Source organism: Maylandia zebra, linkage group LG3, assembly GCF_041146795.1.
Source record: "Maylandia zebra isolate NMK-2024a linkage group LG3, Mzebra_GT3a, whole genome shotgun sequence".
Lineage (NCBI taxonomy): Eukaryota > Metazoa > Chordata > Actinopteri > Cichliformes > Cichlidae > Maylandia > Maylandia zebra.
This window is the reverse complement of record NC_135169.1, coordinates 1,839,093-1,900,000: the sequence shown is the minus strand read 5'-3', so window position 1 is coordinate 1,900,000 and position 60,908 is coordinate 1,839,093. Positions and strand designations below refer to the sequence as shown.

General features: G+C 41.0%; 1 protein-coding gene, 4 long non-coding RNA genes and 1 pseudogene across 9 annotated transcripts in view; 3 read left to right on the top strand and 3 right to left on the bottom strand.

Annotated features, from left to right (window-relative positions):
• LOC112430922 (uncharacterized) overlaps positions 1-17,557 on the bottom strand; it is a 50,683-nt gene extending 33,126 nt beyond the window's left edge. For 2 of the 3 annotated variants that reach the window (XM_076878409.1, XM_076878421.1), the window contains exons 1-2: positions 17,487-17,557; positions 17,277-17,390 (exon numbers count right to left, since the gene is read on the bottom strand). The gene's annotated coding sequence lies outside the window, so the exon portion shown is untranslated. The other variant, XM_076878419.1, reaches the window with a different exon arrangement.
• Positions 17,558-21,949: 4,392 nt separating this feature from the next.
• On the top strand, positions 21,950-27,729 carry LOC106674699 (uncharacterized; annotated as a pseudogene).
• Positions 27,730-29,558: 1,829 nt separating this feature from the next.
• Positions 29,559-45,291, bottom strand: LOC112430926 (uncharacterized). Of its 2 annotated transcripts, none has more exons than XR_013094829.1 (4): positions 43,011-43,444; positions 33,925-34,028; positions 31,534-33,474; positions 29,559-31,287 (listed from the first exon to the last, which is right to left on the bottom strand). It is a non-coding gene; the product is annotated as an uncharacterized LOC112430926 (long non-coding RNA). The 2 variants fall into 2 exon arrangements; XR_003022243.2 differs by lacking the exon at positions 43,011-43,444 and adding an exon at positions 45,012-45,291 and having other exon boundaries at positions 29,560-31,287.
• Positions 35,620-36,934, top strand: LOC143414311 (uncharacterized). 2 transcript variants are annotated; one of them, XR_013094830.1, is made up of 2 exons: positions 35,620-36,162; positions 36,415-36,934. It is a non-coding gene; the product is annotated as an uncharacterized LOC143414311 (long non-coding RNA). The 2 variants fall into 2 exon arrangements; XR_013094831.1 differs by having other exon boundaries at positions 35,620-36,256.
• Positions 45,292-51,473: 6,182 nt separating the features above from the next.
• LOC143416914 (uncharacterized) lies at positions 51,474-53,288 on the top strand. The gene is made up of 3 exons (XR_013097157.1): positions 51,474-51,668; positions 51,772-52,529; positions 52,672-53,288. It is a non-coding gene; the product is annotated as an uncharacterized LOC143416914 (long non-coding RNA).
• Positions 53,289-57,692: 4,404 nt separating this feature from the next.
• LOC143414288 (uncharacterized) lies at positions 57,693-60,229 on the bottom strand. Its single transcript, XR_013094818.1, has 3 exons — positions 59,706-60,229; positions 58,544-58,631; positions 57,693-57,824 (listed from the first exon to the last, which is right to left on the bottom strand). It is a non-coding gene; the product is annotated as an uncharacterized LOC143414288 (long non-coding RNA).
• Positions 60,230-60,908: the final 679 nt, after the last annotated feature.

Genomic DNA, 60,908 nt, shown 5'->3' with positions numbered 1-60,908 from the left:
TTGATACTGTCGTTACAGACAAAGCAGATGTTTAAAGCCTTTGAACGCTCATTTGAAATGCACTCATTCTCCTTATCAGCTGAAAACATTAAAGCCATAAAATGACTTTTTCGAATGGATAAAAACTATTGAACAACAGCAATGTTGAGCCTGTTCCAAAATTTGAATGTACATGTGTTGAAGGTGCGGGTCTTGTTGAATTATTAAACATACTTTCTTTAATTCTTCGAGCCAAAAACAACAACTTTTAATTTTCTTCTGCTTGAGTATCGGCCTCGGGTAGCTCTACTTATCATTGCTGAGTCAGTTGTCTGTTTGTGCTACTTTTTTCAAGGAGCAGTGGATTATTGGTAAGGGTGACTTTATGTGTTTAGTTACTTAAGTGGAAGTACTGTGGAAAGTTTTACCTTACATACATAGATCTACCAGTACAGCTTCTGAGGTAACTGTTTACAAGATGTTATAATCTATCCGAAGGTTCTTTGCAATTTTACATTGATAAACATTATCCTTAACATATTTGGCCCACATAAAGTACCATGGCCATCACACTGTCATTTAGAAATGTTTAAATAACTCGTGTCTTAAGTCCTTCCATCAAACAGAAAAGAAAAAAAGTCGCGTGGTTCACTTTTATATCACAAAATGTTAGAAATATAAGTCGTTCATAACAACCTGAAAGGCTGGGAGTTTAAAATGCAAACCGATGGAAGCAGAAGTAGAAGACTATAATGTCACAGAGCACACGGTGTCTACTATTGTGTAGACATTTATAAACAAGAGCTTAATAAAGATGCTTAATTTATTCAGAAATAAACAGGTGGAGTGATCTTTATCAAAAGTAGATGTTGCATCTTTGGCTAAACCCCTGTACCCAAAAACTTTAAAAATCTACTGTGTGTGTGTAAGTAAAGCTGTGGATTTGACACCTCAGCATTGTGAAAGTGGGGAAACATGTTTCTGGCTGTGCATAAGATTTCTGCTTACATCTTAGAATCTCAGTTCTAAATGAAATTCAAATGCTTTTTTGTTTTTTCTATTATTTGACTTCTAAGGCACACACACACACACACACACACACACACACGAACAGCAACAACACAGAGAAGAAGAAGAGGGGGTCGTTTTACTACGCATCATAAAAACGCAATCATTCATCTTCCAACTGTATCTTTGTGTTCCGGCTTTAGAATCATTGGTTGTTTACTGAGCCGTACTTTGGGAGTCATACTGTTGTGATACTGGGGAGAAAAGGGTAAGGTTTGATAGACTAAACCCTTACATACATAACTTCAAAAACCTAAAGAGTGTGTGAGACTGCTAGCTGTGTCGTTCAGCAATAAACTTATCTACAAACGTGTTAGTAAAGAGCGACTTGTACTTCTGTCTCATTAAGCAATGGTTTAATAAATTTCACTGCAAACTATAAAAGGAATCTGGATTTAAATAGAACATAGTAGTGATGGATTAAGTGCAGGAAACACTAGTATTAAGTGTCTATGGTACAAATCTCCTTCAACATTCACAATGACCAAAGGGAGGACTCTCAGTTGGTTGTGTTCAGGGAAAAAGCAGCTAAATACACTGAGACTGCTCCACATTGTTAGTGAGTTAACTCTGGATATCTGTAGGTTTGTCAAACTTGGAGTGAACAAAAGCAGAAAAACAGTAAAAGATGCAGACAGTGAAAGTCTGGTTTATTTCATGAACACAATGAAACATTTTAAAGTCCGCAGAGCAAAGTAGCATACATGATAAATAGATACACATAACACGGTCAGTGAGAAGTAAAACTCGTCATCTTACCACATGTTATATTCTGTAAACTTAAAATAAACCACAGAAATTAGAGTTTAGTGTTTTAAGTCATCTATTAAAAAACATGAGTCAACTTTACTGAAATGACACTTTAACGATGCTTCATATCACAGTGTTTATGATGATAAAATGTGTTCTCTCATTAGCAGATGTCTGCGCTGTCACTTGTCATGAAAATGTCCTGAGCCAGGGTTCCTCTTCAATTACCATTGATCATTAATAGGACGCACAAAAAATTTGTCACATTATCCCCATAAACAACATGCTTTTATAGAAATCATTGTGACACAAATATTTAGATTCTTGATTCACAATGTGCATGAATTCAAAATCTTTAGAGTTTCATATTTATAAAGTATCGCAAAAAATACATTTATACCATTGTATGAGCTACTCTGTGTCCCTCTTGGATCCTCATTCCGAAAATTCAGGTATTTAAATAAAATGGTGAATTGGATAATGATGAGGAGCCACTTAGATACTAAAATGAGGTTTGATTAAATGAAACTCTTATGAACAGCTATGAATTCCACCTCTCTGCTGATGTGTTCCAAACAAACGATGCTTTCTACATGTCCATACTGTGTGCTAACCACCACTGTGTTTGGGAAAAATAAAAAGTTAAAACGATACAGTATACCTTGCGGCATTTGTGAAGTGCTGAGGAAAATACTATGTGTCTGATGGGGTTTTTTATATAGGTGGATTTGGTTTCAGTTGGCCTCTGAGATGCAGATATAAAGAACAGGTTGTAAAGAAAAAGGTGGAAAAACTATGGAACTACAGTTGGGATGTGTGTGCTGGGATGCTCTTGATAAAGGGAGCCGCTTTTATTGTTTTATGACTTCTTTTGTTGACTGTTGGGGGCCTAACTGTAACCCCCCTGTGTAACTGTTGCAGAGTTAAGAATCTGTGGTTTTTAGAGATCACAAGAAAAGTTTATTTCTAAAGGAATACCTGTTGTTTGTGGTGCTCTATTTAAAAATATTAGCCTCTGTGTCTTTTCGGAGAGCTAAAGAAAAGTGAGATGCTCCTAATGCAGTTAAATCATCTATGTGTAATCTTTGAGTCTTACTGTTACAGGGTGTTTGTGACTAGTAGATAATTAGAGGGCTAGTTGCATTAAAGGAACATTGGGGGTTCATACAGTGCTAGTGTGGCTAGGTGTGAATATGTGCTTTTAGAAGTATCACAGTTTATTTCTAAAGGGATACCTGTTGTTTGTGGTACTCAGTTTAAAAACTATTAGCCTCTGTGTCTTTCAGAGCGCTAAAGAATGTGAAATGCTCCTAAACTAGTTAAATTAAAAGTAAAATGCTCCTAAACTAGCTAAAATAAATCATCTGTGTCTAAATAACAGAGCGCTGAGACCTATACATCCCTTAAAAACTGTTTAATTAAAACATATAATAGTTTCATTAAATAAAACGCAGATTAAACACATGTGAACTCATATGACGCCTGAGCTCACAGTGCCTACTACAGGGGGACACGCACGCGTACATGCACTCACATGGATGCGCAGGGGGAAAGGGGAGGGGTACGGGTGTGGGGGCAAAAAAAGTGCCTTTATATTACTACTAACACTGATTCAGGGCAGACAATTAGTCATTTAAAACATTTCAATCAGTCCTTCACAAACAGGGAACAGTCTGTCTATTCTCTCCATCTGTCAGCTGCTGCTGGCTCTTCCTCCTCCTCTTCCTCACACACTGCTGAGCTTGTCCTGGTGGATCATCAGGGGTGCAAAGCCTTTATTCTTACAAGCTGGATGACTTGTAAGAATGAATGATGCTGCAAAGCATGAAAATGCCATTGGGTCTGCCGTGGTGGTTTACAGTTATCAATTCTTTTCAAATTTATTTTTTAGAAAAATCTAGAAAAATAAAAAGTGCATGCAAACCAGTAAACAAATTAAAAGAAACAAGTACTGTTGAGAAACTATGATATAAAAAAAATTACAATTAAAATTCTCAACAACAAAAACAACTGGTGAATATACATGTAAACAACTTAACAATCCCTCAAAGTCACGTCACATGACAGCGTAACATCTAAACACAAGAGGGGGGAGGAGGAGCAAAGTCTGCCTGCTCTTCGCTGACACGGGAGCAGCGAGTCCGGCGACCTGGCTGTTTCGTCTTTGCCGAATGCACAGCATTGCAAACAAGAGCAGAAATTAAAGTAAAGAATTGATCTCACCAGGCTAGAATCGATCCGATACCAATGCTGACTTGGTATCGATTAATAACGCGATGAATAATGCAATATTGATTCATTAAATCCTGAATCGATTTCTAAATATAAATGTATTTTGCCAGAAACGCAGGGAGCTCAGAAATATATTTCAATGACCACCAAACAGCTAAAACAATAAATGAGAACAGGTGAACAGATTCCACAGAAAGACGTGAACACAAAGCGTGCGCATATGGAAAAAAAATAGTAAAAACATATATGATTTACTCATGAAAGTGGCCACTTTCTCATTACTTTCATTTTTTTTTTTTAGTAAGTATACAAAACATACAAATTTCATTTTATAATTTTTCAAGGGATCTTATATGTGTTTTCACTCTTGTATGCTTTTCATACAAGTTTCATACAAGACAGATAAAAACTTTATAAGATTTATATATATCTTTTCCATATGGGCGGACCCGATGCATCAGTGACATGTCGCCTTTCTCAGCTGACGACATGAACACGGACACGCCGTCGGGGCAGAAAGTCAACATCTCACTGATTCTGAGCTGCAGCTTTTATTCCTCTTCGACCAAAAGAAAGTTTCATTTTTGCTGTTTAATAAATTTTTTTTTAATTATGCCAAATTGAAAAACGCATAGCTTGCTGTTTTTCTGTGTTTTATCCTCAGTTACTTTGAAACAGTTACTGAGTCAAAATTGAATTTAATCAAATCGCTTATAGAAATGAGCGATGATACCCAGCCCTAGTGAGTAGCCTAAGCCCAAAAGAAGTGGATGTAGCTGTGGGTAATGAGAAAAGATGAAAAGGTTGATAACACATTATATGCAGTAAATACACTGCCCAAGTGTCCCCTCTCCCCACTGCCTGTCAATAAAGAACTTTGTGTTGACAAGATTGTTAGGTAATCATTTACAAATCTATAATGTCCGCATGGACAGCGTTAACTGATGAGGTTGAAAAATTCAATACTCAAAAGTTTACTCTTCAGCCACCACGCTTCTACCATCTGCTGTTTTTTGTTGTTTTTTTAAAACTAGTTACAGTCAAAGCTGCGCTATGAATTCTGGGATATGTTGGGCGGCGAATGATACACCTGACTCATCCTTCAAGTCCAAGGGAAATGAAGGGCGCATTTCCGGCCACATTTGGAATTGGGACAGCCTTCATCACGTCGCTGTGGTGTAATCAGCCTCCAAATGGGGTCTCAAAATTGTACCAAAAACTCTGTACCTCCCTCCATCCAACCACACACTTCTTTGGGTTTGCCATCAGCCCTGCCTGCCTCAGGGAATCCGGGACTGTGACCAACCACTGCACATGCTCCACTGAGGTATCACTATGAATGACAACATCATCCAGGTAGGAAACAGCATATGCAGTGTGAGCACGCAGCTATCGCTACAGGAAGTGCTGAAAAATGGCCGGGGCTTCAAACAAGCCAAACGGAAGTGTGACGAATTGGTACGAACCACACAGAGTGGAGGAGGCCGTTTTTGTCTTTGGACTCTGCAGACAAGGGAATCTGCCAATCAGCTGCGTTTCAAATTGGTGCTCCATGAGAGTCGTGCACACGGGCAGTTGGGAGAACACATCTGCAAAGCGCTGTTGCAATGCAGGAACATATGCTTTATTGGAATTTGTGAGATGTTATTCACAATGCATCTTAAATACACTCTAAAAACGTCATGCCCACAGCACGTTTTTGAGAAAAATCAAATATTTTGGTCCTTGAAGATCATTTCAGAGTTTTTAATGAGCTGCAGGAACCCTGTTCTGTGTGAGTGGAGAACAGCCAAGTCTCCTCCTGTGATAAACCTCCACATGTACCACTGAAAACAGTTAAATTAGTTTGAATCTGAAATCATGGCTCAAACTAGTTGTTCTGAGACCATTTCTTCATTTTCACACCAAACTGTTTAATAAGACAAACTTTACACAGAGTTCATCAAATATAACTAACACTTTAATATTATCAGGATTTCATCATACAAACTTCAAATCAACAGGGAAACAGCTGCAGAACATGTGGATCAAAATGAATTCATTAAAAAAAAACATCATGTGGACTTCAAGGATACAGTAAATACACTAAAGTGAAAGCAGGAGCCGAAAATTTGAAGGAATCTGAATTAAGTAAAAGTAGTCACCTGTGATCTTTAAAATGGTCCTGATGTGTGCTGCTGTTTTTAACTTTCAACATTTCTTTGCTGCCACTGTGAATATGAATGTGTTCTTTGCCTAATTAAATAAAGGTTACACTGACTCACTGCTTCATCTTCAGGTACAAACTGGTATTACATGGAAGTACAGCCCAAAACCAGTTTAGCTTGAGTTTCTTTTTTCTGGACATAAAGTCACAGCAGGTGTTGTTTCAAAGCTGGTGGACAGATTTAGTTCATTTTGGAGGTTTTAAGAGCAACTGCTGTGAAAAGTTTTGGGAGAAAATGATTTAAGAGAAGATTTTACCACAGCAAAAGATTAAATATGAATGTGAATGAAATTTAACTTAGGTAACACATAAAATGAATACAACTGCTAAACACTACTGTGTCCTAAGGGAACAAAGATTAAAATGTAACAGGGATAAAATTTTAGAGAATTAAAATCCCTCAAAGGAAAAATAATAAACTTGATATACATATCTATACATGCAGCTTCCTAAATGTAACATTCAGAATTATTCACTGCAGCTCCAGAAATCAGAGCTACCTCATCAGATCCAAGTGTGGCATCAGCTGACACTCTTTACAGGAGATTCCATCTGAACTCTGTGGAGCCTGATATCAAGGTTTTTAAGTCTGAGCCTGAAACCAGAAGAGGATCTTTCTCTCTCTTCAGATTCATTGTGATCCAGTGATTTCAGTCCTGCATGATCAGGCTGATGTTTGCACAGAGCAGATAATGAAGTGAATGTTTTTGCACGTTGGTAACAGTGAAACAGTTTATTTACAGCGTGGGATCGTTTGTGTTCGGAGTATGAACTGAGATTCCTGAAGCTCTTGTCACACTGGTCACAGCTGAAGTTCACTTCCATGTGTGTACGTTCATGTTTGTTATGTTTGTTTGGTGTTTTTTCAGCTGATGAGGATATTTAAAAGACTTTCCACACAAGTGACAGTTGTACGCTTTAACTCCACTGTGGATGAGTTTGTGTGTTTTTAAGCTTCCAGCCTGGGTAAAAGACTTTCCACACAACTCACAGCTGTAAGGTTTAACTCCACTGTGGATGAGTTTGTGTGTTTTTAAGTCTCCAGCCTGGGTAAAAGACTTTCCACACAAGTTACATCTGTACGCTTTAACTCCACTGTGGATGAGTTGGTGAGTTTTTAAGTTTCCAGCCTGGGTAAAAGACTTTCCACACAAGTCACAGCTGTAAGGTTTAACTCCACTGTGGATGAGTTGGTGTCTTTTTAAGACTCCAGCCTGGGTAAAAGACTTTCCACACTAGTCACAGGTGTAAATTTTAACTCCACTGTGGATGACTTGGTGTGTTTTTAGGCTTTTAGCCAGGGTAAAGGACTTTCCACACAACTCACAGCTGTAAGGTTTAACTCCACTGTGGATGACTTGGTGTATTTTTAAGCTTCCAGCTCGGGTAAAATCCTTCCCACACTCATCACAGCTGTAGGTTTTCTCTCCTTTTCTTCTGTGAGGTTTGTCGGCCTCCTGAGAGCGCTGACTTCTCGCTCCATGTTGGTCCTGCAGTGACAGAGATACAAACAGAGGCAGTGAGTGAAATGCAGTCGTGGAACAAACTGAAACTCCCTCCATTGGTGGAATTTAATGTGAGAACAAACACATTGTTGGTGTGTTTCCACCACCTTCTGGTGATAGTATCACATTACAATGATGTGCTACAATGAGAGTTGTAATGAAAATGACATTATTGAAGAAATATTGATCAGCAGAGAAACTCTTTTACTTCAGAAAAAAATCAGAGTTCAACTGATGATATTGTTGTTTCAATGTGTGTAGAGAAAATATGATCTTTGTATTTTCTTGTAACTTCTGTGGTTTTTGGTTGTGAATGTAGATTCTGTATATATGGAGGAGCCCAGGATGGAAAAGATAAAGCTGCTGTTAACAGGTTTTTAAAAACCAACAAGCTGTACACACAGTTTCAATAACAGAGTAACTGTGATGTTTTTCTCACCTTTTGTGTTGAAGTCATTGTTTCCTCTGTAGTGGCTGAGCTGAGTCCAAATGGCTGAAATTTATCCTCTGCTGCACCACCACTCTTCTCCTCCTGTTACTCAGCTGGGACACAAAAAGTATATATATATGTATTTTATCCCTGACAAAAAGAAGCAGAGCAAATAAACATGACTAAAGTCCTCAGTGACAACAATACCTATGAAGCTTCAAGGTGAAACCCCAGAAGCAACTACAAAAAGAAAGTCATCAGTTGCCTACAAGAACTTGAAAGGGAAAAACCACTGACCCCCCCTGCACATCACCGCCTTTACCCAGGGGATGCTACACCCTGTCTATATGGACTTCCATAGCTCCACAAAGACGGAGTTCCGATCAGTCTCAATGGTAGCAGTATAAACTCAGCCACCTACAAGATTTCAAGCACCTCATTACCATCCTAGGGGAGCTAGGATGGTAATGAGGACTTTAAAAAACATTTCGAAACTCACTTTGTTAATGTGGAATTCTAAAATTATTTTACAAATGGAGCACGCCCTCCACCTCTACCATTGGTCTGGGGAGAGTTGAAAAATGAACAATCGGGGGAAGGAGTTCCGAGAAAGAAGAAAACTCACCGCATCCAAGCCAAGTTTCCATCAGGAATATAAAATCCAGTCCCGACGAGATATAAAAGTCATTTAGGATGAAAGTCTGCCGATCAGCTGATCACTGATCAGTTTCATGATTGAAGTAGCAACAGGAGAGGGAGGGGGGAGAAGTCGCTCCATATATCGGTTGTTAAGCTTAGTGTGGGAATGCTTTCTTGCTTTCTCCGGGACAGCTTTCTCTGAGATGAAATGCTAGTTTTGCAGCGAGCCTCCAAATGCTCCACCAGACCACCGACAGCTCTCTTACGCCACAGCTGCTCTATCACTTGACGCATGCTGCGCCGATGTGCTATGGTTATGAGCTGGGTTACGCTATGTCACAAGGTTTTGTGAAGTGCTTTTGTGATATTTAAAGGATCGTATTAAATTTTGTATTTCTTTTCAATAACCGATCAAGTAATTTAGGTGAGTATCAGACCAATACGTAATATCGGATCTGTCCATCTCAAATCTCAACTGCAGGGGCAGAATAATCCCCTAGTCTGTGGAAAAACATATCTCAGGGCAGTCTACCCCTGAGATTGAAGCAAGAAGAGGAGAAAGAACGCAGAGAATCACCCAACACGGAAGACACTGAGTGTTACAATTACAACAGAGGTTCTAATTTTAGTACAGAGAGAAGAAGGAGACACAGCTGAAGATGGTTTTGTGGGAGAGCAAAACACACTTTGTCATGGTCCTGGGTCATTTTGACCCAGCGTTTTGTGTTTCCTTGAAGTTCATTTTTGTGCCTTGTGTTTATTCTGATTTTGTACTAGTTTAGGGTTGAACCTAAAGTTTGGTGTATATTCAGCCCTACCGGTGTCTGTCCTTGGTGCTCTGTTCATGTCCACGTGTTGTGTTGTAAATCAGTCTGTGTGTTTCCTGCTTTAATCAATCAATCAATCAATCTTTATTTATAAAGCACTTTTCATACAAAAAAAAAATGTAGCACAAAGTGCTTTACATAGTTAAAAGCAGCCCACCCTCCAACTCACTCCCCACACTCTCATTAACATAAATGATGTGAATACACACATATCTCCCCCCCCCCCCCCCACACACACACACACACACGCACACTTAAAGAGTAAAAATTGGGCTGGGCTCGCATGAGCCAAGTGAGGAAACACTATAACAGGGAGCCGTCTGCACCGGGAGCCGGTCACAGACCGCAGCCTCCAGGCTGGGCACACAGCAGGAGGGAGGCCAAGGAGCCCCCCAGCCAGGCTGAGAGGACCCCCAGAAACCCAGCAGCCACAGTCGATCACAGCCCCGGTGCAGAGAGCGCCCTCTGAGGAAACACTGGAGATATGACACAATAGGATATATACAGGGTAAAATGATAAAATAAATAAGAACAGGATACAATATAGATATAAATATAAATATAAATAGAGTAAGAAGATTAAAAAATGAATAAGAATAAAATCAATAAATATTAGGTAAAGTCTAAATTAATAATAGAGTAACAGGATAGAATAAATAAGCATAAAATAAATAAACGTTAAGTAAAAGCTAAATTAAAAAGGTGGGTCTTGAGCCTGTTCTTAAAAACATGTACGTTCTCTGCGGCCCTGAGCTCCTCCGGCAGGCTGTTCCACAGACGAGGACCATACCACTGAAAAGCTGCCTCTCCGTGAGTATGTGTCCTGACTTTAGGGACAATCAAAAGGCCAGTACCAGAGGACCTCAGGGTCTGCGAGGGTTCGTATGGTAAAAGCAGATCTGAGAGATAAGGCCCAAGACCATTAAGACATTTAAAAACCAATAAAAGAACTTTAAAATCGATCCTGAAACACACGGGGAGCCAGTGCAGCGATTCTAAAACCGGTGTAATGTGGGCCCGCCCTCTGGTCTTCGTCAGAACACGAGCTGCAGAGTTTTGCAAAAGTTGTAAAGTTGAAATATTCTTCTTAGGAAGACCAGAGAGCAGGGCATTACAGTAATCAATGCGACTGGTAATAAAAGCATGCATCAGCATCTCCGTGTTGGCCCGAGAGAGAATAGGGCGGACTCTGGCTATATTTTTTAGATGATAAAATCCAATTTTGGTTACATGTTTTTAACATGTGGGATAAAACCAAGCTCAGAGTCAAAAATAACACCCAGGTTTTTTACTTGTAGCGAAGGACATAGTGAAAATGCCTCTAATTTAGACAAGAGTTTCTCTCTCTGAGCCTCAGGACCGACGATTAAAACTTCAGTCTTGTCCTGGTTAAGTTGTAAAAAGTTTTCTGCCATCCAAGATCGTATATCTAAGATACAGTTAAAAAGGGCATCCATTGGTCTGGTGTCATCAGGAGACACGGAGATGTACAGCTGCGTGTCATCAGCGTAACTGTGAAAGTTCACTCCATGCCTCCTGATGACACCGCCGAGAGGGAGCATATACAAATTAAAAAGTACAGGGCCTAAAACTGACCTTTGAGGCACACCACATGTCATTCTATGGATCTTAGAGGAGCATGTATCCATACTCACCATAAAAGTTCTGTCAGAGAGATAGGAAGTGAACCAGTTATGTACAGCACCAGAGAGGCCCACCATGTGTTTCAGTCTGTTTAAAAGAATAGCGTGGTCTACTGTATCAAAGGCTGCGCTTAGATCCAGTAGCACCAGGACTGAGAGCTTTTGGGCGTCCCAGTTACATCTAAGATCATTTAAAACCTTTAGGAGAGCAGTCTCTGTGCTGTCGTTCACCCTAAATCCAGACTGGAATATCTCCAGGATCTGTCTATCATTGAGAAAAACAGTAATCTGAGTAAAAACAAGTTTTTCTAAGATTTTACTTAAAAATGGTAAGTTGGATACAGGTCTGTAGTTATTAAAATCATTACAATCCAAATTGCTCTTCTTCAGAAGGGGTCTCACCACCGCCGTTTTAAAGGCAGCAGGGAAGACACCCAACTGAAGAGAGCAATTCATCATGTATAAAAGCTCAGCCTCAAAAAATCCATAAAGTGTTTTAAAGAGTGAAGAAGGGATTGGATCTAAAAGACATGTGGTGGGTCTCACTGTGGAGAAAACTTTCTTAAGGTTCTCAGCATTAACCAGGACAAAGCTGTCCAGTGTCTCCTCAGGTACAATCGAGCCCTCAGATGTGTTTACAAACATATCGTGATTAGATAAAATATCAGATCTGATGGCGCTGAAGGCTCGTGTTCTGGATTTCCTGTTCTATTCTGACGGTCTGTGTCTGTTGTCATTGTGTTCAGCTTGTGTCCTCCAGTCATCATGTGTAATCAGATCAGCTGTTCTTCCCTCCTGTGTGCGATTACCCGATTACCTTGTGTATGTGTGTGTGTATATATAGTGGGTGTCGGTCTGTGTTCGTTGTCGGCTCATCTGCATTTCATCCGTGTATCTCTGCGTTTTTGGTATCCTCCGTCAGTCTGCGTCTCTCTGCCTTTCACCCCGTGTCCTGAGGATTTCTAGTTGCTCTTTAGTTTTCCCAGTTTAGGTTTCCGTTAGTATGTCTCATGATTCGTTGTCTGTTCCTGCCACTGTCACCTGTAAATAAACTTTCACTCATATCATCAGTCGGCTGTCTGCATTTTGGGTCCTCCTTTTCCTCCACACCACACGGCTCAACCCGCCAACCGTGACACACTTAGCCAGATTAGTGTGTTTAGTATGGGACTGACACTGTAGACCATATTTTAATGGAATAGACGTGGACTACATTGAAGTGGAAACACCAGCTGAATAGTGTGAGTGTAGCCTGAGGCTATGTCCACACTAATGCGTTTTTGTTTGAAAATGTATTGTTTTCTCTCCATTTTGGCATCTGGTCCAAACTGAGACGGCGTTTACGCTGGTGGAAAGCGCAGTGGTTTCAAAACGCTCTTGAAAACAAATACATCTGAAAACGGTGGATTTGCGTTGCAGAGTGGAAACGTTCTAAAACGATGACGCATGCTAACCTTATGATGCAGTCATGTGACCAATTAAACTAAGATAGCGGAGGGCATTATACAGCAGTTGTTTTGTTTGCTCTCAATTTTGACAGTCCTATTAAAGATTCATATCAGTCTTTACATGCTCCAGATTTCTTGAAATTATTTAACTCTGAATCACTTTTGCAACTTTTTACTTTTGTGTTACTCACAGCAACAAGTCCACCTCACTGTTAGTCCATTTAAAAAACTGTGCTTTTCCTCAACATTTTGCTGCCACGTTTCAAAGAGCCGGTGTTCTGGGAATCCAGACATACCATCTGGGAGACCTGACATACCATCCTACCCGTTGTTTCAGCACATGCGCCAAACCATCCTACCTTTGTTAATCTGAGCTACAAGCATACTTTAACAGCTAAAATTCGGTGGCGAACCATCCTACCTTTGTCAATAACAGCTAGAAACATACTCTGATGGGTAAAATTAAGTGCCAAACCATGATACCTTTGTGAATGTTACCTACAAGCATACTTTAACGGGTAAAATTAAGTGGCAAACTGTCCTGGCTTTTTGAATATGAGCTACAATCATACTCTGATGGGCAAAGTTAAGTGGCAAAGTGTCATAACTACTTAAATTTGTGCTGGGATTACTCTGTGACAGCAGAAATGTGCATAAACTACTTACGGTAGGAAGTTTTGCCAAAGTAGGATTGTTTGTCAGAACACCAGAAAGTAAATAAGCAGCAGACAGAAATGAGGCAGGTCAAATCTTCTTGCGTTTCACACATGCGCAGTACTGGCACGTAGGAGTGGGTGATATAAACGATATACGATAGAAACTATATAAATTTGCTAACATAGCTGTGTCTGTTGCCATCACGTAGCACAACATTATATACCAGGTAGTCCAACTTCAGTAACCCTGCAAACGCCACTGCTGTTTAGTTTTCTGTCTTCATTTATGTTGGAAGTGGTAGCAGAGCTGTACGTTTTAATTAGTTTCAAAAATCTCTCAGTCAGAACATGGTATGAAATGTTTAGGTGGAAACTAGCGAGCTAACTTCCTGTTAACTTCTAACTCTGTTAAATTTAATAAATTCTGTTTTCATGGATGTAAAACTTAATTGTTACACCCGATAAAGCAGCAATGCTGATGATTTAATTAAAGACGAAAGAATTTAGACCGTTTTTAACTCTTAGTGTTCTTTTGACTTTGGGACCTGAAGCGGACGGAGTTTTGGACCCAGATTACTCCGCGAAGCTCCTCACTATGGCAGCCGTAATGCTCTGACAATCCATCAAGCAGTGCGGCTTACCAAAGTTGTACTAAAACATTTTTTAACAGATTTCTGCAGCCCAAATCGGTTCGAGGTCAGTAAGCAAAACCAGAATTCACACATTAGGCACACTCTCAATTTTTGAGAAAATTAAAGGATTTTAAGTGTGCCTTATAGTGTGGAAAATACGTTATACAGAAGAAAAGAATATATCGTGATATATATCGTTAATGCACATGCTTCAAATGATATCGCGATATGAATTTTAGGCCATATCGCCCAGCCCTACTGGCAAGTAAGGATTTTTGGCCATTTCAATGTGGACGCGCAACGCTGTGAAAACAACTGAAAATGCTAGTGTGGACACGAAATGTTTTCAGAAGAGAACGCCATTTTCCAATCTATCCGAGCTAGTGTGGACGCAGCCTCACTCAATAAACTATGAACAGATACCGAGGAGAGCAGCAGAAGACCTCATCCAGGAGCTGTTGGAGTACGATTCTTTTTGATGGTAGCAATCAGGCGGAGACTTTTACTGCATTTAACCTTCAGTTACTCTTTATATAGTTAGGTAGGACTCAGACCATGTTTCTTTTTAGCAGAAAAACATCACACCCAGGTAACCTGCAGTGTTGAAAACGTCTTTTCCGACGATGTTTGCTACTCTACAATCTGTCCTACTCTGTAGTAAAATCAGCCACATCTGACCGTCCTGTTGCTCCCATTGAAATGTTGTAGAGCCATTTTTGGGAGCATTTCAAGTTGCTATACATCAATACAACCACTACAGCCTAAATTTTAATAATATGCTTGCATTAAGAGCATAGCAATCACATAAATTGCAAAAAAGTGCAATAAACTACAAAGAAATTGAAAATCGTATTTGATTTTTTAAGATATATTTCTAGTTAGAGAAATTTAAGAGGCTTATCCCTCAAAATTGAAAATACAAAAAAGTTGCACAAAATAGTTTCCCACCACGGGAAATTTTTTTTAAGTGTCTTCATAGTTTTATTTTTGAAATACACCAATTTCTATACACTGCAGGAAAAATGAAAATAAATATTATAATGCAAATTTGCAAAAAAGCAGCATATGCATCAAAATAAACTATTTCCAGCAGTGCAATATGAGTCCTAAGCATCCCAGAAACGACACAGAAAGCCATAAAGTCAAAGATAACTTTTAAAAACACCAGCATAAGCTCATGAGGCCTTGATGGTAAAAAACTACATTTCCGCAAAATGACATCACTTCCGGTTTCAGGCAGGTCATGCGATAGTTCGTGCTGATGGACGTAGGAAGTGTTACGAACAGCTGATCGGATCGGCAAAGCGTGTTTCTGGAATATTATGTTTTTGTTGCTGCAAGTGCTTTTTATGCAGTTTTTGCAAAGCTATATGTGAAAGGAAACTGTGACCTAGGACAAGCTGATGGCATAAGATGTAAGTACAACTCCTCCGGTTTCATATGCAAAAAAAATTATTGCGCTAGCTTACGTGGTTGCAGAGCTACCGGGATTTAAAAATAGTTACGCAAAACAGAGCGCGCCCGCTCCGACCGGCTCTAAAGGGTTAAACTCTCTTAAATTAACTTCCAATAAAAAAGGTTTATCATTGATAGAAATTCATTCAGAAATGTTTAACGAATGAGCTGTCACAACTTTCAAGTACAAAGTTGTTATGAAGTCTGTCACATTCCCCCCTTTTTTTTCTTTTGTTAGCCTTTATTTATTTATCCTTCTTATTTCATTGTACTGTATATTGTTACTCTTATTTGCCTTGTATGTCTACTGTACAAACTGAACTGGAATGAGTGACTGTTCGCTTTATAATTTCAATAAAGTTTGGGGAAAAAAAAAAACAACCTCTTCGGCCGCTCCCTTCTGCCGTATTTTGCGGCAAAATTATCCACACCCACCGCCGCGCTATGAATTGTGGGATATATGGGACCACGAAGCGTGCACCGGACCACGCTTGATATTTGGGGAAATCGACGGCGCATTTGGAGTATTGTCCCAATTTGAAGTACACTTCGAATTGGGACAGCCGTCGTCGCGTGGCGGTGAGGTAATGGTACTTAAAATGCGTACTTCAAGGGTGCAGACCCTGAATTGGGACACAGCCTCTATCCAATTGTTCAGTCTGACGTCACTAGCAGTGTCTGGACCTAAACTCCGCTGCAGGTCCATATATCAAACGATTACTATGGCATTACTGAGAGTTGAAAAACTGTCTAAAGTCTTTCATCTTTAATAAAATGATCAGCGTTCTGCTCTACCAGGTGTAACAATTGAGTTTAACATCCAGGCATCTATGAAAACGGAATTTATGACATTTAATGGAGTTAGAAGTTAGCAGGGAGTAAGCTCGCTAGCTTCTATCTAAATACAATATAGCATGTCCTGACTGCGGGGTTTTGGAAACAAATTCAAACTTACAGCTCTGTTATCACTTCCAACATAAATGAAGACGGGAAACTAAACAGCAGTGACGTTTGTAGGGTTACTGAAGTTTGGCTAGCTGGTGTATAATGATGTGCTACGTGACCGCTAGCGACACAGCTATGTTAGCATAATATAAACAAGCTAACTTTTTTTTCCACTCAATAAAAGTTAACGTGAGTGTTCTCGGTGGTCATGAACAAATGTAATCGCATGGCAGGATGTTGTAAAGGGACCAAACTTCAGCCAGGAGAACAACTGAGATAATCCATCCACAATACGAGGTTAGTCCTTCATATACTGCTGCATGGGATGGGCTGTAGCTACATCCTAAGGTTTTAAAAACTGAGCTTAAATAAATGATTAGCGGTAATGAAAGCCGAGGGAGGTCAACAGTGATCACTGACTGTTTTAGGAGCTTTTTGAGATCAAATAGAAGAAAATACAAAACATTAAACAGGTTAACAACACAAAAGCCATATTAAACGCAGACTACTTTAGGCCCGGAAGTAGGATTCGTCGCGTCATCACTGAACAACCGGATTATTCACCATGGGTTGCCCTCCCCCAGGCTTGTACCTGTGGCTTCCTGTCCTGGGGGTGGGGGTTGACTGTTCTTGGTGGGGGTTGGTTGTTCTCCTGCCCTGCAGCCCATCCTTTTGTTCATATTCCAAGACTAATTTTCTATATGTATTCTTACCCCCTAGCAACCGCCATTTCATAATGTTCCAAGCAATTACAAACTCTACAGTCTGTCTAACTCCAGTGTATATCAAGCAATCTATTATTCTGAACAGAGCTAAACTCAACATAAACTGAACCCACATTAAAGTTAGCTCTGTGCTTACCTTTAGATGAGCCCACAAAAAGCCGAGAGAAACTCCGTGATGAAGGTGGAAGTCTTTCCAAACACAGGAAACAGATCAGGGAGCAGAGACCCACGTGGTTCACGCTGATCTAAACTGCAATCCAGGAGACAAGGGTGTGCAGATCGATGCAGGTATCGATCCAAACGTTGATAGTGGTATATGTTCCTGTAAGTTCACTACTTTACTCACGTTTCATGAAAAAGCAGCTCTCTCTGCTGGACTCCACTCCTGCACAGACACTTTGCTCCGCCCCCTTTTCCCGGCTCTGCTGTGATTTGTGGCTGTGCGGTCACATGACTCAGTGTCACAAGGTAACCACGTGGAGTGTTATTTCAAAATTAGCGCCAATCTCCTTTCTAGTGATGGTAAATTTGATTCTTTTTACTGAATCGAGTTTGAATGAGTCACTCACCAAAGCGAAACGAATTTTTGAGTCATTTGATTCACTGAGTCAGTTGACCAGAGAGTGCAAAAATGTACATTTTCACTCAAACTTAATTTGTTTCTCTTTTCATGTAAATCCTACTGCTAAGATGAGTGATTCTAAAACAAAAAAACTATTTTATAGAGCAAAAAAGAGCAAAACATTTCTAAAATTAAGCAATTTCCTATCAAAATTTCTTAATAAACATTTATTTTGTTTATTTTTATTTTATTAGTATTTTCCTTAAATGTGTCAAATATATATTTTCTCATCTAAATGTCCACTGAGCTGTGAGCCAGTGGGCGGTAATGCGCCTTAACATTGGTTGCCAACCAAGAAGAAGAAAAAGCTGTGAGCCAGGAGGGAGGGGGTGAGCGAGTCCTGAGTGATTCGCTTATGCTTACGATTCAGCACAGGAGGGAGGGGCTTAGTGAGTCCTGAGTGATTCGCTTACGCTTACGATTCAGCACAGGAGGGAGGGGGTTAGTGAGTCCTGAGTGATTTGCTTACCCTACGATTCAGCACAGGAAGGGAGGGGATGAGTAGCTCAAATGTGCTGTTAGCATGTTAGCAGAGCGATGCTACTGTGAACTGAGGAGCTATTGTCTTGATGTGAGCTTCTACTCAGGGGTTTTTCTTCCAGTTCAGAGCAGAAATTATTTTGTTAAGATACTGGATGTTGTGTTTTTCTCCACAATTTTAATTATAAGCTAGATATATTGCTGCTAACAGCAACAGAGATGAGTCAGTTGGGCTTGTGAATCATGATTCATGAGTCAGTAAAGTGATTCTCGAGTATTGAACAATTCGTTCATGATTCGCGCATCACTACTCCTTTCCCTAAACTCTTTCCTTGGCCTTGAGCAAAACGTCATCGTGAGAGGGAGAATTGCTAAGGACTCAGGGAAAGAGAGGAGCGATGCTGAGAATTAGAACAGCCTTTTTTTAGTAGTGCACACAGCTAACTCTCTCTGCTGAATATGTAAAAAAATAAAAGTGTTACTGTGTTACATGCCTAAATGTTGCTCATGGTCTGATGAGAAATAATGTTTTCTATGAAAAGGGAAAAAAACCCCAACAACGCTTGGACACTGCTATCATGTGGTGCCTACACAAACGCAAAGCAGGAGATAAAGCATAGCTGAATATGTTTCCAAACCAACTTCATTCTAAGCCAAAGACTAGAAAATATGGTGAAGCATATCTTCCCTTTGGTTTCACCTGCACAAGTGCCAAGGTAGGTCAAATAATATCAGGCTGATCCTGCCACGATTTGTTCCCCCTGTTCAAATCAAGGAAAAACAGTATCCCACAGCTGTTCATGTTTTTAAACCCATTTTGCACAGAGAGGCTTTTTTTTTAAATTTATTGATAGCAATGTTGAATATTATTACACAGGAAAAAAACAACTACATGGAAAATAATTACACCGTGATTCCTCTGCCTTTCTAAATAGAGGGACAGTAACTGCGTGTTTATATGTAAGCGTGTAAAACCTTAAGATAGAGACAAAATACTGTTAATCTGACTATCTGCCATTCCTCTCATGTAAGCAATAACGTGGCGCACAGCGTGACATGAAAAGAGGCACATACCTTTAACGTTGCATGACAAACAGAACAGTTGTTCACTGTTGTTCCTGTTCAAACAGGACGTTGCATTCCTCGTCCACACATAAAGGTAAAAAATGAGTTAAAAACATCTCCGTTTTCGGTGATTCAAAACACCGTTTACGTGTGGACGAAACAGCTGCATTTTCAAAAATACCCATGTAGGTGTGGACGTAGCGTAAAATAGTTAGTAGTTTATTTTATTATTACCTGCAGATTACTTGTATTTGCTTAATTTTTTTTAATAAATGTTTGAGGTGTGAAATAAACCACAATTGAGCAAAATATGGGTGTGTGTGGTTGGAGGATGTGTTAGTGCGTGTGTGTGTGTGTGAACTCGCGAGGGGGGGGGAGCGCGAACATTTTTCTGTAAAACAAAGGGAGGCCCAGTCAAAAAAGTTTGGGAACCACTGCTTTAGCACATCGAACAGTCGGCCATTCACAGAGTCCAGGTTTAAAGAATGAAATCGTTTGCACTGATGCATCTCTCCTCTGGATAAATCTGTTCAATGACAAAAAGACTGAGGTGATGGTTTTTGGTAGCCCTAAATGTGTATTTAGATGCCAGCTGATGACTGTCCCTTAATGTAATCAGAACTGAGCATAAACATAAAAGAGATTGTGCTTGTGCTGTAGCAGCACCAAAACGGTGGAACAATCTGCGTTTACAGATAAGACAGGCCTCTTCTGTTTGTTTGTTTGTTTGTTTGTTATTATTTGATTCTATGCTGTTTTATCTTGTTTTAAATATAGGGCTGTTTCAATTTTGATGTTTTTTGTTTTTTACCATTTTGTTTTATTCTATTAGTCCTGTGCTGGGTATTTTAAAGTGCTTTATGAATAAAGATGGTTTTGATTGGATAAAATTAAATACATATTGTTTTCTTAGAATTTATCGTTGTGATCCAGTGTTACTCTTTTTCTCCTCCCTGTTAAGGATCTCTGTGACTACAATAAAATTCCCTCCATCAATCACTGAACTGCACTGAAGTAAAACTTAATCCTCTAAATATTACCTGCCTAATTCCAACTTTTTTCATTATCTTAAGGCTAGAGATTTTGTAAAAACGCAGTTCCCTCACTTTTCCAATCGGCCTCCAGAAACAAATCTGGATATCATCCTGCAGACGAACCCTCATTGGCCTTGTATAAAATACTAGATGCTTTTGTCCCCAAATCAATTTCTCATATTAAGCTGAGTTGGGAGGAAGAGCTACAGACAACCCTGCCAGAACAGCAGTGGGATTCTGCTTTGAAATTGATTCACTCGTCCTCAATTTGTGCTCGTCATGCTTTGATTCATTGCAAGGTGGTCTATAAAGTACACTATACAAACGCAAAATTATCTAAAATCTATCCAACCATTAGTGATGCCTGTAGCAGATGCGGACTATCGCCTGTCAACCATGTCCACATGTTTTGGTCTTGTTCGAAACTGAGTGTATTTAGGAGGAATATATTTGACACACTTAGCCAAGCATATGGCCAGACTGTCCCTCGTGTCATGTCATTGTTGAAATCAATAAAACAAAGTTGGAAAAGTAAAACTTAATCCTAAGGCCTGCAATACACCAAAGGACATCACTAATAAACACTAACTATACAGAACTTTAAGGTCACTTTGATTAGTCAATATAGATTATAATCTTGAGCTCATATTTTGTTCTCTGTTCTTCTTGCACCAACATTTTTTTCTGCAGGTAAGAATAGTCATTAAGAACTATCTTCAGTGTAAAGAAGAACAAGAAGTATTGGAAGTGATTGTACAGCCCCCACAGAGCACATCATCAAGTTTGTCTGGGATCACATGAAGAGAGAGAAGGATGTGAGGAAGCCTACATCCACAGAAGGTCTGTGCTTAGTTCTCCAAAATGTTAAGAACAACCTACCAGCTGAGTTCCTTCAAAAACTGTGTGCAAGTGCACCTAGAAGACTTGATGCTGTTTTGAAGGCAAAGTGTGTTCACACCAAGTATTGATTTGATTTAGAGTTCTCTTTTGTTCATTCACTGCATTTTGTTGATTGAGCTAGCAGGGCTCAAACTAGAACACCGATCAGTCATATTTGTAGGTTATTGCCAATAACATTCAACTATTAAAATACATTTTGCTAAAGTGACTTTAATGTCTCCTGTATTAGATCAAAATAAGAGAAAACAGATAACCACTGTTGTGATACCCTTTATCTCTCACCTGGGTTTGTTGCTTTTGTCAAGTCAATTAATACAAAGAAGGACTGGCTTTGTTGAGCTTCCTCAGTTAAAACACTAACACAGGTACACACTTAGCCTGTATTTTTGTAGGAAAATTACATTCTGGCAACTTTAGCTCACCATCTGCAAACTTAAAATGTGAAGTTCAAGATTACAGAAAACACTCTGAAGCAGAATTAAGAGAAACTCTATATTTGTTTCTTTATCAGTACCTGTGAGAAGACAGTTCATACTGTGTTGTTCTCTCTGCAAAGGTTTCTATCAGTAAATCTCAGAGAGACAAAGTAAACATTTACCGTCAGGTCCCGAGCTACTGCTAAAGATACTGTTAGGATACATCACTGAAGATGCGTACCAGTGCATCCAGGAGATGTGTCTTTATAGTTAAACTCTGGCTGAGCCAGTGATGCCTAGGAAGAGACTAGGTGACAACCAAGAAAGTTTGGTGACTACTGGAGAGACAGATGACAGCTCGGTAAGATGGCTCCAGGGGCAGGGTGGGCTAGCATCCCGGTCTGCAGTTTTCGTGAGAAAGCACCCCAAAAAGCTACGGAAAGCCCTAAAGAAAGATACCCCCAGGAGATCCCGAGAGGGGGGGAGGATGAGGTCTCCAATCGGACGGACTCAAGGTTAACGACCAACGCAATGAAAGGACTACGAGTAAGACATGTATCTGCGGCAAGCTGTGTAAGAACCAGCGTGGCCTAAAGGTCCATTAGGCTAGAATGAAATGTTTGGAGCGGGAGAGTGAGGTGCAACGCACAGGTCCTGAACCTGGTGAGACGCAGGAGGAGCCTGGCCAGGAGGCACCCCACAGAGCCCAGTCCCTCTATGCACTGGACTGTTCCAATCCAAGCAGTGTAGTTCCACAACAGCGGATTAAGTGGCCACAGCCAGCAGCCGGAGCGAGTGGCAGAAGTTTGATGAGGATGTCTCCAACATCATACAAGCTGTAGCCAAAAGAGATGCCGACAGCAGGCTTAAAACAATGACCACCATCATAGTCAGCTACGCCTCAGAAAGGTTCGTCTGATCGAGAAGTGTAACAACAAGACCCCTTACACCAGGGGTGGCCAACCAGTCAGAGACCAAGAGCCACTTTTTTTTTACTGTGTTACCGCAAAGAGCCACATCATACGCATGGGCACACATGAACATCACCAATCCTTTTCTCTCTCTCTCTCTCTCTCTCTCTCTCTCTCTCTCTCTCACACACACAAAATACACACATCTCTGCTCAGCCAGATTTATTGTAAATGTCACACACCAACATGATAATGACAGAAATGGACTCCTACAGTACTAAAACCACAGGCCAGTCATTTTCAACAATGAACATTGTGTGCACTGTCTCACACACACAAACTCTCAGTTCAACCAAGTCCACAAACAAAAATATAATAATCTACAATAGCATTTACTTTTATAATGCATGTTGTTTAGTGGGACTTCTGGCATTCCTTGCCTTGAACAATCCTCTTTAAATCTGGCTTGTCTTCCGTTGTTGTCACTCGAAGCAATTCTTTCACATGTGTGTCAGTCAGAACAGATCGATGCTTTGATTTCACATGTTTTAGGGTAGAAAGCACAGACTCGCAGACGTATGTTGACCCAAACATTGACAGTATCTTAAGCGCAGCCCGTTTGACATTGGGGTATTTTTCCATTGGCACACTTTTCCAGAACTCAATGGTCCCTTCCCTTAAAGCAGGTTTCAATTGGTCCTCTTCACAAAGATCGATCATCTCCAACTCAGCCGCAGCTTCATCTGTGACTAGCGGGACTTTCAAACAGCCGGTCTCTGCATTAAATGGGTCGACGAGGAACGTAATCTGTGGCCTTTTCAATTGTAGATCATGGAACCGGGTCACGAAGCTTTCGTGCAAGTTTTCAATCAGCGTTGCATATCTGGCTCTTTGCTTACTCAGGGCAGCACTGGCGACTTGCCCGCTGGCTTTTAGCAGAGTGGGAAAATGCGTTAAATCTCCCTTTTGAATATGTGTCTTGAACAGCTTCAGTTTGTTGACAAACGCAAACACACTTTGCACTAGGTCAGGGAGCATTTTTAACTTACCCTGCAGGGTCAGGTTCAGTCTGTCCAAGTGACACAGCATGTCGACCAAAAAGGCCAGATCCATAATCCACTTGAGGTCCGAGAGCTCGGGATAGTCCTTGTCCTTCTTTTCCATAAACAGTTTCACGGCATCCAAAAGCTCAAAGAAGCGAGAGAGTACCTGGCCTTTTGACAGCCACCTCACAGTGCAGTGCAGCGGCAGGTCACCTGGAAGCCCTTGGTCCAGCTCAGCGATGAGATTCTTGAATTGCCTGTGGTTAAGCGCATGTGTGCGGATATAGTTGACGATTTCCATCACAGGCTTCATGACGTTATCTAAATTCAATGATTTAGACACGAGTTGCTCCATGTGGATGATGCAGTGGAAATTCCAAAAGTCAGGAATAGTTTGGTCAGCTTTGCACAGCCCCACAAGCCCGTTCACAGATCCCATCATGGCTGGTGCTCCATCCGTGGCTATTGCAGTTAATTTCGTTATGGGCAGATTTGCTTTTTCAAATGCAGCCATCATGGTTTCTTTCACATCTATGCCACGGGTTCTGTCTTTTAATGGCACAATATCCAGGAGCTCTTCTTTGATCACACAATCGTTTGAAACAGACCGTGCAAATATTGCCAACTGAGGCTTGTCTTGTATATCACAACTCTCATCCAATGCGACACTAAAATACTCACATGCTTGAAGGTCAGAGTGCAACTGTGATTCAATAGCCGTGTTAATGTCCGATATTCTGTGTTCAACAGTGTGGCGGGACAGTTGGACGTCTGATACCATGCGTTTTAATTTGTCGTTTTCAGGAGACAAGATCTCAACAACATCACTGAGGCATTTTTTAACGAACTCCCCTTCATTGTATGGCTTTTTAGCCCGTGCAATGTTCCAAGCCAGCTGATAGGATGCGAGCGTTATGGTCTCTGACCGCTTCGTAAATTTTTGGAAAAACTGTATCTGCTTCTCTGCCTGACTTTTCAAAGTGGCCAACTCGTGCTTGCGAAGTTCAGTCCCTTTTGGAAATTCCTGGTCGATGTTAGCATGGAGTGAGCTGAAGTGGCGCTGAAGATTTGAAGCTTTGAAATGCGCTAATGACGTCTGACATATAAGGCAGAATGGCTTGCCATTGCGTTCAACAAAAAAATATAAACTCTCCCACTCTGTTAAAAACGTCCTGTGTTCATCTTCATATTTTCTTTTTGCTGTGCATTTTTTTCCTGCCATTTTAAGGGCGAACTTGCTCCTACTGGGAAACTGCGGTATTTTCATCTCACACACATGCGCATTTGATGAAAATACCGTATTGAACTCAAGCGAAGCGAACGCGCACATTTTAAAACAACAACATAAAAAAAATCAAAACACAAACTTTGATATGAACGTAAGAGCCGCATGAAACCAGGCAAAGAGCCGCATGCGGCTCGAGAGCCGCGGGTTGGCCACCCCTGCCTTACACCATGAACCGCAGGGCCATGAAGATTCATCAACTGCGCCAGGAGCTCAGGAGCCTTAAGAAGCAGTTCAAGAACGCTGATGCGGAGGAGAAGCAAGCTTTAGAGGAACTGCACAACATCTTGCGGAAGAAGCTGATTACCCTCCGTAGAGCAGAATGGCACAGGAGGCGAGGAAGAGAGAGAGCCAGGAAACATGCAGCTTTTATTGCTGATCCCTTTCGCTTTTCCAAATAATTGCTTGGGGTTAAGCGAAGCGGGCAGTTGGAGTGCTCAGCAGAGGAGGTGAATAACTTCCTTCATGAGACCATGAGTGACCCATTGAGAGAACAAGACTTGGGACCAAACAAAGCTCTCATCAACCCTGCCCCACCATCTGTAGAGTTCAAGTTGACGGAGCCAAGTTTGAAGGAGGTGTGTGAGGTCATCAAAGCAGCCCGCTCAGCATCCTCCCCAGGTCCCAGTGGCGTACCCTACCCTGTCTATAAGCGCTGCCCAGAGCTGCTTCTCCACCTGTGGAAGATCTTAAAGGTGATATGGCGGAGAGGGAGAGTTGCTGATCAGTGGAGGTGCGCAGAGGGAGACTGGATTCCCAAAGAGGAGGATTCGAAAAACATAAACCAGTTTCGGAGCATTTCACTGTTGAGCGTGGAGGGGAAGGTGTTTTTTAGCGTTGTCTCCCGGAGACTGACTGAGTTTCTCCTTAGAAACAATTACATTGATCCATCAGTTCAGAAGGGGGGGATCCCAGGAGTTCCTGGTTGCCTAGAGCACACTGGTGTAGTTAAACGTTAAAGAGAAGCCCATGAGAACAGAGGCGACCTAGCTGTATTGTGGCTGGACCTGACTAATGTGTATGGGTCGATCCCACACAAACTGGTTGAGCATGCTTTACACCTCCACCATGTCCCTAGCAAGATCAAGGATCTGATCCTGGACTATTATGCCAATTTCAGGCTTAGGGTCACTTCTAGGGCAGTTACTTCAGACTGGCACCAACTCGGGAAAGGTATAATAACAGGCTGTACCATCTCAGGTACGCTCTTTGCCCTGGCAATGAACATGGTGGTAAAGGCTGCGGAGGTGGAGTGCAGAGGGCCGTTAACAAGGTCAGGTGTTCGTCAGCCCCCTATCAGAGCCTATATGGATGACCTCACCATTACAACATCATCAGTTCCAGGGTGTAGGTGGATCTTGCAAGGTCTTGAGAGACTCATCTCATGGGCAAGGATGAGTTTTAAACCTTCCAAGTCAAGCTCCATGGTACTGAAGAAGGGCAAGGTGACGGACAAGTTCCGGTTCTCAATTTCAGGAACCATTATTCCATCCATAATGGAACAACCAGTTAAGAGCTTGGGGAAACTCTTTGACTCCAGCCTGAAAGACTCTACTGCCATTCAGAAGGCAAATGAGGAGCTGGGAGCGTGGCTCATTAAGGTAGATAAGTCCGGCCTGCCTGGAAGATTTAAAGCCTGGATCTACCAGCATTCCATCCTGCCCCGAATCCTGTGGCCCTTGCTTGTCTATACAGTTCCAATAACTACTGTGGAATCTCTTGAAAGGAAGATCAGTGGCTTTCTTCGTAAGTGGCTGGGACTTCCCCGCAGTCTCACAAGCACTGCCTTGTATGGGGCAAGCAACAGCGTGCAGTTACCCTTCAGTGGTCTCACAGATGAGTTCAAGGTGGCTTGCACACGAGAAGCCCTACAGTACAGAGATTCTAAAGACTGCAAGGTGGCATCAGCAGGTATTGAGGTAAGGACAGGAAGAAAGTGGAAGGCTGAGAAGGCAGTTGAGGTGGCGGAGTCACGCCTAAGGCAGAAAACACTGGTGGGGGTCTTAGCAACAGGGGTAGCAGGCTTGGGGTACTTCCCAAAGGCCCAGGTCAGCAGGGCACAGGGAAAGGAGAAACACCAGCTACTCCAGGAAGAGGTCCGAGCAGGTGTGGAGGAGGAGCGAGTAGGTAGAGCTGTAGGCCTTAAGCGGCAGGGAGCATGGACAAGGTGGGAGAGCACATTGCAGCGCAAGGTCACCTGGGCATAGATCATGCAGGCAGACTTCCACCGGATCCGATTCCTAGTGCAGGCAGTATACGACACTCTGCCAAGCCCAGCAAACCTCCATCTGTGGGGAAAGATTTATTAAAGCTGGAGAGAAACCCCAGGTGCACCCACATTTGACAACTGGCCTCCTCAACACAGCCTCTGAGTGGCAGCTACAGGCTGACCTGGGTAAACAACTAAAGTTCCCTCAGAACATTGCAAAAACATCACTCCGGCCAGACATGATAATTATTTCTGTGGCCTCAAAACAGCTGATCATGCTGGAACTCACAGTGCCCTGGGAAGAGCGGATTAAGGAGGCCAATGAAAGGAAACGAGGAAAGTACCAAGAACTAGTGCAAGAGTGCAGGGGAAGGGGCTGGAAGACTTTCTATGAGCCCATAGAAGTGGGTTGTAGGGGGTTTGCAAGACGATCACTCTGCAAAGTCCTAGGCCGGCTGGGCATGGCTGGGGCAGCCAAGAAGAGGGCCATCCAGGCTGTGAGTGAAGCGGCAGAGAAAGCCACAAGGTGGCTGTGGATCAAGAGGGCTGATCCGTGGGTAGCTACTGGTACGCAAGTCGGGGCCTGAACAACCCCGGCTGGGTCGCCTGGGCGAGGGTGTATGATGTTGTGAGACCCGAAACACATGATGACCCCAGGATACATCACTGAAGATGCATACCAGTGCATCCAGGAGATGTGTCTTTATAGTTTACTGTGCCACATGCATATCTTTGGAAATAATGAATTAGGTGGCAAAATTTGAGAATTAAAATCAGTTAATTAACTAAAAAGATAGAAAACAAGTAGAAAACCAAATTGAAAGGAAATATGTGTCAGTGTGTCTCCTCCTGTGATAAAGCTCCACATGTACCACTGAAAACAGTTAAATTTGTTTGAATCTGAAATCATGGCTCAAACTACTTGTTCTGAGACCATTTCTTCATTTTTCACATCAAACTGTTTAATAAGACAAACTTTACACAGAGTTCATCAATGTACTGATGATGCCATAGCCCTGACACTACATACTGCCCTGTCACACCTGGAGAAGAGAGACACGTATGTGAGAATGCTGTTTGTAGATTACAGCTCAGCATTCAATACCATCGTTCCCTCGAAGCTGGACAGGAAACTGCAGGATCTAGGACTGAGCAGCTCCCTCTGCAGCTGGATCCTTAGCTTCCTGTCTGACAGACGCCAAGTGGTCAGACTGGGCAGCATCACCTCAATGGGGGCGATTGTGGCTCAAGAGTTGGGAGTTCGCCTTGTAATCGGAAGGTTGCCGGTTCGAGCCCCGGCTTGGACAGTCTCGGTCGTTGTGTCCTTGGGCAAGACACTTCACCCGTAGCCTACTGGTGGTGGTCAGAGGGCCCGGTGGCGCCAGTGTCCGGCAGCCTCGCCTCTGTCAGTGCCCCGCAGGGTGGCTGTGGCTACAATGTGGCTTGCCATCACCTGTGTGTGAATGGGTGGATGACTGGATATGTAAAGCGCTTTGGGGTCCTTAGGGACTAGTAAAGCGCTATATAAATACAGGCCATTTACCATCCCCCATCACACTGAACACTGGTGCTCCACAGGGGTGTGTACTGAGCCCTCTCCTATACTCACTCTACACCTACGACTGCACAGCCGCTGACAACTCCAACATCATTGTGAAGTTTGCGTACGACACTACAGTGGTGGGTCTTATCATCAATGGTGATGAGACGGCCTACAGGGAGGAGGTCAGCGCCCTGACCCACTGGTGTCAAGACAACCATCTCACCCTCAACGTCGCAAAGACAAAGGAGTTGATAGTGGACTTCCGGAGGTGCAGAGAAGTACACACCCCCATCACCATCAACGGCGCTGCTGTGGAGAGAGTGAGCAGCTTCCGGTTCCTTGGTGTACATCTTGCTGAGGATCTTACATGGTCAGTACACATAAACAAAACAGTGAAGAAGGCGCAGCAGCGCCTCTTCTTTCTCAGGAGACTGAAAAGATTTGGCATGAACCCCCGCATCCTCAGGACCTTCTATCACTGTGCCATTGAGAGCATCCTCACTGGATGCATCACCACCTGGTATGGCAACAGCACCGCCTACAACTGCAAAGCTCTCCAGCGAGTAGTGCGGTGCTCTGAACGGATAATTGGAGGTGAGCTTCCCCCCCTCCAAGACATCTACAGGAAGCGCTGCCTGAGGAAAGCGGGGAGGATCATCAAGGACTCCAGTCACCCCAGCCATAAACTGTTCAGACTACTTTCATCAGGAAGGAGGTTCTGCAGCATCCGGTCCCGTACCAGCAGACTGAGAGACAGCTTTTTCCATCAGGCCATCAGACTGCTGAACACTTCATAAACAACTCAGCTTCACTACTGGAACTTCAACATTATGCACTCCATACTGTACAGTAAATGCCACTGTTTTGCACATGTCTCAACTCTGTATATTTTTATATATTTATTTATTGTTTACTCTATTTAACTTGTAAAATATGTGTGTACACACACACATACACACACACACACACGTGGAAAAATATTTAGTATACACATCCAGGAATGCATATACTATTATATACTGTACATATATTTATTAGTTTCAGATGTAGCCATTCTTGTATTTTTCTTGTTTACGTTATTGTATTTGCACAACTCTGTTGCTTGTGAAGCTCGCACACAAGAATTTCACTCACATGTACTGTACCAATGTACCTGCACATGTGATGTGACAATAAAAGTGATTTGATTTGATTTGAAATATAACTAACGCTTTAACATTATCAGGATTTCATAATACAAACTTCAAATCAACAGGGAAACAGCTGCAGAACATGTGGATCAAAATGAATTTATTAAAAAACAACATGTGGACTTCAAGGATATAGTAAATACACTAAAGTGAAAGGAGGAGCCAAAATTTGAAGGAATTTGAATTAAGTAAAAGTAGTCATCTGTGATCTTTAAAATGGTCCTGATGTGTGCTGCTGTTTTTAACTTTCAACATTTCTTTGCTGCCTCTGTGAATACGAATGTGGTCTTTGCCTAATTGAATAAAGGTTACACTGACTCACTGGTTCATCTTCTGGTACAAACTGGCATTATATGGAAATACAGCCCAAAACCAGTTTAGCTTGAGTTTCTTTTTTCTGGACATAAAGTCACAGCAGGTGTCGTTTCAAAGCTGGTGGACAGATTTAGTTCATTTTGGAAGTTTTAGAGCAATTGCTGTGAAAACATTTGCAGTTTTGGGAGAAAATGATTTAAGAGAAGATTTTACAACAGCAAAAGATTAAATATGAATGAAGGATTGAAATTTAACTTAGGTAACACATAAAATGAATACAACTACTAAACACTACTGTGTCCTAAGGAAACAAAGAATAAAATGTAACAGGGATAACATTTTAGAGAATTAAAATCCCTAAAAGTAAAAAAAATAAACTTGATATACATATCTATACATGCAGCTTCCTAAATGTAACATTCAGGATTATTCACTGCAGGTCCAGAAATCAGAGCTACCTCATCAGATCCAAGTGTGACATCAGCTGACACTCTTTACAGGAGATTCCATCTAAACTCTGTGGAGCCTGATCTCAAGGTTTTTAAGTCTGACCCTGAAACCAGAAGAGGATCTTTCTCTCTCTTCAGATTCATTGTGATCCAGTGATTTCAGTCCTGCATGCTCAGGCTGATGTTTGCACAGAGCAGATAATGAAGTGAATGTTTTTGCACGTTGGTAACAGTGAAACAGTTTATTTACAGCGTGGGATCGTTTGTGTTTGAAGTATGAACTGAGATTCCTGAAGCTCTTGTCACACTGGTCACAGCTGAAGTTCACTTCCATGTGTGTACGTTCATGTTTGTTACGATGACCTGATTGTGACCAGCTTTTGTCACAGTGTCTGCACTTGTATGGTGTCCCTCCTGCAGTGGTGAAGGATGACCCACACTGGTCACAGATGTGCTTTTTGACTCCACTGTGGAAGAGTTCATGTATTTTTAATGTACTTGGTGTGTGGAAGCCTCTCCCACATTCTTTGCAGTAGTTCATTTTGTCTCCAGTGTGGCTACGTTGATGTGTTTTTTGGTCCCGTTGATGATTAGAAGTTTTTCTACATAGGTCACAGAGAAACGCTTTCCCACCACCACAGTGACGACAGGGTTGAGAAATGGATCAGTGTGCTTCGCTCCGCTTCTAAACAAAGACATTGTAAGTCAGGGAATTCCTTCAACATTTTTATCCTGAACGTTGCCTGAAATAAAAAGCATCTCTGCCAACGTCCAATTACATTTTACTGTTTACATTACAACACTCAGCTTACTGAGTGAAAATGAGTCTTCATTTTTCAAAACAGTTCATTCAGTATAACTCCATAAGTTTACTGATCAGACTTGTTCCAAGCAATCAGGTTACAATTACAAGATAAAACTAAATACATACCTCACAGTAACTGCACTTGTAGAGTTACTTCCTTGTGTGGATCTGTTGGTGTTTATTCAGCTGATGTGGAGATTTAAAAGTCTTCTCACACAGGTCACATTTATAAGGTCTCTCCTCAGAGTGGCTAAACATGTGTCGTTGTAACTGTGCATCTGTTGCAAACAGTTTCCCACACTGGTCACAGCAGGAAACATCAATTCCAGTGTGAATCCGTAGGTGAATATTTCGGTACTGTTTGTCGCTGAACCTTTTTCCACAAAAGTCGCAGCTGTACGCCTTAATTCCAGAATGGGTAACTAGATGCTTCTGTAAGTCGCTATTTTGAGCAAAAGACTTTCCACACAATTTACAGCTGTAAGGTTTAACTCCACTGTGGATGACTTGGTGTGTTTTTAAGTGTCCAGCCTGGGTAAAAGACTTTCCACACAAATCACAGCTGTAAGGTTTAACTCCACTGTGGATGACTTGGTGTCTTTTTAAACCTTCAGACAGGGTAAAAGACTTTCCACACAAGTCACAGCTGTAAGGTTTAACTCCGCTGTGAATGATTTGGTGTCTTTTTAAACCTTCAGACAGGGTAAAAGACTTTCCACACAACTCACAGCTGTACGCTTTAACTCCACTGTGTATGAGTTGGTGAGATTTTAAGTCTCCAGCTTGGGTAAAAGACTTTCCACACAAGTCACAACTGTACGCTTTAACTCCACTGTGGATGAGTTGGTGAGTTTTTAAGTGTCCAGCCTGGGTAAAAGACTTTCCACACAACTCACAGCTGTACGCTTTAAATCCAATGTGGATGAGTTGGTGAGTTTTTAAGTGTACAGCCAGGGTAAAAGACTTTCCACACAAGTCACAGTTGTATGCTTTAAATCCAATGTGGATGAGTTGGTGTGTTTTTAAGTGTCCAGCCCGGGTAAAAGACTTTCCACACAAGTCACAGCTGTGAGGTTTAACTCCACTGTGGATGAGTTGGTGTTTTTTCAAGTCTCCAGCCCGGGTAAAAGACTTTCCACACAAGTCACAGCTGTAAGGTTTGACTCCACTATGGATGAGTTGGTGTTTTTTTAGACTTTGAGCCTGGGTAAAAGACTTTCCACACAACTCACAGCTGTAAGGCTTTACCCCACTGTGGATGAGTTGGTGTTTTTTTAGACTTTGAGCCTGGGTAAAAGACTTTCCACACAAGTCACAGTTGTATGCTTTAAATCCAATGTGGATGACTTGGTGTTTTTTTAAACCTTCAGCCTCGGTAAAAGACTTTCCACACAAGTCACAGTTGTACGCTTTAAATCCAATGTGGATGACTTGGTGTTTTTTTAAGTCTCCAGCCCGGGTAAAAGACTTTCCACACAAGTCACAGCTGTGAGGTTTAACTCCACTGTGGATGAGTTGGTGTGTTTTTAAGTATTGAGCCAACACAAAAGATTTTCCACACAAGTCACAGCTGTAAGGTTTAACTCCACTGTGGATGAGTTGGTGTGTTTTAAGGTGTTCCGCCCGGGTAAAAGACGTTCCACACAAGTCACAGCTGTAAGGTTTAACTCCACTGTGGATGAGTTGGTGTTTTTTCAAGTCTCCAGCCCGGGTAGAAGACTTTCCACACAAGTCACAGCTGTAAGGTTTAATTCCACTGTGGATGAGTTGGTGAGCTTTTAGACTTTGAGCCAGGGTAAAAGACTTTCCACACAACTCACAGCTGTAAGGTTTAACTCCACTGTGGATGAGTTGGTGTGTTTTTAAGTTTCCAGCCTGGGTAAAAGATTTTCCACACAAGTAACAGCTGTAAGGTTTAACTCCACTGTGAATGAGTTGGTGTGTTTTCAAGTCTCCAGCCTGGACAAAATACTTCCCACACTCATCACAGCTGTAGGTTTCCTCTCCCTTACTTCTGTAAGGTTTGTCGGCCTCCTGAGAGCGCTGACTTCTTGCTCCATGTTGGTCCTGCAGTGACAGAGATACAAACACAGGCAGTGAGTGAAATTCAGTCGTGCAACAAACTGAAACTCCCTCCATTGGTGGAATCAAACATGTCAAAAAGCACATTGTAGGTGTGTTACCACCACCTTCTGGTGATAGTATCACATTACAATGATCTGCTACAATGAGAGTTGTACAAAATGACATTATTGAAGAAATATTGATCATCAGTGAAACTCTTTTACTTCAGAAAAAAATCAGAGTTCAACTGATGATATTGTTGTTTCAGTGTGTGTAGGAAATATGATCTTTGTATTTTCTTGTAACTTCTGTGGTTTTTGGTTGTGAATGTAGATTCTGTATATATGGAGGAGCCCAGGATGGAAAAGATAAAGCTGCTGTTAACAGGTTTTTAAAAACCAACAAGCTGTACACACAGTTTCAATAACAGAGTAACTGTGATGTTTTTCTCACCTTTTGTGTTGAAGACATTCTTTCCTCTGTAGTGGCTGAGCTGAGTCCAAATGGCTGAAATTTATCCTCTGCTGCACCACCACTCTTCTCCTCCTGTTACTCAGCTGGGACACAAAAAGTATATATTTGTATTTTATCCCTGACAAAAAGAAGCAGAGCAAATAAACATGACTAAACTCCTCAGTGACAACAATACCTATGAAGCTTCAAGGTGAAACCCCAGAAGCAACTACAAAAAGAAAGTCATCAGTTGCCTACAAGAACTTGAAAGGAAACATCACTGACCCCCCTGCATATCGCCGCTTTTACCCAGGGGATGCTACACCCTGTATATTTGGACTTCCATAGATCCACAAAGACGGAGTCCTGATCAGTCTCAATGGTAGCAGTATAAACTCAGCCACCTACAACATCTCCAAGCACCTCATTACCATCCTAGCTCCCCTAGGATAGTAATGAGGTTTTTAAAAAGACATTTCAAAACTCACTTTGTTAATGTGGAATTCTAAAATTATTTTACAAATGGAGAATTTATTCTACAATTCATCATCTAAGAATTCTGTATTTCGATGTGTGTGTGGCTCTTGCGGTCCTCCATATGGTGGTACAAATAGAGGACATAGAGGAAGTGGCACACATCACGAGTTGGTACATGTTGAAGGCGTTAACAACACACAGTGTGGTTGGCTAGGTTAACTCACAAGCAGAATTTAGCTGTGCCTGACTACAATAGAGACTTTCTTCTTTAGATGTTTCTGAAACAAGGTGTAGTAAAAAGAGATTTGTTTCAGAAAAAGGGGAAAGTAATTAAAATGACATACATAAGCACAGAATGTTTTAATCCTACTAACACATACACACACGCAATGAAGCTCATGAATACCAGATGGTATTTTAAGCCTGTGTTTCTGATTTTATTATGTTGTTCGGTTCACTTAGTAAGATGAGAAGCGATATATGAACTAGTGGACTAATATTATATTAGGAAAGATGATTGAATGATAGCAGGGGTGAACAGAATGCAGCAGAGGGTTTAAATGAGTGAGACTAACAGATTCTTAGTTTCTTGTTCCTAATGATCAGATAAACGATGAGTTTCATATCCAGTTAAGGAACGAAGAAATAAAAGAGGTCAAAGATTTTAAGTTTTTAGGAATAATTTTTGATCTACTTCTTAAATTTGACAAGCATGTAAGGGAGATTGCTAAAACGTTCAAGGCTAATCTGAATTGTTTTAAGTTAATTTAATTTTAAGTTGATTCGGCACTATATACCTGCTTCAGCAGCTCAGTTATTTATGCATTTGTCACGTTCCTGGGTCTTTTGAACCAGTGTTTTGAATTCTAGTTCATTTTTGATGTTTATGGCTTATGTTTAAGTTCTTTAGGTCAGCGAAGTTCATTTGGTTATTAGATTCCTCTTTTATTTTCTTCCCCTGTATTTAAGTTTCCCTCACCCTTTGTGTTTCATGCTGCGTGTCTTATGTTATCAAGTTTGTAATGTCATGTCTGCGTCTCATGTTTCCTGTTTTATTTTGAAGGTCTGTATCCTATGTCAGAGTAGTCAGCTTTGCTTCCTTTGTCTCGTTATGTCAGACTAGTGTCAGCTGTTTCCCCATGTGTTTCCACTTCCCCCAATCACCCATGTGTGTATTTAGTCTGTGTTTCTGGTTGTTTTTTGTCAGGTTGTCTCCATGCTTTTAGATTTCATGTTGTTTGTTTAGTTCTTTCAGTTTAGGTTAATGTTAGTTTTACTTCAGTTTGCCTTTGTTGTATTTTTTTTTCTTTTTTAACAGCCTCATTAAACGGCTCACTTTTTGCTAATTCAAGTTTTGTTCCACGTTCCATTTTTGTCAGCATTTTGGGTCCTCTATGTCACTCCATACAGTCTGCCTCTGCCAGACTGTGACAGAGCGATCTGACCATGTGGGACCCAGCAGACATTCATTTCACAAACTTTTTTTAGTTTAGTGTCCACGTCGCACAGCTCCATGGATTTTGGATTATCTTCTCTGCAGAAGGTGGAGAAGGAATCTATTCAGGTCCAGCTATGTTGGATTATTGCTGCCAATCCGTTTTTTGTGGAGCGTTTATCGGAGCATCACAAAAACTGTTTTGGCTACAACTGGAGGAGTTTCCCATTCACTGCCAAGGCAGCAGCCGCCCAGAATGCAGACTGAACCACTCCATCCCCTGTGTGACGCAGCTCTCCCTACACCAGCTACAGGAGTTAAAGTTGGCATGTTGAGTCTCCCGCCTGTCTCCATGTCCATGTCGATGCAGCAGTAGGGATGGGTATCATTTAGGTTTTATCCGATACCCGTACCAAACCGGTACTTTTGAAACGGTGCCGGTGCTTAAACAGTGCTCGAACCAGTGCTTAAAGAATGGAGAACACACACTTTGTCCAAAAACCTCATGTTTAGCTGGGGGTTTTTTTTTAAATTTTTTTTTCTTCTTAAAAAGATAACAATGTTAGCCTTTTCTGCAGGTATAGGGCATTGTGATGGCCGGGACCCCACCAAGCCACCCGAGGGTCCATGTACACGCCCACATCACCACCGGCCGTCAGCTAAGCTGTCCAGCCGTGCCTGCTTCGCCGCTGCCACCTTCCACGTGGTCGGCCCCCTGATCTCCTCCGTCGCCACCGTTGGACTTGTGGCCGACCCCGTGAACCTTTGAACTGCTATGCTGTCGACCTCCGGGTCGGCCCCCCTGAACGGCTTTGCCATGAACCTCTGTTCTACCGAGATCGGGGTCAAGTTTTATTTCACGTTCCATTTTGGCTCCTCTACATCACTCCATACAGTCTGCCTCTGCCAGACTGTGACAGCATTCCATGATATTCTCATTTTTCATATTGTATGACAGTTTGGACCCAAGCAGCACCATCTACAATTCAGCCTGTGGTATCCTTATATAACAAATCTTTAAAATAAAAAAATAAAAAATCTGTTTGTGCAGCCCTAAATAATGCTATCAACTAAATGTTAGAAAATCGCGATTTCAATTCATACTTTTATGTGATCTCATTTCCAAATGACAATGTTTTTTAAAAAAACAAAAAACCCACAATTGCACCGCATTTTGATCTGGGACATAATCTACATGAAAATAAGCGCTCACTCTTCATGCTCAACAAATGACAAGGGCAGAGCCTCATACCATGTGATACAGACGCCAGCGGGCAGGGGGGAAAAAACAACAGAGCACGTAGAGCTGGGCGATATGAGATTTTTTCATATGACGATATGTTTTTTCTTTTTTCATTTCAGACGATAATGATATATATCACGATATAAGCCAAATAACTATATTTGTAAGTAAAATGTGAAATAATCAGCAGCTTTTTTTGATTTAAATAATTATTTCCCATAATTTCAACAGGGTAGATGTACTTAAGAAACATGAGACTTTTTCAGCTAAACAAAGGCAAATATTGCAAACTACACAAAAGGCAGCCGCTAAAGCGTTTAAGTTTCAAAATAGAACAAACAAAACAGACTAAATTGTCAATTCCACTTAGAAATTATTAATTCTAAAAATAAATCTTAGTTTGTTTTACAGAAGAACAGACAAAATTGACTAACTTTTGTTAATATCAAATAAACTGAGAATTAAAAGGAAATTCTCAATCTCTCCTTGTTGTATAGCTTAGCTTTTCAAACAGTTTAAACAATGTTTGATGAATGACGAATTAGCGCTTTCAGTCAGAGATTGAGCATGGACCGGTTTATTGTATTTCCAGACTTGCTTTCGGTGCAATTTACAGTGCGCGCTACTCTGTTTGACTTGAAATAGCTGAAATACCTTCACACTACGGAACTTCTATGGCTCTTCCGTTCGACAATCTCTCCGGCATTGGAACCATCATTGGTTTTATTCTCCGATAACCTTCGATCATGCTCTCGGTTGATTTTTCTCTAGTTGGCACACTCATTTCCTCCATTACCCGGGCAACACGGCGGCTGGCTGCTTCCCAAAACAAATACACATATGTGGCTTGGCACTTGTGCTGTACGTAACAAGTCACGTGACGTGACGCTGCGGCTGTGATTGGTTCAGCTCTGCACTACTTAATTTGGATTGGCTGTTCTTTTTTTTTTTAAGAGGACTAGAGCGGTGAGGCCTATTGCAATAGTTAAATTTTTCTATCGAGAAAAAGTTATTTCACAATACATATTGTTATCATTCTATCGCCCAGCTCTAAGAGCACGTGAGAGAAACTGCCTGAGGGGAGAAAACATAATGAGTGCAGAGGAAAAGCTCGCTGAAGGCGGTGAGAATGACAACCCCACTGTAACATTAACCTTTTCCAAGAAAAGGTTCTCATTCCTCCGTGTGGAAGTTTTTTGGTTTCAAAGAAGATGATGAGAGTCAAAAAGACATAATTTGCAAGCTGTGTTTTGCCATAGTAGCAGGACCGCAAGCTAACACTACGAATTTGTATAACCACCTTAAACGTCACCATAAAGTGCAATATGACGAAGCTATAAAGGCCAAGAAAGTGACAGGAGAAAATCCGTCCCTGTCAACCACTTGCTCCCCTCAGGCAGGAGGCTCCAGTCCATTCGCACCAGAACCTCTCGCCATAAGAACAGTTTCTTTCCCTCTGCTGTTGGACTCATGAACAATAACCACATGACATCCCACCACTAACACATGACCCTACACTGTGTTCACTGCATCATTCCATGTTTGGCACTGATCACCACCTGCACTCATGTATATATCATGTATATATCTATCTATCTACTTAGCACTTTTAATTTTTATATTTATGTTTATTTAAGCATTATATGACAGTATTTTTGCACTAAGTACCGCAGCAATTTCCTAATGTTGTAAACCTGCTCAACATTTGGCAATAAGACCCTTTCTGACACAAACACACACATGCAATGAAGATCAGCTTGTTATCTGTCGTCAGTGTTAAAATAGTGTAAATTGTATCCACTGCTGGCAATTAACTCTCCAGGTTGCAGGACAATAGGTGAAACTTTTGGTGAAAGGGGGAAAAAAAGAAAAAGAGGAGAGATTCTGGTTTGACCAACCAGTGATCAGACAATAAATTTAGTTGTTAATATAGTAAATTGTCAGATGCTTTCTGCTTGATTGGTGCAGGACAAATAATTTACTGTATGGACCAAATTCTCTTTTGTGATAATATATTGAACATGCATTTCTGTTGTCCTGTCAACTTAGTGGGTTATGAGCTGATATGCAAATTACTTGATTGTTACTAGATCAGGGAAAGATGACTGGATTATAAAACAAGTGAATAAGATGTAACAGAGGGTTGAAATGAGTTTCTTGTTCCTGATGTATGGGTGAAGCTTGCACGACAACATGTCACATGTTTTGTGTTGGGGGAAAAAAAGAGAAGAAAAGTTAAATACAATGATTGGGTCTGTGAAAATGAAAAAGGAGTGAAAAAGCACAGACCTGGGGAAGGAATTCACATTCTAGTGATGAAATACTGCCATGAAGTGTTTAGGAAGCATTTAATGGCGAAAATTAGTGTTGTGTGAACTGTGCAGCTGCTAATCAAAAGGGGGAGAAATTTCTCTGTGTATCTTGCAGGTGGAACTAGGTCAGTTGGCCCCAGACTTTCCAGAATCGTGTGATATTCTTGAGCACTTGTGGGCAACCAGTAAATATGATGTGGGGAACATGAACAAAGGTAGTGACTCTTAAGTCTGATTTCAGACCATGTAAGCATCAGTCATCAACTAAAGCCAGAAGCAGCGACTGCAACACTGCATGGCAGATTCTAATCCCTACAGCATGTTGTTTCACCAGGAAGCAAAACTTTTCCTGTGATTTCTGGCGGATTTGGGGGTTTTGTCATAGTACCAGACTGATTCTGCCAGTTAGGTTTGGGTTGTTTTCTTTGTGTAAGAGAAAGACAGTTTTTTTAAATATATATTTAGACATGTCCTGAACAAGGCCTAATATGGTTTTGTTTTGTTTTTTTGTAACAGTGCACTTACTTCCTTCACAGAAAAGGAGGGTTGACCACATGATTTACAGCAGCACCTCTGGAGTCTGATGATCCAGACCTGACCGCCAGGACGCTCCACTGCTATTGTTTTTTTTTCTCTGAGGGTCTTTGTAGAGGATTCGGCACAGACAGACATGAGTGAAGGTGAAGCAGGATGTGCAGTGAACACAGAACATCTTAGTGTTGGGCTCATTATCATATCACTGTTGAGCTCATAGTGTGAAAACAAGTGAGTGACAGTTTTGATTGAACAGATGGAATGATCCATAATTTGGGCAAATTATGGCAACAGGAGTGTTTTTAATGATTTGGGGAAATAACTGCACATGGCACACTTGTGTCTGTGGTGTGGGATGCCTCATTACTCCTATGACCCAACAGTTGTTTGCAAGTGTGAAGTTTGTATTTACTCACTGATGTTTGTTTCTAGGTAATTTTGGTGTGGATGCGAGCTCCAGGCAGACCCACTTAACAAGACATTAATACTGATTTTATTCTCTAACACAGGGTTTACAGGGCTGGAGCAAAATTACTCCGGAGGAGAAGCCCTGATATTGCCTGAGGAATGATCTAACTAACCCTTTTCTAACTAACCCTAGTTCTGATGAGTTGACTCATGGGAGAGACCATGTGTCAAAAGGAGGGATTCCAGGTTTATCCAGGTTTAACATTAAACAATGCTTTCTATGTTTTCCATGAGTTTTTTCATGATGATTTTTTTCCATGGCTTTTTTTTAAACTATGATTTGTGGGATTAACCGTTCATGTACAGGTATTAAACCTCTACCCTATGCATTTACATGACTCTCCGAACATCAAACTCTTTTAGATTCCTGAGCCTGAGTAAAAGTGACTGGAGTAATTATAGCATGTGCATTTCACAGTTAATTGACTAATAATTACTTCTGTACATTTTGCATGGTAGTGAGACTGTTTTCCTAGCATGTAAGTTCCTGATGCATAAGTGCATTAGATCCTCATTGTCCGAGGAAACAATAATAGTTGTGAGTTCTTTTGACATGTGTACTGAATTCTGACACATTGTTTGACACCCTAAACGTAAGATTTGGGGTTCGTCACATTTCATTGAGGGATTTTTGATAGGCCTCAAACATGCCTGAAGCACCTAAAGAATGAGGTAGTTCTTCCAGTGTTAAATGTGATTGTTTTGGTTTCCCCAATCACTGATGTGGACACAGTAAAGATAATTGTAAATTCCTTTGAGAGGGTTTACACTGTTTAAAAGGGTCTATTGCCCAACAATAGTAAAGAGTACAGTACACTGCATCGATAGAGAGGAAAGATCTATCAGTCTGTTGTAAAATTTAGCTCAGAAGTGTTTGATATATGGTGGCTGTACATGGCCACTTCTGGGTTTTACCCAATGACTGTATAAAAGATGGACGATGTGACAGCACCCCAAAAATGAAGCCAAAACGTCTCTATTGCCCCCTGGTGTCTGGCTGCAGTATAGATCATAAACCCCACTTGCTCCATGTTAGCGGGTGGGGTGGGGGTCCGATGGGGGAAGTGTTAAATAAATTTATTCTCCTCAGATAATTTTTTTCCAAAGATTCTTTCTTTAGTTTTCAATAGTTCTCATCACGCTGATTTCTGTCCAAGGGGTCGCCATTCCCATAAGTTTGATTCTAATTTCTACCGCGGCGATGTTAAATTGGGGGAAACATTATCATAACAGCTTTGACTGGCAGCTGAAACTTGTGTATCTGAGAGGAGGGCCAGCGTTTACGCTACGAAAACATGACCGAGTGTTTTAACCTGACATCCTGAGGTGTTCTTCAATAAACTGGACTACCCGACAGAAGGACCCGAGGCCCCGCTGCACTTTTTCAGTAAGTTACATGTGTTTGTCAGCTAATGCGTAACTACCGTCCTTAGCTAGGTCCTGAGACCTAGCTAGCTAAGATGAGCACGCGGCTGTCAGGATTCGTTTAGCTGCGCAGGTGAATGAATTTACACCGACTAAAGAAATCAAGAGAAACGCTCTGGGCTACTCAGTCACTAATTACTGTTACTGTACTTTTATTACAAGTATTATACTGTAAAAGCAACAGGCTGCACCCTGCTTCAGCTCCTGTGCAGAGCTGATTATTAAATATCTTAAAATTACAGCATGTTTTTAGTCTCTTGCCACATCTGTAAAGACAGTAACATTTTTTTTTTTAAAGCTTGTACTTCAGTAACTCCTCATTAATCAGGAACTATGGATTAATGTACTGTAGTGTACTGTAATACTGAAAGAAAATGTAAGAGAAGAACTTCAGATCCTGAGTGTGTGAGGACAGAAGAATCAGCTTTATGATGAAAACAGTACAAAGGTTAAAGTACCACATGTGCTGTCGGTGAAAGCTGCAGCTGTTTTATTGATAAAGTTAAAGACAAAAAAACAAAAGGATTAATCACCCCTGTTGCTGTGTCACTGTATATCAGCATTAAAAGGACATGTTTGGTGTTTCAGAGAGCTGCAGATCTCAGACCTGCACAGCTTCTGTTTTAAACACTTGATGTACTCAGCTGCATGAAGAGCACGTTTGAGTTTCTCTGACACAATTAAATAAAACCCGATGAAGGTCAAAGGTCGTCACTTGTATGTTGAACTACAAACTTGTGTAACACCCGTCCCACGTTCTATTGAGAGGGGCCCTGGGTTCCTGTTGTTACTTTCCTATTGATACTCCCTTTTTAATGCTTATGGTATTAAATATGCAATAAAACTACACTATATGGAAACAAATCACACACAAGCAGGTCAATTATAAAGTTAACTCCACTTTAGTGAATGCTTAATTAACAACACAAAAGAAAATAAGCAAAATCAATAAAGTTTGTTAAACAATGGTAAGGTATCTACCTCAACAGAAACAAAATAATCAAATCATATTGTGGGCCCACACGCACTCTCACCAAACACACACACCTCAAGTGCTACAGTCTTTCTGCTAGCAAACCCCTCGTTGCAGGCCTGAGTCGTGGCTCGGGTGCGTTGGGACCTAAAACAATATGGTCGCTTCACTTGTTGCCAAGCAGTAAAAATAAAAAGCACGTGCAACAACAGTACTCACACCTCCAGGCAGTTCAAGAGGATAGCGGTGAAACTGGGTCACGGCTACCAGCAGGCCGCGGCAGCAGCACTCACAGTCGTCCTTTCCACGTGCTCCCACTTGAACACATAACTTCAGCACACCAGCAGAAGGGACCTCTCTGACACGCCAGCAAGATGTCCGTCTCCTCCTACTCACAGTAGGGTACAACAGTTCTCGACTCCAGTTAACTATCCGTCAACCCGAAAATACGTCTGTCGCCCTTCTATGAACTCTGCGTTCACTCGACACTGTTCAGCTCTCGTCTCTCTCACTTCCTGCAGAGTGCACACGGCTCCCCACTTACTCCAACCCCTCTACCTGAGACTACTTCAGGTCTCACTGGAGCTGTAGTACATATCAATACCATATCAAAAATAATGACATAAACCTCAAAATACAAATAAAAAGGTTGTGCATTTAACTGACACACATCACATACTTTGCAGGCATTTGTATACATTCTTGAACACATTAAACATTTGCAATTAACTATCAATATTAATGAACAAATTTAAATAATGAGCTACTTATATAGCCAGGGCTACACTTGTGATCTGGAATTCTTTCACAGTTTTTTGCAGATGGTGTGCTATTTACTATAAAGTGATTCAGAGTTATTCATACCAGAGTAACCAGAGAGGATCATATATTTTTAAATACTTAAATATATAACTTTCCACAGGACTAAATATAATATCTTTATGTAAAAGTCCGGAGCCTCTGGGGAGTATCAGAGTATTTATAACATTACACAAACCAAAGGTCTCCATCACAGTGTTCATGAAATGCTGGGTTTATCTCCTGCAGTGGGCCTACGGAGGAGTGCAGAAAATTTCCCTGTGAGGGAGCTGCTGGTGAAGATCATGAGTCCTGCTTGATCAATGTGATGAGCTTCAGTCTCTCTGGTGTTTCTTAACCCTTTAAGACCTACCATAGAACATAGTCCACCAGAGTTTATATTATATTTTTACATGCTGTGGAGCCATTTTTGGGAGCATTTCAAGTTGCTATACATCAATACAACCATTATAGCCCAGATTTTAATAATATGTATGCATTAAGTGTGTAGTAATTACATAAATTGCAAAAAGTGCAATAAACTAGTAATAAACTTTATTAAGAGTTTTAAATAATGTACAGAAATTGAGAGGAAAGCAGAGAGACTCAAAAAAGGCACCGGTAATGATTAGTGATGTTCAGCTCATTGTCAGAGTAGCTGATATTAGATGTTATTAATTGTAGAGCTCTGTTGTGGTTGTTCTGTGTAATATAAAACTGCTTAATGTTACTCTAATCAGATGTGGTGACGTAATTATATAAATTACACATGTGCACTTTTAAGGCAGTATTGATTATTTTCAGTTGCTTAGTTTTGCATAGAAAGGGTGACACTGAGTAACTAATAGTTAATCACATGTTAGAATTGTATATACAGTTGCTTGTAGATGCCTATAGCACCTGCTGCTTATTGCATTTGTGTATACCATAATACGTAATAAACATTAAGACTACATAGTGTTAAAAAAAAAAGAAGAAGAAGAAGAAGAAGAAGAAGAAGAAGAAGAAGAAGAAGAAGTACGGCGCTTTCACGGATTCTTTTTGATGGTAGCGATCAGGCGGAGACTTTTACTTCAAAAAACAGTCTTTATTTTCGCGCGAAGAAAATAAAATACAGATGCATCTGGAGATCATCCTATGAAGTCCTATTGTAAAGGCTGATTTCCCTCCCCCAGGCTTGTACCTGTGGCTTCCTGTCCTGGGTTGGCTGTTCTCCTGCCCTGCAGCCCATCCTTTTGTTCATATTCCAAGACTATTTTTCTATATGCATTCTTACCCCCTAGCAACCGCCATTTCATAATGTCGCAAGCAATCAAACTCTACAGTCTGTCTAACTCCAGTGTATCCCAAGCAATCTATTATTCTCAACAGAGCTAAACTCAACATAAACGGAACCCACATTAAAGTTAGCTCGGTGCTTACCTTTAGATGAGCCCACAAAAAGCCGAGAGAAACTCCGTGATGAAGCTGGAAGTCTTAAGAAACACAGAGACGGAGCAGAGACCCACGTGGTTCACGCTGATCTCAGCTACAATCCAGGAGACAAGGGTGTGCAGATCGATGCAGATATCGATCCAAACGTTGGTAGTGGTATACGTTCCTGTAAATTTAGTATTTTACATCCCGTTTCATGAAAAAGCAGCTCTCTCTGCTCGACTCTCCTCTCCTGCACAGACACTTTGCTTCGCCTCCTTTTCCGGCTCTGCTGTGATTTGTTGCTGCGTGGTCACGTGACTCAGCTGCACAACGTAGCCACGTGGGGTGTTATCTCAAAATTAGCGCCTGTTCTCTTTCCCTAAACTCTTTCCTTAGCCTCCAGGAAAACGTCATCGTGAGAGGGAGAATTGCTAAGGACTCAGGAAAAGAGAGGAGCGATGCTGAGAATTGGAACAGCCTTTTTTAGTAGTGCACACAGCTAACTCTCTCTGCTGAATATGTAAAAAATAAAAGTGTAACTGTGTTACATGCCTGAATGTTGCTCATGGTCTGATGGGAAATAATGTTTTCTATTCTTTAGCACATCGTACAGTCAGCCGTTCACAGAGTCCAGGTTTAAAGGATGAAATCGTTTGTACTGATGCATCTCTCCTCTGGATAAATCTGTTCAATGACAAAAAGACTGAGGTGATGGTTTTTGATGGTTTTCCCTTGTAATGCCCTACCTGGCCCCTGGCAGAATCCACTCTGGCTGCAATCCGGTGGATATGCAGTGTGTACAGGTAAGACCATTTGTTCTGTCCTCACTAGATGTGGGCGTGATTTAGCTTATCCAGTTTGACAGACAGTGAACAGAATGAGAAGAAGAGAATGCTTTGAACTGAGATTCTTCTTTACTTCGATCTGCATCTCCAGTTTACAGGCCATGTTACTGAGGCTTCTTATACATGGTATCCTTTATCCATTTTCATTACTCTCCTTTCTCTTTTCTTTTTGTAAAACTAAATAAACACAAAACAGATAATTACCTTCTCATTCACTGAACATACATAATGTACTAATTGAAACTTAGTTTTCATGACAACCAGCAAAAAACATAAATCTTAAGGTTGCCTAAATTAAACATAAACATCACCTTCAGTTAACTAGCATTATTGATCATAGCAAGTTAGCAAACACATGCTAATATACAGTCGCTAGCACACAAGTAGCTTTACAAATGAGTAATGACCACACAGCTGAAATAGTAACTCAGTATATGCACATTACACATGCATCACAAATCAGATAGTTAAGGTTATAGTATGTAATGAAAACTTACAGGCATGCGTGGGCAAAAGTTTCACCTCCACTGAGCACTTGTAGCAAACTAGCTGGGCATAACAACTTCCCAAGTACCAACTGTGGCCACAAGAGGGTGCCAAATCATACAAACAAAAGCATATCACCACATTAAAGTTATACCAACACACCATTTAAACGGACAGCATTTATAATCTATTTATAATCTATTTATAATCTATTTATAATCTATTAAAAGTCAGCAAGTGTCAGTAATGTTAATGTGGTTATGTTAGTAATACACAGAGTGCTAATATAACAGCTTTAAGATGCATTTGTAGATATTATTACGTGTTTTACCGTCTTTATGGTGCTAGCTTAAAGTTACGGTGTAAATGTTAGCTTATATTGGAGTAAAGCTGTTACTGTTTAAACGATGTTAGCACAGAAATATTAGCTTCTGTCATGACTGATGAAGTTACTGGTTAATAAAATTTCCAGTAAAGTGTTTAATCGCAGCCACAGGTTGACAGCAAATATCTTGATTAGCTTCAGTGCATCTGTAATAAATATGTGCAAGTTTCAGTGCTTCGTTTAAACTGTATGATACTTATACTGAACCAGGGTCAGTGTAAAATACAATCCCAGCTGTGTGAACAAAGCCTGGCTCCTTTAATCCTGCATGACAAACCTCAGGATGCAGGTTATTATTACTCTTTCCTGCTGGCACACCTGTCACACCTGAGAGTCAGCTAGAAACTTACAGTGACGTGGACATCATGCAAAGACTGCCAGACTCTGTAATACTGCAAATGATCAGTGACTCAGGTTAACACTAAACTTTAAACGGCACTTCTGTGTCTCTGTGTGCTGAACATCTAGGATTGAGTCAGGCTGCATCAGCTGAAGCTGTTATTTGTATATATCAGTATTTTTTTATTCAGGTGTGGGGAAACTACGTAAGACTGCAGTGAAGCGATGTACCAGAGTAATCCCTGGCCAAAGGTATCGTACTTAAATCAGACTACTGATCCAGCCACATCAGCCTTTTGTGAGGTCTGTTTAAAGTTTACTAAAAGTGAACTGCAGGTTCCTGAGAGGTGGACTGTGAGCACAGAAACACATGTTCATACATACAGCTGCAGCAAACTTACATTAATTTTAAATAGATTTGTTACTCTGATGTCTGTCTCTGTGTTAGTCCTCTGACAGACTCGTGACCTGTCCAGATGTGTTCTACCTATGACTACTGGGACAGGCTCTAGCCTCTGTAATAGAAATTTTCTGTTATTCTCATTTAAAGTATTTAAGTGCTTATGCATATGCTTAGTTGTGACACTGTTATAGACTGTTCAGTGAAAGTTTCTAAAACTAGATGAACTTACTTCAGCGTCAGCAGTTTGAGAAAACAACTCCCTTTACAGGTGCTGATAAGGCCAAGGGCACAAAACAGCTTAACCATTGATCCGTTGAAGTGTGGTAGGATCAGTTTGTAACTTCCTCCCTCTTCCTTGGAATGCATAAAGGAGTAGGAGCACGACCTCTGTGGCAGCGCTGACATGACTGAACTGTGATGTTTGATGTGTGTTTGCTCTCCTGTGCGCAGTAATAAATAGCTGGATCACAGCTCTTTCTGTGTTGCAGACTTTATTTTAAAAATTCCATGACCCCCCCCCCCCCCCCCCCCCCCCCCCCCCCCCTCCCACTGTGAACATGAATTGAATATTCAGAAGACATTTGTTTAAATAGTTCTAGAAATCGGAGCTGTTGGTGTGTCCTTGGATTGTGTGGTAATAATATTAGAGCCTGCAATCTTTCTTACTGAATCTCTACTATGAGTCATGTTACCTGAGATTAATTCTATGTTTACCTGTCAGCCTGGACGAATGTGCTGTGTGAAGGAAATTAAATTAAATCAGATCTGAACTGCGTACATTTGAGGAACCTGTTCATATTTAATTGAAATATGAACCAGTGATTTTTTGATTGCTGATTCCAAGAGAGTCTTTGTGGAAATCCTTTTTGGCTTTTTGTTATTTTAATTCTCTTCTCTGTTTTCCAGAACAGTTCTCCACAGTCACTGTCCACATGGGTCAGTGGGACCAAGAAGCACTCTGCTAATGTGGGACTCTGACTAGCAACATCCAGCAAGACCCAGACAGCGTTTTCTATCTCCCAGCTGGAGTTTTTGTTTGTCAGTGACTGGAGAGTCAGATTTTTGTTGAGCTTCACACTTGCAGAGGTAAGTCAGTTTGCAGAGATCCCTCCCACCCTGGCTTTCTTATCTGAAACAGTAATATTTCAGTGACTGCTGCTTATACCACAGGTTAACACACTCTACTGATCCCTGATAGGAGAATCATCAATTTTGGCAACAAAGAGCCTGGTGGATGTTTGTTTACAGTCTGATGATGGGACATCATGCTCTGCATCTTCAAAGTTTGCCTCCTCATTATTATTCATACCCAGTAATGTGAAGTATGCTTATATCTACTATAACTGAACCAACCTGGTGCTCTTCATTTATGGAGGCTGTTGAGTCTGAATTTTGGATGTTGTGTATCTCGTGTTCTCTGGGCTTTGTTGTCCTCAGTCTTTTTGCAGGATCAGAAAACAAAACCAGGAGGCGCGTAAATGTTTCTTCTCCATGATGTTTCTTCAAATATTTCTTCTGGATGATGATAAGACTGTGACACGGGATGCCACCTTTGGTCTTGTGATGAAGCAAAGCTCAGGAAGAAGTGGGATTAAATGGTACCCACATGTGTGCTGCTGAGAAGGATGTACAGGGGCACCTGCAGCCAAATCCAAGCCTCAGGTTAGTTGTAGTTGCAGAACGCTATAGACTGAGACAGCTGAGGCATCAAATGTTTGATTAAATGGATGAAAAGGAGAAGTTTCTTCCCTATAATTATCACTTCTTAAAATCTGTAGCAACTTCAAGTCTGTCAGCGTGCTGAGCATGCTCAGAATGTGACAATATATTTTTGTTCAATATTTAATTTCTTTCAGTTGCAATTGTTAAATGAAAAAAAATATATATATATTCTTATAATTTAGCAAACTAATTTATCAAAAAATATATATATACATTAGGGGTGCAACGATATTCGTATCGATATTGAACCGTTCGATACAGTGCTTTCGGTTCGGTACGCATATGTATCGAACAATACAACATTTGTAATTTATTTTATCAATTTTCCTTCTGACGATGATGTCTGTGTTGAGCGCTCAGTGAATCTGCGTTCGACTACTCCGCCTAGGCTGCACTGTCGAGCGCAGATCCACTGAGCGCTCAACACAGACAGCATAGTCAGAAGGAAGAGCTCAGGGCAAGCTAGCAAGACAGAAGTTAAGCTCTCCTTGCAACATGGACCTCCCCCACCCTCATTCAGATCTGGCGTTTGGAATTATTTTGGTTTTCATGTGACGTATGACCCTGAAGGTAAGCGAGTCATGGACTAAAGTAAAACAGTATGTTGGATGTGCCATGCAATGCTCAATTACATGGGTGGGAACTAGTGTGTTAGCGCAGTTAGCTCGTTAACGTGTTGGCCGTCTAGCCCCATGCACGGGGTGATCGGCGGTAGCTCGTTAACGGAGATTTGCCGTGTTGTGGCGTTAAGGTCATTTCAACGAGATTAACCTGAAAGCACTCGTGGGAACACAACGAATATGACTGCACATTTACGCCGACATCATCCTAGTGTAAAGACAAAAACAACAAGCATGCTACAAACTTTAGCCGAGTCATTTAGACAGCCGTTAGCACATGATTCTCCTTATATGTTTAATATGCTGCTGAGAATATAGCCCAGAAGAAGCGGATAGTATAGCTTTTATTTTGGAAAGAGACATTTCTCTGTAATAAACTCTCTTTTCCACAGATGAGTGATTCCTCAATCAGATACAGGGCTTGCAATATCGCTAGCCCGACGTCCTGGGGCTAGCGATTTTTTCAGTCGGGCTACCACAATCTATCTCTTCCCTGCCCGTCGGGCTATTGTAGGAAGGAAAAATATATGTCAATGCTTTTGCATTCTTTCAGAAATGTAGCTGGGTAATTATGTCATTGGCATCGGTGAGCCACTGTCAATATGTGACATATTGAAGTCGCGTTTGAATTTGCGCTTGTTTTTTTGCTTTCACTTTGCAATCGTGCGAACTGTGTATAGAGAGCGACAGCACTGATCTGTGAGTGATGATAATTTGTGCACCAATTCCTCTGACATCGTCTTATTAATCGTTAGCTTACTATGCAAACATGACAAGTGAAATCTCCCGCAGCAAGCTTAAACATGTGAGAGGTTGATCGCACAGAGAATCGCTGAGCTTATGTGAGTGCGTGTGTAAAAGCAGCAGGATATATATTTCAGTTCTGCTGAGCCAAATAAGACAGGTCAGGGTGAAGAAGTGACAGCCAAAGAAAAGCTTACCACAAAACGGAGAAGTTATGACAAATCAGACTATAAGGCAAAAAGAAAGTGCAGCTTTATGGTTTCATGGACAAAAGAATTTCTGTGGCTGCAATATGACGAGCTAAATAACCAGGGCTGCACATAAGTGGTCCGCAGGTGCGCATTCGCTGTCAAAATAAAAAACACGCACAAGGGTTAGGGTTAAATTTAAAAACTGTACTTTTGAGTTAAAATATATATTTATAATTTTAATAAATGACAAATTAAAAAGGCATGAACATTTTTTTTGTATCGAAAAAATATCGAACCGTGACACCAAAGTATCGAACCGAACCGAACCGTGAATTTTGTGTATCGTTGCACCCCTAATATACATATATCTGTATTGGTTTTAATAAATTAATTTGACACCTGTATTGAAAATACCATATTGTATTCATACAGAATCAGTTTGGTATCATTGTTTGTCTGCTCACTGATTGTTGAAGCTAAGAGCTGCTTTGATCTGTTTAGATCTAAAGTATCCAAAGTTGAGCTCTGATGTTTCTTCACCCGTGTGTGTTATATGTGATTCCTACATGCTGGCAGAGCAGCAGTTTATGAAATGTATATTTGTTTTATGCTTACAGATATGTTTTTCTTGACAGAGCCTCTGCAGAGGTTTGACAAAGCAGAGAAAACATGTGCTTTACATTTTACTGTGATTTATTGAGATATTTGTTTCCTGATGTTCAGCAGGAATGGAGAAATAGAATCAAAGGCAGATGTTTTTGCTTTTTTTGTAATGATGTAAGTAAATCTTCAATATTATTTATTTGCTTGGTTATATTAGGAGTGTTTCTGAGTGAGGGGGGAGGAGTCATCATCCAGGTAAAGTGACGTAGATCAGTGGATACACTTGTCTCCCCTTTAAAAGAGACAATCCAAGTCATCCTTAAATGTTAGTGCTTTCAAATACACAAACATTTTTAAAGGACAAAAATGAACATCCAACTTTGACTGTAATACAAAATAAATCTTTGCATGTGTTTTTTCAAACTCAGATGGGCAGCATATCAGTCTTGGACTGTCTAACCTGCCGGAGCAGCACTGAATGACCACCACACATGTGTTACGCCCCTAGTCTAGGCGTATAGGGACGCACATAAGGTTGGAGGAGAGAGAGACAAATCCCCGCCCTGGTTCCCAAGCCAAACATCCAAACCAGTTGTGAGTAAAAAGGTGATTTTATTTAAGGAAAAGAAGCATAGCTCCAGGGTGAGCCCAGGCCAAAATAATAAACAAAACCAACTAAGTACCACCAGAGAAAAACTAACTAAACCCTAGGAAAGAAACAGAACAAACAAATGACAGAGCTATCCCTCGCTCCCTACCCGGAAAACAGGAGAAAACGGTTCCAAAAGAAAAGGCGGCTTCCGCTTCCGCCCAAGAGTGCCTACGCTCTCAGCACCAGGAGCGGCTTTCACAATTCATGCTCACACAAATACACAATAAGAATACAGGCTGGGAAAACCAGGGTCAGGGCCGCGTCGGCTGTCAAGCTACTCGCTCGCTCCACTCTCTCTCCCTCTCTCTGTGGATCTGTCAGAGCGGCTTTTTGAAGGTAGTCACCTGCTCCATGGTCCAATCAGCCGCTCACTACTCTTCATTAGGGGAGGGACCTGGAAAGAGTCTTAAGCACAGTACAGAAACACAGGAAGAAAACAGCCCACACAGGGTCCTCATGGCCACAGCCGTAACACATGAGCATGTTCCTGCAACATTCAGCATCTGATCCTTCATCTGTGTGCTTCTGCTTTTGGTAAGTAGAGTTACCCAACTCCAGTAACTCTAAACACATGCCATCCATTTCTAACGGCCTGGTTACTTCCTGTCAGTTACTTTAGAAACCATGTGGTCACCTGACCTAACACTGTTTCTTCTTCTTCCCCTTAATGTTCAAGTGTCACATGTCCAACAGCTGGAGAGGAAACTACACCAGTGTACTGAGATGTTTCAGCAACACGTGCCAGATGCTGTTCCTTCATGGTGACATCACCAGAGACAGCCCCGCCCACCTCAGGACCTCGCCATTGATCATGATGATTATAATGATGACAGCGAGCGGAACTAAGACTGTAAAAATCCACGACCAGAATGTTTCTTTCTAATTATTAATGAATACTGAGAGCCTCTTTCTGTGTTTTGTCTGTTTTGGTTGTTTTTTTACCTCATTTGTTACTAACAAAGTTCACAAACTCACACAGTTTACATTCTGTATGTTTCCATCTTTACCAGCCACACTCTAACTGCATTTAAGAAAATAATCCTTAGAAATCGTCGTTTTTCTCTTTTGTAATTGATGATAATTCAGTGAATATACTGCGCTGCTTCCTTTTATTGCGTCACATATTGCTTTAAGTTTTTCAGTGTCCAGTTATTTTTTACTGCTGTTTGAATTCTCTGTATGTTTGACCCTGTAGACTGTTTGATGGACTGCTTGTCTTCCTGTTTGTTACCGCCGCCTGTTTTTTAATAAAGATTTGGATTTCTGACTTCAACACAGCCTCTGCGTGTCCTCCCTTTGTGTCCTCTTCCTCTGTGAATGTGTTGCATGTGTCACAGATTCATTTTATTAACAGCTTTCCCACAGTGAGTTGCATCAGCATTCATTCACAGCACATTTCAGAAGGATTCAGATTAATACAGTGATCTTACAGTCAGAATGATCCTGACAGAGTGCCACTGTAAATGATCTTTCATCGGGTAAATTTTAAAGTTCAGTATTTCAAAGCAGGAGTTATGAAGACTCATACTGGCATTAGGACTAATAATATGTACTTACAAAGTCAAAGTTTTTTAATTATGCTAGAATATTGGAAGACAATCAACTTTTAGTGTTTTCCGCATATTAATTATTCTGAAATAGAGACGGTGACCCTAACTGTACAGAAGCACTAAACAACTGACAATCTAACAGACATCATTGGCCTGAGCCGTCATGCACAGTGAGTCTGATCCTTTGCTGTGAGAGTCTGACAAGCATGTTTCTGGTCAGTTTGGAAGAAATAATATCACAATGTTGATCTTTTTTTCAATATTCCTTCTCTTTTACAACATAAACTGTGATCAAAGCTACTTATGTTCACAGCATGTAATAATACTGACAGTCCAGGGCATTGTGGTCTGTTGAGCTAGGGTTAGGGTTAGCAATTCAGACATATGTAATCAATATTAAATGTCTCTGACGTGGGCCACTATCCGCAGTGTTGGGAAATCCGTACCAGGCTGGAACGAGTCAAGGTAGGTGAGCATCCACGAGAAGACAGCAGATGCATCCTACTGACAGGACCAGGAGACTCCAGAAACCGAGCATCTTCTCTTCAGTGCCATCCTCTCCTGTCACCCTCTCTGCCCGCAGCTCTTTGAGTATGGGGTAGATAAGGGCGCAGAGAAACCCTTATTACTAATTTGTATTATAATTTGATTTTCATGAAATATTCATATTCAGTATCAGTCCTTTTATATTAATAACCACGTATCCACCCAGGCTCATGGTGGGGCAGGGCTCTGTCCTGGGATGCTTGAGTACAAGGTAATGTACACCTGACCAGGTATCCAGTCTGTCAGAATTGTTTTCAATATTTGGTTCAAAAACACGAGTGACAACAAAAATCCAACTAGGATTCTTGCATATGATGAATGAAGTCTGTCTTTGACTGTATTGTCCAGCTGATCCATCAAACCCCCAGCAGGTGAACCTTATTCATGACATAACACTGCAACAATGTAAAAAATGAAACAGCAACAGTCTAAATGTAAAGTGCATCTAAACTCCTCTTCAATAAATCATATGCAAAGAGTCATTCAGGACTGTAAAACGTGAACTACAGAACCCAGAGTCTTCATCATTAAATCTCTGGTTGCTTCATTTTTCTATCCTATATCAGACACTTTAAGGTTAGGTTAGGTAAAGTTGCATTGTCGTGGTGAGGCAAAGTGCTTTATGTGTGTGTGTGCGTGTCATGAACGGCTATAAAAGGCCTATAATTAAAGAACAAAGCGGGTTTGAGTTCGAGTTGCGGCAGACTGTCACTACTTGTAAGTGGAACGCAGCCTTCCTACGGCGGACAGCTAATAACAGGAATCGGACGCGGTCCACCCAAGTCCACAGCAACCACCATAGCAACCGCCTAGCATGACCTTAAAAACATATTCTGTCTTCATAACTATCAAACACGTGAAATGATTTGCAAAGTGTGAAAGTGTTACAGCTGCAGAGAGCTATGGCGGCATCTTTGGAAGCTGTTTACACAGCTAATAATATACGATGTAACCATGGAGACAGTCAGTCACGTGAGCTAGCGGTGCACGTTTACTACAGTGAATAAGGTGATTGCGTCCACACGCTGCAGAGGGTAAAGACATTACTTCAATATTGTTTTATATTGATATATATTTGCCTTCTGTTGACCATCACCTCAGGTTCACCATCACAGTTTCAGCAGACAGATGCACACTGTCTAAATATGAACACATTCAAAAACTCATGTCTCAGAAATAACCACAGCTGTTCATGTTTGTCATTAGAATTTTATTTGTAAGAAAATTATAAGCTTTATATTGTGCATCAAATAAAAGAACATTTCACAACTCTGAGTCAACAGAAACAGGTAACAGAAATGTCTCTAATGTGTACAGTGTAGTGTAAGCATTAAAAGATCATAAAGGAAACACTAACATTTATGTGAAACTAATTGTAATAAAAAAAATGAACAGGTGGTTTATAGATGTAAAAGAAAGAATCCGAAAACAACACTTTTTTGGTCTAAGTGATCAAAGTAGAAAACAGAACTGATGTTCAAAAACAAACCGTAGCTGCACTAATATTACACATCGTTGTACTGAACAGACATGTTGCTTTTAAAACCACATGCAGTGTGTGACCGTGACTGTTCACTGAGACCATGAACGCCACTTTGCTGAAGCCTTCACCTTCTTTTTCTTCTTCTTCTTCTTCTAAATTGGAAGCAGAAGGAGCATGAGCTGTTTTGATCTACTGAAAGGAAAAAGAAGAACATCTGAGCTGAAACCAGTCAGCTGAAATCAATAAGACAGGAACAAATTCAATGCAGTGTCTCAGGTGGCTTAGCCTGTTACAACTGTTGATACAAGCTAAATACGGTTAACACACAGTGTCAGGGAGCTCCAGTGTGGGAACTAGTGGCTTTAGGTTTGTAGTCATTTAACTTTCATCCATTCATTCATTTAATTCAGGAGGAAGAAATGTCAGGTTGGTGCAGGCTGGTTACATTTGGTCCCATGCTGTCTTTAACTAAATGACTTGGTTCACTTTATGGCTGGGCTGTATGTGGGGTTATATCATGTTATTTGGGCAGGAGTACCTGTCCTCTGTTAGACTTAGAAAGTTTCTCCATAAGTAGAGTTTCTAACTCTTATAGCACATCTGTGGCTGACAGCTTTTTGGTGGCTCTTTTTACCCCACACTGGCTGTGAGTGTGTAAATAGCCCCACTAGTTCTTTTGGATTGCAGTTAACTTGGGAGGAAGAGGTAGGTCTGCCATGACTAGATGAATAACAATTATCTGGGATACATAAATTTCAGTCTTGGCAGCCGGGGGTCAGTCCGCCAGGGCCTCCGCTCCTGGCCGCCACCCGGCACGCAGATCGCGGATACAAGCGGCAGAAATGAGCTTCCTCCGAAGGGTGGCTGGCCTCTCCCTTAGAGATAGGGTGAGAAGTTCGGCCATCCGGGAGGGGCTCAGAGTAGAGCAGCTGCTGCTCCACATCGAAAAGAGCCAGCTGAGGTGGTTCGGGCATCTGACAAGGATGCCCCCTGGGCGCCTCCTGGGTGAGGTGTTCCAGGCATGTCCCACCGGGAGGAGGCCCCGGGGCAGACCCAGGACACGCTGGAGAGATTATATCTCTCGGCTGGCCTGGGAACGCCTTGGTATTCCCCCGGATAAGCTGGAGGAGGTGGCTGGGGAGAGGGAGGTCTGGGCCTCTTTGCTTAGGCTGCTGCCCCCGCGACCCAGCCCCGGATAAAGCGGATGAAGATGGATGGATGGATGGATGGATGGTTGGACATAAATTTCATAATGCATGCATATATCTCTATAAACCTGCCTGAGGGCTGCCATTTTTTACATTCAGTTATTTCTTTGTTGAATCTAAATAATGAATGTGTTACAGTTAAACTGACACTGGTCAGTGTAAATGGCTCATTGTGACACAGAAACCTTTAAATTAAACCTGATATCGAGTGTCAAACAATATCAAAGCTGTAAAAGCTGTTTACAGTCAGAATTTATAAAACTATGATTGTAAATAAATTCAAACAAGTGAGCTTTTCTCTTTGTGCTGAATATCAACACTGTGACTTCTTAGACTGTAAGCTTTACTTCAGCACAACCAGTTGTAGAAGCTGCCACTCCAAATGTCTTTTGATAACAAGAAAAAAATACCTTTTCAGTCCACGGCCTGAAGTTCTTCTCCGACATCTTCTGCCATCGGCTTTGTCTGCTGGTTTGAAGACAATAAACCACAAAAAAGATGATTGAGTCACTTTGTCTGCGTCATGCAGCTCGAATGTGTCGTGTAACGATGTTGAATAGCCGTCGTTATCCCTCTGCTGTGTCAGTAGGATTGTACTGTACAGCATCTCATTGATATGTGAGGAATGCTAATGTAACACGATAACAGACTTACATCATTAAAACATAAAGGACAGGAGATATTTAGATATTTTTATATTTATATTACATTTTATAGCTGACGGATATTACTAAATAGATAGAATTTACTAAATAGCTGGATGAAGATGAAAAATATGTCTATAATAACAAATGACCATGAGAGCCAGTAGAATTAATTCAACTGGACACTCGAAACATGTCCTTAAATGCTCTTTAAGTGGCAGAACAGATGAACAAACAGTTAATTGCTTACTTGAGATGAAATCTGCTCAGCTACTTTGAAAACAGCTTCCTCCTTTAACAGGATGACTGCTCAGGGGTAAGGCCATCATGCAGTCCAGCAACCTTTATGGTTCTGCTTTGATTCACCAGGAACTATTAGGGAAACCTTCCAGCGCCTCCTGTGAAAGACACAGGCATAAACACACAAACATTTATTAACATGTTCCACAGTCTTCCAGTTTGATTTTCTCATCCTGTGGACAACAACGTACATGGATGCAGGTTTATTGTTAACTGTTGTAAGGTTTATTTAATGAACATATCCAGCTGCAGCTCCACTGTGATCCTGAACTGGATAAGCACTTAAGAAAATGTGTCAATAAATGGACAAACATCAACATACTATAATTATCCAAACAGACGGGACCAATAATGCTTCACTGAGTCAGAGACTTTAACGTCTCTTCTATGTAAGAATGTCTCGTGCTGATATACCTGCAAACTTGACAACAAAGGTTTTTCAGACTACATGTAGCTGTCCTCTATGTCAGCTCACACATTTACATTTATGTCACACTTATTTCTGCATTTTATAATTATTACTTACATTTTGATTAGATAGCTTGAGTTTGTAAATGATCAGATTACATAATTGGAATACAATGTATCCAGTTCAGGGTCGCGGGAGGATGAAGCCTATCCCAGCTGATACAGGACAAAGACAGGCTGCCAGTTTATTGCAGGGCTAACACAATATGTGTAACAGAAAATCCACTTAAATGTTTGATATTTCTTATAATAATCATAATTATGACTATTATTTAAAGATTTCTTTATAAATACATTTTGATTTTTTATAACCTCTAAAATATAAACCTGAGCTGTTTCAGATTCTGACCTCTGACCTCACTGTAGCTCCCTCTTGGAAGTACGTCTGCTTCTTGTCCCCAGTGTTGACCGCCTGCCCTTGATATCACGTACTGTAACTGAGGAACAAAAAAGGACAAACACTTGCCTTCATTTAAGAAGTACATTCATACAGAGGTAATCTATGGAAACACACTAGTTCACCCTTTGGGAGAAATCAGTTCCTGTGAAACATTTCTGTAAATGAACATCATGTGGAGAATGAATGAAATGAGTTCTTCAGGTGACTCAGCAGTCCCACACTGACAAATGAAATCTAGTTAAACTATTAAGAATATTTGCCCTTCTGAAATCTGTGTTAAACAACAACAAACATAAATTAGTAACAAAAATACAGCTGAGTAGAGGCTTTACAAACCACCAGCAGCCATAATGCTAAATTTTAATCTTCAAATGTTTCTGAGCCATCTTTAACCTGCTTTTAACACATTAAAGTCCCACAGTCAATGCAGCCTGACTCAATCCTAAATGTTCAGCACACAGAGACACAGAGGTGCCGCTTAAAGTTTAGTGTTAACCTGAGTCACTGATCATTTGCAGTATTACAGAGTCTGGCAGTCTTTGCATGATGTCCACGTCACTGTAAGTTTCTAGCTGACTCTCAGGTGTGACAGGTGTGCCAGCAGGAAAGAGTAATAATAACCTGCATCCTGAGGTTTGTCATGCAGGATTAAAGGAGCCAGGCTTTGTTCACACAGCTGGGATTGTATTTTACACTGACCCTGGTTCAGTATAAGTATCATACAGTTTAAACGAAGCACTGAAACTTGCATATATTTATTACAGATGCACTGAAGCTAATCGAGATATTTGCTGTCAATCTGTGGCTGCGATTAAACACTTTACTGGAAACTTTATTAACTAGTAACTTCATCAGTCATGACAGAAGCTAATATTTCTGTGCTAGCATCGTTTAACCAGCAACAGCTTTACTCCAATATAAGCTAACGTTTACACCGTAACTTTAAGCTAGCACGATAAAGACGGTAAAACACGTAATAATATCTACAAATGCATCTTAAAGCTGTTATATTAGCACTCGGTGTATTACTAACATAACCACATTAACATTACTGACACTCGCTGACTTTTAATAGTCATTCTATAAATGCTGTCCGTTTAAACGGTCTTACCTGTACACACTGCATATCCACCGGATTGCAGCCAGAGTGGATTCTGGAGTCTTCCCACGCTCCTGTTAGTGATCCTCCATCTGGATGGATGAGAACAACCTTCTGAACAATCTAGCAGGAGATGACCCATATCTATGGGACTGATTTGTGCTAATAACACCCATTGTATGGACTGATAACAGCCGAAGCGGGTGAATAAAGTCACCCAGTAGCTAGCTGTGCCATTACCCAGCATACATCACTCCCTCCGTAAATGCAATAAACCATACAAAAGTATCGTTCTACCTGTTTTTCAGGTAGTTGTTTACATTATATAATTTATTGTGTTCTGTATACGTCACTACAATGTGATTTGGAAAATGTCTAAATATACCGACAGCAGGCACTTCCGCGGCAATCTCTTCAATCGGAGGACCCTTCACGTCAATTCCCGACGCGAGAGGGGTAACCTGCGCGTCCATAAGTGAAGCAGAGGGAGCCTGACCATGCGTCACACGTTTGACGAGTTGGGAGTGAGAACGTGTTGGCCACACCCACTTTAACCTCTGACTACTTTTCAGAGTCCTTTTCACTTTGACTTCATTTCTACTTAACTACAGATGAACTACAGAAGTGTCTGATTATCAGTAATAATCTATAATTTACTGAATAATATGTAGAATATAAAGCAGAATCTGTGGGATGACTTACTGTAGTCAGTTCAGGAGAATCCTCAGAGTTTCTGCTCCTCATCATGATGGAAAAATGAAAACATGTTGATGCTCTTTGAGCTGGAATCAGTCCAAAGCAGCCGTGAGTGTGAACCAACAGACATCATTATAATAACTCTGACATGAATCCTGATAGAAATCCTGCTCACTGACCTCTCTAACTGTAACTCTGTCACTGACACATCTGCCAACATCTGTTCCTGTAACAGCTTAGAGGAGTTCAGCACTTTCTCTCAGATTATTATGAGAAAAGTTAATATGACCCTAAATGTGGCGCAGCAATAAACAGATTCCAAACAACAAACTCACAGACTATGAGATCTGCTCACAGATGTCTATGAGGTGTGTGTGAAACACATTTTCAGCTTTTTAATATTCTGAATAATTTAGCGCCCAGCTATCTTTCTGAACTACTCCATTCATACAATCCCAACACAGCACTTAGATCGTCCAATCACAGGCTCCTAGCACAACCTAGGACTCGAATGAAGTC